Here is a 72089-nt window from a genome sequence, read left to right on the forward strand (position 1 = left end):
GCCGCCCTGACCAACACTCTCACTCGGGGCCTTTCTGAATCCGGGGCCTCGTGCAGGTTGGGACACTGCTCCCCTGACGAACCTGCTTGGAAGGCTCCTGTTCCCGGTTCCTATTCCTTGGCTTCCTATCTTCCTCTTCCTATTTTCTTTTTCCTTCACACTCTGCTCACTGCCAGCTTCAACAATCGAGGTTTTCTGCACTAAGGTGGCATAGTCTGTTAGCTCTAACACTGCCACTCAGTTTTGTATCCACTATTTCAGACCAAGCTGAAACCTTCACGCTTTCTTTTCTTCGGTATTCAAAAATTCAGGCACAAATCTCGACAACTTAGTAAATTTGGCCTCATATTCTGCTACAGTCATCTTATCATGTTTCAACTCCAGAAACTTAATCTCCATATGGGTCTCCATAAACCTAGTATAATACTTGTCTCAGAACAGTCGGGTAAATCTATCCCATGGGATCACAGCATCGGTCTCTAGGTTTCGTTTGGACTCCCACCAGTAGTTAGCTTATCCTTTCATCATGTAAGACGCGAAAATGGTCTTGTGTCGTTCTTCAACGCCTAGTATCTCGAAGGACTTTTCTATCTCTTTGAGCCATGCCCGTGCTTCAACGGGGTCGGCCGATCCTAGAACCTCTGGGGGTTTGAGAGATTTGAAGGCCCTAAAGGCAGTGGTTGCAGTTTGTTGGGCAACATGTGGCTGGGATGGAATAAGCTGTTGGTTCAGATTTGCTCTCAGCAGTTCCATAAATTCTTTCATGGGGTTTCCTCATTATAGTCTAGGTCTTCTTCACTTTCCTCATTCACTACAGGGTCAGGTTCACTCCGTTGTTGGTTAACAGATTCTGCGGGCTGTGCCCTGGTTCCTCTTCTACTGGGTGGCATTATTCTGATAATGAAAATTGGTCAACATAGTTGTAATTATGACAGTTAGTTTATTTAATTCATATGTAAGCATGTCATTTATTATCTAGCATGTTTTTATAAAGTGCAATAATATGGACATCAATTTCTTAATAACTGCTTAGATATATATTTCATAAGGTCTCCCACTTATATCTGGGGGATGAAACAACTAGCTGAGTTCATACATGCCTGATTACAATACATTACTACCTGTACTGAATACGGAAATGAAAATACATAAGCCATGTACCCTGAAGAGCTAGGAACGCTACCTACTACTAGCTATCCTATCAAAATTGGTGACAAGTCACCCAGCCTTCTTCAAGGTCCATATCTAGTCACTAGTCCCTCAGTCACTATCACTGCGCGTGAGGTCACACACCCTCATCATCACTCCTGCAAACATCAGCTCTACATCAACTACCGGGATGTATCCTCCAATCGCCGTCATCCTCATCTGAACCCTGGTATGGAGCTCGATCTCATCGATCTCTCTGCGGGCTATGGCTGGGGAAGCAGCTCTAAAATCCCCTAGGTATCCTAGTCGGGTGGCTCTCTCAGCTGTCAGTGCCTGGCATAACTCCACAATGCGAGCAGATGCCGCAGTGATCTCAGCGTTAAGCTGAGCCACTATCCATTCATGTACAGCTACATGTATGGTCGCCGGTGGTGGTAGAGGTGAATCTGGGTCGCTAGAGGATATGTCATAAGCCTCGTAGATCTGTGCACGTATCCCCTCCTCCTCCTCATCATCAGTATAAGGCATAGGGCTCTGAATCCCTGGGGGTGGTGTAGGAGAGCGAATAGTCGGGTGAAGGTACATCTCTACATCCCTCCATCCTACGCCAACTCCCTGAGTCATCTTAACGCCATTAGCTATGGGGACAGGAAGGTCAGTCTCCTCCTCTAGGACATCCTCAGTAGGGTCATCATCTGAATCATCAATGGGTGGGCTCTCTGGCTCGGGAGTAGGGTCACGCTCAGGAATCATAACATCATCAACATGGTCAAACTATCTCATAGGCTCCACTGGTACCTGACACAATATGCAAGGTGTTACTAACTTAGAGTCGGAATTCCCTTGAGGGTAAAACTGTCAAGACTACCCGTGTAGCCCGACGACGAACTGGAGTTGAGTTCTAATTGATTATTTTATTATTTCTATGTCTACGTATTTTATATCTTATCGTTTCCAAGATTTGATAACCTAAGGCTCTGATACCATTTCTATGGCGCCCCAAAATCCGGGGTCAGGAATCTCGGAGGCCACGCCATCTAAATTATTACAACCACACAACTCACACCACAATATATTAATACTCACGCTTCACGACCCCACACTTATCACACACACACACTTACAGGTTATTGTCTTGGAAACGAACCATCATATCTAGAGTACCTTTAACCATCAGTGATAATTATTACAACCTAAAAGTAATTTAGTCTTATCAGGGAGTAACCTTTAAGTAAGGCTAGTCCGCTGGCCAAATATATGTTTCTTGTATATTACCTTACATAAGTCATACTTATAAATAAGCCGAACTAAAGACAACTGAAAACTAATCCAGCTTATTCGGACTACCTGTGGTACAACACCAAACAATCTACGGAACAGTTGGCCATTTCCTACCCGTTTCCTGGATGTGGTTCTCATGGCAGGCATCTTGATTCACTGTTGTGTTGTGTCAATTTAAGAAAATAAGTGTGAGCTATAATGCCCAGCATAATAATGTACAGTATGAAAATGACTGTATAATAACTTGCGTAAAACATCGTATATGATAATTATGTTTTATTCGAAAATAGTTTTCCTTGGTGATACAAACCTTCTTATGAAAACAATTCTTTAAGGGATTTTAATATCCTGCGAATACCTTAATAGTAATCCCAGCACCTAGACTTGGGTTACGGTATTGCATCACAATTCCAATTGGAAGAATTAGGACACTCGTTTGAGCCACCGTATACGATGATCAGTCGTAATACGATAATAGTAACCTTTTCTACTAGTAGAAGGACGACACATTCGTATCCCGGTTATCACCCTTGCCGCATTCGGGCTACGTGTCCCATTTTTGGGTATACACATACTTCACAAGTTCCTGAGTACACAGAGTACCTTCGCCTGCGGTACCTTTGCTAGTCCATCTAGCACACATAGTACCAGAGTCTACCCCTCCCTTGTCCTTTAAAAGAATTTTATCATATCTCGAGAACTCGAACCACATCGAAGTTCCCCAAGCGTTTTGCTTGTTGATAGAGACAATTTATCTACTAGATATAAGTGTATATATGTATATACGTACTTCCGAGATTTTCGGAGAAAGTACTTTGACCGTTGTCAATAGATAATTAAATCAGGGGGGAAAGTTTCTCCTTGAAACTATATTCAAAATATTAAATAAGTCGGGATAATATTCACCGACGATCTGAAATGATTCGAATGATGTTCCGAAATCAGGGAGTATATTTTAAATCAGGATTTATGATTTTTAAATCATTAATAAACCCATTTAGAATAATAATTAATTAAATAACAATCGATAAATAAATAAACCTCGAATGAGTTTACTCTCTAAAAGAATATTTAAAAATAGTCTTCCTCAACTAGTTTATGTATTCGTAGTTAATAATCTTAACTGATTAATCAGGTTTGAAATAAATAATAGTTGGGGTATACTATCCCATGATAAAAGAATAGGTACATAATATTTATTATTCGAACAATAAAATGTGGTTGAGGGAATATGATCGTTAGGAAATCATTTTAATAAAAGTTTGAGGTATTTTTAATGTCTCGTAAGTGGACGTTGAATCCCTTTAAAAAGTACTACTAGGGACTTATAATCGTCCTATAATATTACCGGAATGATTCCCGGGTTTTCATCTTAAAATCTCGACCGACTCTCGGCCTTATAATCATACGTCACGCTTAAAGCGGAATTAAATATTTTATGATATATACTTATCGTACAACATCGCTACATTATGCGAAAATTCAACAACTACGTATCATGGAAAGCATGGTATTTATGCAACGATAGGAAAACAATCATTTCACAACATAACAGTAAAATGGAGTTGGGTTTGTAAACTTGCCTGGGTATCTCGAGGTGGAGGATGCTCTAGGTTCCGCTCGGAAATCTATAGCCATAAACACAATTCGTTAGGTCCCGTTTTAATTTACGGCGACTCGCACTCATGCGCTACTTATTATGCACCCTCTCAACTTATACTACCCTTATTATCCCTTTAAGTCATCATTCACATCATGGTCGCTTTATTTTTCTAAGTTTTTTGGGTTCATTCTTATTATCACCGTCGGTTCCGCTTATGGATTCTTACGGTTTCTACTTGCGCGGTCTCGGCTCCGATATTTTTATAAAATTGAAAAATCATTATTTTTACTATAACTTTTTATGGAAGTTAGAAAACTCAATATGTTACTCTTTGTAAAAATTTCATGACTTATGAACACTTTTAAGTCGATCCTTTATATTTTCAAAGTTCGTAATTCGTAGGAGTTTTTGTCGCGTAAATCACTTTTAGTAAAATGACCATAACGTTTGATCCGTAAATCGGAATTAAGCGATTCAAGCGCCTAAACGATCCTTATAAAATTTTATATCATAATCAAGGGTTATTTTTCAAGAAAATACAGTTTACAACTTCGGGACTTTCTGCAGAAACTTAAAGTTACGATTCGTTGGTTTTAACGGGGTTACGTTTACGATCGGGGTTTCGTTTACGCCCTAACTCTTAACACAACCACCAACAATCATCATTTCATCATCAACACACAAACTCCTCTCAGAAACATCATGTTCTTGAGGCAACAACAATCAAACTTAAATCTACTTAACTTAAACATCAAGATTTCAATAATACCACTTCTTAAACTAGGTTTACTACCGCATACTAAATGGATCTTAAAAATGAATCTTAAATAAAGTTGGGTCAAATATTTTTACCTTTATTGAAATCTTGAGATGTGTTCTTGAGGATGGTGGAGGCTTGGAAGTGCTTGGTATGATTTTTGGAACCTAAAACCACCATTGAAATCAAGAAACCAAAGAGGAGTTACTATTCATACTATTCACTAGTGACTTTCTTGATTTTATTTCACCCATAAAACCTTGATAAAAAGAGATGAAATAATTTTCTTACCTTAGTTTGATTGCTAGGAAGCTTTAAAATTAATGGGATGATTTTACCATGGCTAGATTTTGAGATTTGAATTTGGATTTCTCCCTTTTCTTCTTGAAGGCCGAATGGAAGCAATGTGAAGGGGGGGTATTTATGCTTGCTTCTCTTGGTTGCTTCTAGGAAATGGGGTGATATCTTTCCTTGATTTTTATTCTTCCTAGTATAGCATTCTAGGTTTATTCCTTGTTGCAAATCTTGGGGACAAAATCCAAGTAGCTTGCTAGGTTACAAGCTAACTACATGTGTTAGCTTCCTTAGCACACTATTTTGACTAGCTTGCTTGATCATCCTATGGTTAGCTTACTATTTGATAAAGTAACCATGGTTACTTTCTTACCATGGTTTAGTTAGTGCGTTACGTTTATTTAATCGTTTACGCGTTCGCTCGGTTGCTTAAACGTTTTCGTAATACTTACTTGTAAATGATTCGCGACGTAATTCCTTTCGTATTTATTCCTTATATTTTGAATTATCATACTTGAATATAAATCCGTAGGGATTTAATCTTGTAATTATATTGTGATTCCCGTAATCCTCAGTGAGTCGTAAATACGGTCGTTTTTCAAAGTTCGTTTTCTTCAAAAATTAATAGCGTTTACATACACTCATTTGGTACGTATAATCGTAATATCAACTCCGAAACTCATTTTCTCATGTACTACATAGTGTGGGCTCAAAAGTTTTTCCCGTCCGCCAGGGTTACTATTCATTAAACATTTTGCAAGGTCTCAAAAATTCGAGTTATTTCAACTAGTGTGTTTGTTGGCTGATGATCACATCTCATTGATCATTTGTATAGTGACACTAAAGTCGAAAACACAGGTAGATGTAAATATACATGGTGCTAGATAGAGCCAATGTGAGATTCCACATGTCTATTGTGTCATAAGTAGTTCTCACAGTGATAATGATGTAATGGTCCTTCAACTTGAAATAATTATATTTCTTTACGATGATTAACATACTTTGATTACATCAAAAGTTACCTTTGACGGGTAATGATAAAAGTGGACTTCGGGTATATTAGGAATCGTGTGAGAAATATGAATGATCTAGAAATGATTTAACCCTCCTAATTTTGGAGAGATATTATTGGCCTCTTGTGTGAGCTATACCATGAAATGCGTGGCGCCTCAAATGTTAATTTGAAATTATAGTCCACTCATTGATCAAAGAAACCTGGATTAAACCGTAAAGAGGATGACACATAACACGCCTCGAGTTTAATCTATAATATTTGGTTAATTGAATTATATTACATTGTACATTATTCACGAAATGTTTAATCGATCACCGATTTAATTATTATTATTACTTAAGTAGCAATGATGTATTACTAGATGCTGCTCATTGTTTATAATTTAAATATGAGGTATTTAAATTATTACTTGGAGGAATATTTAATTTAAATTTGGATTTGAATACCCCTACGGCGTAGATCGTTAAGGCAACATACGTGGTGTTCGGTTAAAGTTAGGATATCCTTTTGACAACCATAATCGTTAAGCTCTTTAAGGTAAACATCTCATCCATGAATTAAATATTGTTTTTCGCATGGATCCTGCGGTGGATTTCAGTTTGGTTCTGTTTTTACGGTTTTATTTATAATTTCCGTCGTGTTTTTATACCCCGAAACCCATCAGGTTCCTGCTATTATGTCAAAGTGGCCAGGCAGAAATAAAGGTGGTATTATCTTTATTCATCAAGGAAATGCAAAACCCCATCTTAGTGTGAATGATCTAGAATTTGTTACAGCTGCTCGTAGAAATAGATTTGACATTAGACTACATTTTCAATCTCCTAATAACCCTGACTTAAATGTATTGGATTTGGATTTTTTAGAGCAATTCAAAGTTTGCAACAGGAAACGACACCAAGAACTATAGATGAACTGGTGGAGGCCGTTGAACAAGCTTTTGAAGAGCTTCACCATGACAAGCTGAATAAGATATTTTTAATATTGTAGTTAAATATGATGGAAATTATGAAAGCAGTAGGTGGCAACGATTTTAAACAATCTCATTTTGAAGAACATCGATGTCCAAGTGGAACTATACCACTGCAGTTTGCATGTGAACAAGAAGCTACCAACTTTGTCAGTGAACAATTTTCAAGAATCTAGTTATGTGAAGTGATTGTGCTTTTTCAGTTTATTTTCCGGTTTATTTCTAGTGGCAGTAATATGTAATCTTGTTGTTTTTTATGGAACTTCGTGTTTACATTTTTTATTTGATATTTTTACCTTGGAATTAAATTTTAACATAACAAATGTAAAAAATATGTACTTTAAAAATTTAAAACACTTAGCTAACAAAAAAATTTACAATATAATGTTGTTAAAAAAAATACTTTTATTTATAACTAATTTTACATCAATATAAATATAATTAAGAATCAACGTTTTAAATTTTTAGTGTTTTATTTTTCTAAATTTTGATGATTTTTTCTATATAGTTATTTTTAACAAACAACACTTTATAAAATTTGGCAGGAGTATTTAAAATAAAGTGTATAAATTGAAAGATAAATTGATACTTAAAATTAATATTAGTCCATTACACCAAACCTTAGATAAACACCTTCATACATAAATTAAGCCGTGACAAATTACAAGAAAAAAATATAAATTAAGTCGTGACAAGTGACAAGAAAAAACCCTGGAGCACCTTTTAGTAGCAACAACCTGAAAAGATAAAGATATGAAACATTGGAGTCATCAGAATATAAATTTTAAAATATTAAAACAAAAAATAATGAAAAAACTTACCATCACAACATGTTATAAATATGCTTAACATTTTCTTGATATTTTGTTATTTTTCAATGGATATATTTTGTAGGTGGTTCTGGTTGATTTGCTTCCATGATTTTTGGTGTCTGTGGTGGCTCATTAAAATCAAAATAAATCTTCTTCTTTTCTTCATGTGGTGGCTCATTGAGATCAAAATATTTTTTTTGTTCCCATCACAATATTCTTTTAGCATAGATTTAGTGTAATATGGATATACAGGTATATATAGGCTATTTTAATCCTACCGCACACACGTATATTTATTATGTAAATATTCATTGCTTTCTACAATTTTCCAGGAGTCAAACTTAAATTCTAATGCATTCAGTTATTGAAACTACAATAAATTAATTGTAATATATTTACACCCGACTTTATAAATAAGGGTAATATAGTCATGTACAGTGTAAAATTAAAGTTTGTTAATATGTGTGTAAAAATCAAATCAGCCAGATAAATTAGGACGGAGGGAGTATCAAAAACTACAATTACCTTATATTCTGCTAAATATATTATCATCGTTTGTAATATTTTCCTATAGGTTGTACAATATCTTCTATTAAGATTTTTAAAATCAACTTACCGTCATAATATTCTCCTAAAACTTATACAATCTCCTTAAATAATTTACCATCTTGATATTTTATTAATCAATATACTTATATAAAAGAGAAGACACAGGCGTTTAGGTGGCGATTCTAAAATATTCTCATTTTAAATATCAACTTACCATCATAATATAATTCTAAAACTTACCATCATAATATAATTCTCATTTTAGGTGTCCGCAAGGGTTGATTTAGCTGGTTAAAAAGAGGATAACTATCCTCTTGGTCACAGGTTCGAATCCCACGAGAGGAGAATTTATGATTATGCCTTCTGAGTCAGAGTCCGTCGTTTAAATGCGGTTTACCTTGGTTCACGTGGTTAGCAGACTATTGCGTGAGCCCGTAAGGTTTACCCAGTGCGCACCCTGCGAGTTACCTACGATAAAAAAAGAACTTCTATTTCTCCTTAAATCAACTTACCATCTTAGTATTTTTCTAAATTTTGTTTTTAACACAATTTTTCATCTATCTTCAAAAATCAACTTACTATATTATATTTTCTAAAAATTTTCCTTTAATTTTTAGTATATGAATATTATAATTTACAAAGATAAGTATCTTTAAATTTATCATCATTCATATTATTATTCTAAATTTTTTACAACATCATTCATTAAAATTTTTAAAATCAACTTACCATCGCAATATTCTTCTAAAACTTCTCATTTCTCTTTAAATCAACTTATCATCTTGACATTCTCCTAAATTTCTTTTTAACACCATTTTTCTTCTTTTTTTCCCTCCTAAAATCAGGTTACTATATTATATTTTTCTAGAAGAAAAATACAAGTATCTATAAATATAGATTTTCAATATTTTTTAAATAATTATATCATTATATTATATTATACTTTTGTTAATGAGAAGATGAGGACGGTGAGTTAACGCCTCTCGTATCGTTTCAATCTATTTTGTATTTTTCTCAAATTTTATATTATAAAATAGAAAAAATATTACATTAATTATTGACTAATAAATAATATAATTTTATCATATTATATTTGTGAATAATAAAAGAGCGGATCATTGGAGTAAACATGTTTAACGAGAAAACGAATTTATTACAGGGTAAATGATCTAATTCGACACTGTACAATACCAAAACTTTCACTTAGGTCACCCGCCTAAAAAAGTTTTCAATCAAACACTTAAACAATAAAAATATTTCAAATAGGTTACTGCCGTTAGTGCCGTTAAGTTGGCTAACGGAAAAGTGACGTGTAACTGATGTGGCATCAAGTTTACTATCGCATTCATCACTGAATTTTGTATCATTTTCAATTAGGTTACCGACTATTTTTTTCAAAAAGTTATCTTCTTTTTTTAAGAGAAATTCAGATAATTTTTTCAAAAATCCAAATTGATTAAATAACATATTTTAATTGATATTTTTTCCAATATCGATAATTGTATCTAACAGATAAATTTTTTGAATGTTTATTTTTTCTGAATAATAACACCATAACTAAAATTTTTACATACTTATTTTTTAATATGTTTGAAAATGTTTGATCTAAAGAACGGACATTTTGTTACAAACTTAAAGTTGAAAACTTACAAAGAATGAAAAAATATTTTTAAAAAATTCACAATCAATAAATTTTGGTTTACGATAATTTTTTTACGATTTGTTTTAAGTGATTAAAATTTAAGACAAAATATACCTATTAAATTTATTAAATAATCGATTTTATTTCAGAAAAGGCTAAGATCTGTTTTAAATTTTTTTTATCCATAAAAATGATATTTTCTGGACAAACTTAAATTACGAAACTTATTGACAATAAAAAAATCTACCCAAAAAAAATTGTATAAAAAAACTTTAAAATAAAATTATACCTCTTAAATTTATAATAAAATATTTTTATTTTATTTTTGTGTGAGTATATTTCAATTAATTTAATAAAATATAATAATAATAATCTATTTTATAAAAAATAATTTTTTTGGTTAAAAAATTTAAATTTTATTTTTTTTAAATTTTATTTTGAAACTCAGTGACCAATTTGAAAGTTTTCAGATTGTTTAACGGACCTCCGTTAATAGTAACGCCTTTTAACGGTCGTGCAAGAATTTTGGAGTTTAGTAATGTGATTGAAAGTTTTATGTAATTCAGTAATGCGAATGAATTTTTTTTTTGGGTTGGTGACCTAAGTGAAAGTTTTGACATTGTATAGTAACGAATTAGCTAATTTACCCATTTATTATATTGGTTTTAGAATGATCAACATCAAATTAGAAATAATAAAATAAAATATTATTTTAGAAGGCTGCTGCGATACACGACTTTGTAACTACTAACTACTCCCTTGTTCCCTGGATAATATATTTTCGGGTCGCGGACTTCGGATTCGACACGTATTTTAATACTTCCTTAAAGTATAGTTTCGTAAATAGTTTTAATTTTTTTTTTGAATTAAAGTTTGATGTTTAAATCTTAATACAAAAAAGAAAAATTTAAAAATAAGATATAAAAAAATATTTTATATTTATCTTAAGACATGTGTCAAGTATTGAAAAAACTGTATACAATTGAATGAGACCGTGAGACGTATATAGAATAATATAAATAATGATAAAATATGAAATATAGAAAGACAAAATAAAAAAATAAATAAAAAGAAGTCGCACGTGGCTACCGTTGAATACAAGGGACATCCAGCTGCCTGAAACACTTTTCCGTGTATAATCAATTTTGAGATTTCAATTCATTTCTAATTACTTCATGAGTTTTAGGTAAAAACCCTAGATCTGATTCGGATCCGATCTGCAAAACAGTAATCAAACCTCCGATATCAATATCATGCCGGTCTCTGCTTCCGCTATTTACTTTCTCAATCTTCGCGGCGATGTACTCATAAATCGCCTCTATCGCGACGACGTCGGGTTTGTCCTTTTTGTTTTTCTATAAATATCATTATTATTATGCTGTCATGTTTATTAATTAGGATTATCATTGTGTTGTTTGCTATTTTACTTAATTGATTGCTTAATTGAACTAATTATTTGTATTTTGCGCTATGCAATTGCTGTAGAATGCTATGTTGTTACTGTTAGGCTACTGATTTTGTATTATTGTTAGTAGAAAAGAGAGATTAATTTTACATTATGAATATACGATCGCGGAAGCAAGTGATTTTAGTGAAGCTTATAATTCTAGGCAAAAGTTCAATTCAGTACTAATTTTACCCTGCTTACAAAAACTCGGAGAATATACTGCAGAACACGTTGCAGGATGTATAGTACTCCACTTTGCAGGATGTATAGTACTCCACTTATTACTTCATTTAAGAGAGAACTTGATGAACTAAACCATATACTTCTTAATGTATATTAGGCTATTGTCGAATGATTATTTTGTGAAATTTTTAATCGAATAATACATGTAGTATTTGGTGAAACGAGTATGGCATGCTTATACAAAGGTAGTTTCTAGCGAAGTAAGATGGTGCTCAATAAGAACGCAATGGATTGTGGTGAAAGTGCTGTTACCACTATCAAGTTAATCATCTCTGTTTAAGTACTTGTATGGTGCAGCAACACTTGAACTTAGAATGCTGCATTTATGACAAGTTCGGTTTTTTCGCTACCTGACTTCATTTTCCCTTACTGTCATTGTTCTTTTTGTGGATGGGGTAAATTTTTTTCTGAGGAGCAGCCCACTTAAGTTTTTAATTTGTGTTGGTTCCCTGACTGTTGAAATATAATTTAGTAGGACTTCATATTACAGTTAGAGTGGGAGAACAATGATTTGATTACATCCTGTGATGTATTCTGCAATGTGGTTGCCAGCCTTTGGTATTAGCTTCTAGGTTTCTTTTGATCGAGGATTTATTGTATATAAAGCTTATATCTCGCATCCTATCACTCGCCTCTATAATGATTTGTTTTGACCCTATAGATTATGGATTGGACGAACCTATGAACCAATGCTATTTGTGGTCAATTTTTGGCCAAACTAGCACTATAAGGCAATGCCATGCTCTTTGTGTAATTTGGGAGCCTAGGCGCAAAGTGCAGGTAAAGGGCCTAGGAATGGTAAAGCACCTAGGAGTGTGTGAAACGCAGCGACTTCAAACAAGCGCGCTTATACCTTCAAAGCGCGAAGCGCTAAAAAAGTGCGCGTCATTGAACTTTGACAAAAATTTAGGATTGACTGGGTAGATCAGTTAAGGCCACAACAAATATAGCCCAAAGCAAAAACAAAAATTTAAAAGCCCTACATATATAAATATTGCAGCCACTTTAAAAAGGAAAAAAAACCTATTCAATGATTATTCAACACAAGGTTACAATCAAAATCAGCCTTGAAATCTAAATAAAGAGGAGGAACAAGAGTTCGAATTTGAAGGGACCACTGCTACACTTAGAGATGGTTGGCAGGATGAGTTTAAAGATGAAGATGGAGATGACTTGGATGAAGATGATGAATGAAATCTGGGAGCCTGGATTACACCCAAGAAATTTGAATTTCTAATCTTGATGCGGAAATTTAGGATAATTTTTTGCTCAAGAACTCTAAATTAATATATTATGAAGTATCAACTATGTTATTTTTGCTTTAGAATTGTGATTTAATATATAATAATGTATATATTATATTTAGTAAACATAAGTTATTTTATGTATATTCCTAAATAACATATTTTAGATTTTTTTTTTGTTAAATGTGCGCTTCGCTTTAAAGAAGCCTTTAAGCGTGCGCCTCACTTTGCGCTTTGCGCCTAGGCTCCCGGGAGGGTTTGTGCTTTATGCTTTTGATAACACTGGTTTAACATACAATTTCTATTTGATTATGGAGCTACTGTTTTCATGCATGATAACCAAAAGTTGCATTAAAAATTTTAGGGGTGCTATAGATTCTGAGATTGTACGGTGATGGGGATTGAAATTGAAGTTTAGGTTTTTTTTATAACTGATAATTGGTGAATAATTTTTGGGAATTGCTTCACCTTAAATATGCCTTTTGTTAGTAGAAGACTCACCAGATGAAGAATTGCTGCAGTCACATTTAGCATGATATTACACATTAATATATGGATAGTCCTTGTATACATCTCATTTTTTTTCAATGTCTAATTTCTGTGAGTAAATGCCATATCTGATGTGCACTATTGTTTTAACTTTTAATGCAATATCATAAAAGGCATATGCAATTTTGTATTTATAATTGTTAACACCAATTAATTTTGCAATTCATTGATGGCGTTGTACCAGGGGGAATATGGTGGATGCCTTTCGTGTGCACATAATGCAGACGAAAGAGCTAGGTACCTGTCCCGTGCGGCAGATTGGTGGTTGCTCTTTCTTTTATATGAGAATCAGCAATGTCTACATAGTGATTGTCGTCAGCAGCAATGCTAATGTAGCTTGTGCTTTCAAGTTTGTTGTTGAGGTAGTTTGCTATTTCTTGTATTTTACTTTCCTGAATAGTGTGAGTTTTCTTTGAAGTTCAAACTCTTTTACTCTGCGAAGTAGTTTGTCCTTCTTACGTTATTGCCCTTCTTACCAGTAGCTGAATAATTTAATAAATACTGAGAGTAGTCAAATATATATTCCTGCCAGGTGCATCCTTAGTTCAGTTTCTATTTAAAACATCAGTATTTTAAATTGAAGTTTTATTAGCACATTAAAGGAAGGACATGGAATAATTGGCCTTAACCGTAGCTTTATGCCTATGCACAGAGGAGACATCTAATTACTATATTGCAGATCTTATGTATTTAGATCACGGTGCTGGTCTACATCTATTATCCCCAAAAAAATTGTTGATGTGAAGTTATACATAGTGAGCTGAAAAGTCATAAGAGAAGATGGAAAACTCAACAACTGATTGTAGACGACATCTTATATTATTTTTTTGAAATTCTTACTCATGAATATTCACAATGTAAAGAATAGCGGTGATTTTGCATTTTAATTAATAATAGGGATTTATATAGATAGGATATTAGTAAATAAGTTACTTGTTATAAAACAAATAAAATGGAAGTGATGCAAACCCCAAATCTTCCATCAGATGCTTAATTAGTTAGATCTGGACTTGCTAGAAGAGAGTGGGACAGTGTAAATGAAGTTAAGGATAACATATAAAAAGATTATAGGATATAACTTTAGGTATTAACCAGAACATGAGAACATAAGAAAAGAGGCCAAGTGAAGTAGCCTATAGAAAACTGATAAGTTGAGAGAGAATTCAACACGATAACAAGAACATAGACCATAGACCGGTTTTCTCTTCCAGATAGATATTTGTTGATACTTTTCTCTACATTTTCATGAATGTATGAGCTTTATCATTTTGATTAAATATATATTTTTAGCTATTCTTTTATTGCAAGCGAATAACTTATTGTGGTTAAATATTAGCTCTTTCTGTGAGGACAAAATCTTTTATTGTTATCTTTAAGATATCAAAAATTCATGCTGTGCACTATGCAGGCAGTTGCATTGTTCAAGTCATACTTTGGCGGGGCTTTTGACGAGGATGCTATACGTAATAATTTTGTTCTAATCTACGAGCTCTTGGATGGTATGTTTATGTTGGGATGTTTTTCTTCTTGTATTGTTTATCAGTCAACTGTGATTTTCACATCATTGGTACACTAATGTGGGTGCATGTAAACCATTTATGTATGCTGTGGTCATGTATTCCCTTCTACCTCATGCATGTGAGGCTCATTACTCATTGTATGTGTTTCTCTGTATCGTCTCATATTTCTTTCTTTTTGAAGTGTTATCATTCTCCTATCCTATGTAAGAGTTAAGTCTTTGGAGTATCGAACTTTTTATGTTAAATCATTGAAATACCTCGGGCTTGTAAATGCGTTTATCTACTCCCCCTCATACTGTGCACAATTAAATTAAGCAACTTAAGTAATTGTATACGATAAAGTATCTTGTTGTATTGGGTTTTTGGTTAAAGTTGGTTTTTTAGTGACCGCCATGTATGCACACATCATATATATTATTCTCTAAGTAGTTGATTGGGCATTTTAGTGGTAATCAAAAACCCAACTGTGAACCACAAAATTAGTCATCTCTCATTGTTACTCGGTAGAATTGTTGTTTAGTCTTTTTTTTGTCATAATTAATTATCTCCAAGTTTTCCGATTCTCTCTGTGTTTTGTCTAAGGTAATCTACAGTCTACACCTTACAGTGTAGGTGAGAAGTATGGTAACCTATAGTCAGCATATAAGTGTATGCCTCGGTGATTAATATTCAAATTATATTGCAGAGATTATGGATTTTGGTTACCCTCAAAATCTTTCTCCTGAAATTTTGAAGCTTTATATAACACAGGAAGGTGTCCGTTCACCATTCTCGTCCAAGGTACTTTTTTGTTCTTTTTTTTTTACATTAGATTGCTTTATACTATCAGTCTATCATTTACTAATCTTTTGTTCTTATACTTATACACCGAACAGCCTACAGATAAACCAGTGCCAAATGCGACATTACAAGTTACTGGTGCTGTTGGCTGGCGTAGAGAAGGTCTTGTATACAAAAAGAATGAGGTGAACTTTCTTGATTTACGACTTATTTTAGCTTCACCGAGTATTGTCTATAGCTCGATCTTGACTTTCTTTGGCTACCAGGTCTTTCTGGATATTGTAGAGAGCGTGAACCTTCTTATGTCTTCAAAAGGTAAATCGAATATTCTGGATTAGTTTTCCTTATTTCCTGATCACATTGACTCATACAATTTGGTAAATGTAGGTAGTGTATTGCGCTGTGATGTAACTGGGAAAGTTCTTATGAAGTGCTTCCTGTCTGGAATGCCTGATTTGAAGCTAGGATTAAATGATAAAATTGGTCTGGAGAAAGAGTCACAACTTAAGTCACGTCCGGCTAAAAGGTAGCTTTTGTATTGTGCATTGCTCTCCTGCACATGGCAAAGCCATGCTCCTTTTTCTGACAACTCTACCAAAGCTTCTGCACAAGGGATCACTCTGTCTGTTTTATTAACTTAGTCTTTCATTTTGCTAAACCTGCAGCGGGAAGACTATTGAATTGGACGATGTTACTTTTCATCAATGTGTAAATTTGACAAGGTTCAACTCAGAGAAAACTGTCAGTTTTGTCCCACCAGATGGTGAATTTGAATTAATGAAGTAAGCTGGGTTTTCATCATGTCTATGTGTTTTTAGCCTTTAGTATCAAGTTAGCTATTTTGATCCTCTTCTGTATTATGTTTTATGCTCTCCTCCGAACATTATATGCATTCGATAATATTACACAAATATTAGAAAGTCCACTTATAGAGATCAAAATGCTACTTAATAATAAAGTTTCAACACTACCTTGGATATAAGTAACTAATAATTCATCCTTATTATGGCCTTTCAGTAATGTTCGCTTTGTCCTTTGAGAAGAGGTAATTAGTTTATTACAAGGACATTCTTTTCAAGTATCCACTGTTCATAATTATTATATATTATTTTGGACCTAAAATGGTCTAATATCCAACAATGAAGGATTTAGAATAATCACTTGCCCTTATTGTACCCAAAGCAAAAGTCCCTTGTGCCTATTATAGACCAACCCTGGTATGTTCTTTAATGGGTAGTATGTAACTTGCTATTTGTTTTTGTCAACATGTGCATTATGTATTCGCCTGCAATCATCTGATATGTTACGTCTTGCCATCTGTTTTTGGGTTTGTTTTTATGTCCGTCCAACTGTTTGCATACAATATTTTTAATATATTTTTTGTGTCTCCTCAACAGATATCGCATAACTGAGGGTGTAAATCTTCCCTTTAGAGTATTGCCCACTATTAAGGAACTGGGACGGACCCGGATGGAAGTAAATGTCAAGGTCTGTTTTCAGATTCATTTTTATGCGCAGAAAATCCTTGACATTCAAATGTATTCTTAATAGAGTTGATTTTCAGGTAAAGAGTGTGTTTGGTGCAAAAATGTTTGCACTCGGTGTGGTTATAAAGATTCCAGTACCAAAACAAACAGCAAAAACAAGTTTCCAAGTGACGTCAGGTCGAGCTAAATACAATGCATCTATCGACTGTTTGGTCTGGAAGTGAGTATTTGAATTTGGTTATTTTATTAAGCCCCGTGACACTCATTTTCTTTTTTAAGAATATTGCAAAACTGACTGCAAGGACACATGATTAAGAAACCTAAAACCAAGTGAGATACCGAGATGCATATATGTTGATATAAACATCGTGCTGTACAGTCCTAGAAGTCAGAACAATTAGTAAACATAACAAGAATAGATAAGACTCCTACAATGAAGATTTCATTCATACTTGTCGCATTGATCTGCATTGTTAAAGAATTTATATGCCAGTTTAGTTTCTAGAGATTTGAACTGTATGCATGCCCAAGCATTTTAGAGTTTGTTATTGCGTGTGTATGCATACATTAATACATCTGTGCACATGAAGAGTGTGTTTTTTGGAAGTATTGTTTACCTTTTGACCTTCTTAGTGTGTCATAGAGAATAATCATTTATAAGAACAACAGGATTTTGTGATCCCGTGACAATTAGAGTTTCCTCTACATTGTGTTTTGCTCTTCTTTTATTCTTTTTTTCGATATTAGTTGTGTGATATTTCTTCAAAATTTGCAGAATAAGGAAATTTCCTGGCCAAACTGAGCCAACCTTGAGTGCTGAAGTAGAGTTAATTTCCACGATAGCAGAAAAGAAGTCTTGGACAAGGCCACCGATTCAAATGGAATTTCAGGTTAGAGCTTAAAATATTTTTTGATTGTATCATGGAGATTTACGAACTATAACAAAAATAACAGATGAGAAAAATGTTAGTAAGCAGAATATTAAAAAATCAAGTTATTTACTAGTTCAGTCATCCCATCCAATAACGTGATCCTCCCACGTTTTTTGATAATATTGATTCATGTTTTATCTTCATTGATTTTTTCTCCAAACACAACACATAAAAAAAATGGGTACAATCTCTCGTGGATGACTATTTGGAGGACAGATCTGAAATCACTGTATTTGCAGGTTCCTATGTTTACAGCATCTGGATTACGTGTCCGATTTCTCAAGGTATGTAAGATAAATGATCCATTTAGAATTGTTTTTATTTCCTGTAGAACGACTATTGCTCAGGTATCGAGACTGTGCAGGTATGGGAAAAGAGTGGATACAACACGGTTGAGTGGGTTCGTTACATTACAAAAGCAGGTTCTTATGAGATAAGGTGCTAGGGAACACAAATTACTGATATATTTTCTTGGAAGTTCCTGTAAATGGATTGGAGTAACATAATCAAACTATCCAGCTAGCTACATATTAAAAATATCATACTTTCAGCTTCAATTGAAGCTTTAGTTACTCCAAATCGATTCAACTTATCTTGCTTTCTGTATCATTAATATGTAGATGTTTCTGGTAGCAAGGATAATTGTTATAGGATCGTTTGTTGTGAATTTGGGTTGAATCATGTTTTTGTAAAGGCTTAGACAATTGGGCATCTTCAATTCGACACAGCGTGGTTTTGTTACACATTAAAATTTGTTGTTTGGGATGCTTGTGTAGTAATTGGCACTTGGACTAGATTTTGAGATGCATTTTGTGACTACTGCTTGTGTATTTTTTTAATTAGTCTGCTATTAACTGTTGATTTAGTTGACTTGTAATAATGTTGTTCCAAAACTCCGGTGAGCAAATGACCTGGATTGAATTATGGAACAAAGTTCTTTGGATCCTAATTGAATCACTTTCTGAAAAGATGAAGTAAAATAAACTTATTTTTTTTTGTGAACAAAATTAGTATTTGATTTATTGTACAGTCAACATAGAAAACCCTTCTGTAGGAGCACGATATTACTCCATCTTAATCCGTCCGTCACTAATCTAATTAATTAGTTGTTTGATCAAGTGTTTGCACGTGTTTTAATTAATTAGTTGTTCGATTAACTTTATGCCTGTGTTTAAATGTGCATGGAAAAGATAGGTCGACAAATCATTCTTTAATATTTTTCCCAAATGAAAAATATTTGGGAAAAAAACATAAAAAATTATGAAATAATTATAATCTATGTATTACATTATTAGATAAGGGAGAGCCGGAGAGTGAAGTAACATATCTACGACAGTACCAAAACATATACAGCAAATCAAGTGCGGAGCGCAAGATTGAAAAGAATGCATTAGATGGATGCCCGGGCATTGAGAAGGAAGGACGCTTTCAGAGGCGAAGACCATGGGAGAACAAAACTCCAGATACAAAAAAATCTGATCATCATGGGTCATAGGCGAAGACTATGGGGGAACAAAACTCCAAACACAAAGAAATCTGATCATCATGGGTCATATATGAAGTAATCTAGCAAGAAAGAAGTAAGGCGGATCATCGTTTATTTGGATGTAACCCAACTATGTAAATTAAAATTCCTTAAAAAGTTTAAATACTTGTGGTATTTGGGACTGTGACTCAGTTCACCTTAAGAAGTTCAATACGTGGAAATTGTGACTGTGTAATCGGTGGGATTTGGGAACCAGGAAGTCATATATTTACAACATTGAATAGGTTATATTTACCAAAAGCTATACAGAAAAATAGAACCCATGATTCTAGATTCTGCCGATTGATTAATCAAACGGTGTTGTGTTGGCCATGGTAATAGAGAACATTTAAATAGTAAAAAACACAAGCCCACTCTTCTATATAAGTAATCCATGGCTTTGGTCTAAATATAGGAAGCACCAACAAGTTAGCTAGGAATACTTATTCTGAAGCCTACTTATTTATCTACAAGAGAAGAGATGCATACTTAACATGAAGAAGAACAAAGTAGAGAGGCATGCATGAAGAATGCAGACACCGCCCTTATCATCAGATTAGTTGTGTCGGATTACTCAGAATGGAGGTCTACCACCTGAATCACCAAGCCACGCATCGACCGGTAACTGGACATGGTTTGGAGGCATATTTAATGGCGAAAGCGGGAGCTCAGAAGATTGATCTGCCAACGGATTATTATTATGCCTACTTTTACCACCACCGCTACTCAAACAGCCAACTTGCACCTCATCAAGCGTCTCTTCTTCTTCTTCCAAGGGTATTTTTTCATAAGGAACATTAGTAAACCAAGAAGCAATAAGAGTCACTGGCCCCACTGTCATCAATTTACCAACCACGCCCCCTCCGACCACCCGCCCTTGACCTGCAGCCAAAAATATTGTTAAGCTGGGCACAAGCGCTGAGGAGGGTGCAGGTTGCGGCAAAAATGATCCTGACAAAGATAATATCTCGAATCTTCCGTGCAGTGATACAACTTGACCACCCACCCGTGCACTTGGCTGCCTTAAACTAACGTTGCTAACAATTCCGATTCCACTTGAGATGTATATCCCACGCTGCCTCTTTGATGCATACTTCGCGATGTTCTCGAATATATCACAACCATCTGATACCTCCAGAAGAAGTGATCGGAGACTGTTTTGACTGTCCCTGGTAATGATGATTGGTGGTTTTGGTTTGTTTTCGGGTACAAGATGACGGCCTTCATCATCATCATCATCATCGTCATCATCCTCATGGTTGGAATGACAATTCTTTATTTGTTGAGTTTTGAGAGTGAAACCAGAACGGTGAAAATTAAAATGAAAAGTGCCTATATCCAAAACCGCAGGCACGCCAAAACAGCATGCGCAGTACACACACAACAAAAAACAAAAGAAACTATTAAAAACAATTGAACCGTAAACAAATACTATAAGATTAAAATATGAAGAAGGGGCCAAATTCAAACCGGCCATTCCAAAACATCCAAGGTACACAAACGAAACTAAACAAACGAAACTATAAAAAAACTATCGAACCGTATAAATATAGTATTAGATTAAAACGAGAAAAAGTAAACTTCCAAACAGCCATGCCAAAACAAGCACTTTACCCAAACAACAGAAAACAATGAAACCTAAAGGATATGAGAAATCAGAAATTCGAACCCTAGAATTGTTTAAGATTTAAAAAGACAAGTAAGGATGAATTTGTTTGTTTGTTTTCGTGAGTGTTATATAGGAGAAAGAGAGAGGATAAGGGGAGACTTGGAAAGTCAAAATCACGAGTGAAGACATTTTCTACCACACAATCATAAGTATATTTGTCTAGTATACATCGCACTACTTTTTCTTCGATTACCAGTGCTCCGTGAAGAGAGCGACAAATATTCTGTCCAGATAAAAGAAAAACTGAACTTTGCTAACATAATTATCAAATTTGCTTCCATGAACATATGTAATTGCTTAACATGTAATTTTAGCAAATATTTTTAATAACAAAAGTTTTGTTAAGAATATATATTTTTGATTGAGAAGAGTTCAAGGGTTCAGTTTTATCTAAAATCATAAACAATCGAAAAGAAATTAAAGTTATAGACACCTCCATTACAGCGATGTGTTAGCTAGAATTCGTTTGAAATCTTAAACACATTTAAAAAAAACAAAAGTAGAAGGATAATGAGCCGCCCATGTTGATGATGGTGACAAACACATTAAACTAATGTTATAGGAGTATTCTTTAGGGTGGCAATTATAATAATGCTTCAGATATTCGAACTTGCATATTATTAGACAAACTCATGTTCTAGTGCTAAAGAGTTTTAGTACTCATCTGGTGCCCATTTGAATGTTGTATTCAAGAAATCATTAGGCTGGTTGGGTATTTGGATGGGAAATGATTAATTTGTGTGTGCATTGTCCCTTCATTTATATATGTACAGGCTCACCTAGTATATATGTAGAGCCATTGCTCGTTCTGTCTTGTGTTGTCTAGCAAGGACGGTCCTGCAAGAATTTAAGTCAAGGAACAAACTAAAGAATTTTAATGTTTAAATTCTGGAAATTCACTTTAAGTTCATACACTTGTATGAATTATTTTATAAGTGATGGCAAACAAAACCCGCTATCCGTAGGGCTTAACTTTGGGCCCTTTTGCCTATAATACCCGAAATAAACTGTTATAAAAAGCTGTCCGTAGCCAAATCCTAACTTAGCTATGAATCAGCTCTCGGTCACCTTCTCTGTAGCCGCAGCGTCATGTAAGCACTCACCGGAACACACCTCAACTTCTGCTCCTCTTTCAATCATTTTCATATAGCTCAGTTTAGTCGCATCCATAGCCTAGGCTAGGTTCCCAGCAGTCCCGAAGTATAAATAAGAAGGAAAACTTCCAATTATCTGAGAATTAATTAAACCGGCTTAATGTTAATCAAACTTTTTATTTATGCAAGATTTTTTCATTTTTGAGGGTTGCGTTCACATCTTGCCCGGCCGATAAATAAAACCTAAGTATTTAGTAGGTTTCTAATATCATCACTTCGAAATCATGTATTTCACAAATATAAGGAAGACCCTTCCATCATACGGAGCAGTACTGCAGACATTTGTGTGAGATTAGTTGGAGAAGTTAGGTTTTACTTGCGCAAGCATACAGTTTTCATTATTTAATGCAATGAAGATGAAGAGTATTATCGGTGGCTTTTGCTAAAGTAACATTCATAGATCACTACTAATTATTACTCTATGTACGTTTAATGCTTGCTTTAGTTTATTCTATTATACTTTAATCCTCTTCAAATTTCTAATGCGTCGCTTTTGATCGATCAATTTGGTATTTAATGGAGTCCCATAATTTATAATCTACAATAAACCTTCCTTGAAACCGGAAAAAAAACACCACTTTAGAACAATTATCACATGGAAGAGATTTTATATTCCATATAAATCTCGAAAATTATTATAAAACTCAATAAATTCGTTACTTGAGATAGAATTTTTTTTATTAATATAATGATTATTACTTCAAAACTTATTACTTTATAATGATTATACTGTATTTAATAATATTTAATTAATAATATTTTAAGGTTTAAAAAGAGTTATAAAGAGTATGTAACTTTAAATACCTTGGATTACAAATCCTTGACCATAAATATGTTTTTATGAATTATGTATAGCAGAATATAGCATCAAATTTGAAGACCTTTCCACAAGAAGAGACATGTATTGTAAAATAAATTTGTATATTAATTCGATAAATAAATATATTCATGAAAAAAAAATTATTTGATTAATGAGGATATTATTTAATCAAATATTTATTTATCAAGTATCTGTTGTACAATCAATTTGTGTATAATTTTATACATTTCAGTGATTTTTAAAAATGGTTGAGTACTTCGTCCCTCCGGTTCTATATATATAAATTAATATTGTGCCATATATAGGCCCTGTTGCAACGACTTTTAAGCAAAAGTTATCGATAAGTGTTTGTCAACTCAATTTATAAGTTGAGTTTACAACTTATAAGTTGATAAACATATTTTTTCTCAAATTATTTTAATTATTTTAATTAATTTTAGTTTTAGAATACATGTTTTTTTAAAGTTAATCTAATATAAATTTTATGAATTAAAATAATTATATTTTAAAATTATTTATTTTAATTCATTTAAATAAAAAAATTATGACTTATAAATAAAATCTTCCACCTAATTCATAAAGGTGGAAACAAGTGGATCTTGATGCAAATATTTTAGTATCAAGTGGATCTTGATACTATCTATTTATCACTTGTAAAACAACCTAACAGCAGCAATTACAAGCGAACAAAATTGTCTAAATCAGGCCTATTACAGATAACAGAACTATACCAACCAGAAGCACTAAGTTTAGCTTCGACATCAAGGACAATCCCTTGCAGGAGCTTTAATGGGCCAAAGACACCCTTATCATGCTCCATTACATTCCTTTCCCTCCAAATGTGATAGCAATAAACCTGTGCATAGCAGAGAGCAATGGTTCCTTTTTGCTTATCCTCCAGCTCAGTTAAGCTAACCAGGAATTCAACCCAAGAATGATAAAAAACCGGGATGTAAAAAACCTTAAATATTTGCATCAAGATCCACTTACTGTACGTGTAGTGAAGAAACAAGTGACTAGTAGTCTCTCTACGAAGGATACAGAAAAAGAACTGTTGAGTACTGGAAAGACCAAATCTGTGAAGTCGAGTCAAAGTACTGATCCGATTTAGACAAGTGAGCCACTGATGATGAACATATCTGTTAACCTGAAGTCTATGCCATACAGCTTTGTGCCAAGAGACTAAATGACCCGTGTTTCGAATGGAGGACTAGATATGCCATGTTCTGATTTTAGAAGCATCCAAACCATCCCATAAAATATGATCACGACCACTGGAATGAATAGGTGGAAGATTAGGGTCCTCAAGCCAGCTGGTGAGTAAATAGTCTGTGTGGTGAATTCTGCTATTAGGCCTCGGTAAAGACCAAATTCCCGAATTGATGACACAAGCGATTGTTGCATTAACAGGGAGAAAGCATTGGCTAATGATAGGAGCAATAACTGAGTTTGCAAGGCAACAAGAGTTCCACCACGGTTCAAACCAAAGAGAAATCGAGGTTCCACTAACAATATGGTAAGTGATGCACCGTAATGCTATACCTCGAAGTTTAAGAACTTGCCTCCAGATCTACGAGCAGTCTGTGGGAATATCCATAATCCAGAAGTGCCTATGCTTCAACATAGTCTTGTTCACCCAAGAAGCCCACAGAGAACCCGAGTTAGTAACGATTCTGATCAAGTGGTGAATCAATTGGGCCTTATTCCAGTGCACCATATTCTTTAAAACCAAACCTCCCTCCTCCTTTGGTAAGCATAAAGAATCCCAAGCAACTTTGGCACAGGAAAGGGACCTCCCGGGATGGAGTAAGTATCATTAAACCAGCTAGTAAATCCAGGGTCACAGTTACATAAGTAACTATTACTTTTGTGCACACTTAGTTTCAAACCACTCCAATCACAGAAAGTGGATAGGTTATCCATTATGTGCAAAACAGATTCCTGGGTACCTCGAGCAAAAAATAAGATGTCATCGATAAAAAACAGATGAGAAATGTTAAGATCCTTGCATTTCCAGTGATGCTGGTACCCTGTTGGAGTTTTTGCTAGCAGGCATGAAAGAATATTCGTGCTAAGGGAAAAAATGTATGGAGACATAGGATCACCTTGTCTGATGCCCATAGTACCTTTGAAGAAGCCATGAATCACGCCATTAAGTTTAACTGATTACCTCGGGGTATAAATACAGCTCTTGATCCAGGAAATCATCTCGCCCGGGATCCTGAATTTTATTGAGAACAGCTAGAATGAAATTCCAGTGAATAGTATCAAAAGCCTTGTGCAAGTCGATCTTAAGAGCACATCTCGATGCCCCTGTTTCCCTATCATGGCCTCGAAATAATTCTTGAGCTAGAAGAATGTTATCAGAGATTGATCTCCCCGGAATGAAAGCAGAATGTGCATTATTGACAATGTTGGGAAGAACCTTCTTAAGTCCGGAAGCTATAATCTGCGAGATACATTTATACATAACAGTACATAACGAAATAGGTCTAAAATCTTGCATCCGTGACGGAGTATTGACCTTTGAAATGAGGGATAAGAAAGTTGCATGAGTGCCTATTGACATTGTGCTTGTTAAAAAGAAGTGTTTCACGGCTTCACAGAAGCAAGACCCCGTGATTTCCCAAGTGGCCAGGAAAAATTCAACATTGACCCCGTCAGGACCCGGGGCTTTGTTACGCTTTATAATCTTTAAGGTCTCGAAGATGATTAAATATGTCACATGAGCCACCAGGAGCCTAGCCTGATCACCATTGATGGTGTTGCAATCAACCAAATCGAGGTCAATTGGATCTGGAGTTGAAGCATTGCTCATCAAGTCTTGAAAGTAAGAAACGGCTACGTTTGCACACTCCTATTGACCATGAACTAAGTTACCCTCCACATTATGCAAACTGAGCACCTTACTATGATTCCAATTGACCTTGCATTGTTGACGAAAGAAAGAGTTGTTCCCGTCACCTTTTTGCATCCATTTAACTCTGGACTTTTGAAGAAGGAGGTGTTCTTCCTGAATAATGGTTGTGTTAAGCTTTTCTATTAGCAAAAGCTCTTGTTGCACAAGAGATGGACTATTATCCGAGATCAAAGCTTCTTGAACCTCATTAAGCTGGGCACGCACAAAATTCACAAGATTATGAAGATTCTCATGCTCCTTGTTGAAATCACGCAGATCACTTTTGACATTTTTGAGTTTAAAGTTGAATTGAGTAATTGGATTACCATTACAACCCCGGGCCCAGGTTCGAGATATAAGATCAATAAATCCTGGCACATCAATCATAAAATTGAAGAATTGAAATGGTTTACCAAATTTAGCAAGCTGCATAGGCTTCTCGTACAAGATAGGGTTATGATCCATTAGACCTCTAGCTTTCACAAACGCATTTCCTTCGGTAAAAGTCTAAAACCACAAAGAGTTACCAACCATACGATCCAACATTTTGAAGACAGGAGCCTGTTGCCTTTTGTTAGTCCAGGTGAATAAGTCTCCAACGGTTTTAACAGGACCCAATCCTTTGTTAAACATACAGTCCTTGAATGCTTGCATACCTGTAGCCCAATATTCCCCGCCACCAGAGATTTCATCAATACCAAGGACACAATTGAAGTCACCCAACAAACACCAAGGCAAAGAAGAATTTGTTAAATTGGTACAATAATTCCAGAGTGAGACTCTATCACATGCCTCATTGTAAGCATAGACAAACGAAACCAGAATTGTAATATCTTTTTCAAGAAAGGTAGCCACACAAGTAATGCATTGAGCATTGCTCGAATGCAAAGATACCTTCCAGACACCTGGGTCCCAACCTACCCATACTCGACCATTATAATGGTGGTCATAATTAAATAACCAGTTCCACCTTCTATTTATTTTCTTAGAGATACCCGAAGCATTATGAACTTTAACCTTAGTTTCAAGGACACCCATAAAGCTAACATTATTTATAGAAATAAAATTTTTGAGCTCCTATTGGTGAGGACCTTTATTTAGGCCTCTCACATTTCATGAGGCGAACCTCATTGCAAACGTCGAAGGGTTGCTGGCCTCAAGGCCAGTTGGGAATTCTTCTTGTTAGCTGGGCTTTTCCTATTCACCACACGAGTAAAACCATCTTCATCCACCAAGGGTAGCTTGACTGCTTTTGCTGCACTGAAGTCCACAACCAGGTGTGGGGAGGACTTAGCCTCCGTTTTTGTTTTCCCGGTGACTTAGCCTCAGCACACTCAGGATCCACAAAGGGAGCCTCCAGATCACACGACTCCAACACTGGAGTCTCCATAATTGTTGACTCCAAAACAGGAGCCGTCACAGTACAAGCCTCCACAGAAGGAGCTAGAACACTTGACTCCTCTAAAGGAATCTCACTAGAACCCAAAGGTCCCAAAGGCCTTGTTTCTGTTTCTTCATCAAGTTCTTCCAAATCATCCACATTGTCCAAAACTTGAGTAGCCACTATGTTATCTTTCTGCTGTTGAACATCCTCGATTGTTTGATCCTCATCCAGTACCAAATCACACCCCAGGAATTCACCAACCACTAACTGGTTCACATCATCATCTTGTCGATTAATTTTATCACCATGAACACCATTTTCTCCACTGTTTTTCTTAGCAATTTTTGAGGCCCCCTGTTTGAACGCACCAGGTCTCGGTCTAGGAGTTGGTTTCACATCATTTGGGTTATGAATGTACCTGGAGAAAGAGTGTCCAAAAGCTTTGCAGTGACTACAAGAATACGGCAGTTGGGGATATAAAAAGTTAACCTTAACTAATCCCTCTTCACCAAACTCGTCCTGAACAGGGACCCAATAATATCGGGTCTAGGACTGGAATAAGACAACATTACTTGTACAGAAGCATACTTGGTAGGCTCAAAACGTGTAGTTACTTCATCAAATTTCAAAGGTATTCCAACAACTTTTGCAATATGAGTTAATCCTTCTCGTGACCAATAAGAATGTGGTACGTCTTCGATTTTAATCCAGCAAGGAACCGACTCAATGACATTCTTTTTATATATATTTGCCTCCATCCATGGTAGCAAATACAACGTTTCCCCCCATCTAAACTGAACTAAGTCCTAGTATTTTATTCCTATCTTTTACAGAGTTGAACTTGAATGTAAAATAGCCTTTTGAACTATAAAATACTCGACTAAGTCCATGATTCTTCCAAAATTTAAAAGCTTGTTCTCGAACAAATCTAAAATCGAAACTTCCACCAATAAAGTGTCCTATAATACTTGTGTTCCAATTTTTCCGAGCATTGATTAGGAAGTCTTTAGGTGGTTTAAGGGTGGTCGAACCATCTTCATTAAAAACAATTTGTGCACTAGAACTACCAGTTGGTTCGTTCGAAGGGATGGACTTAGTGACAACAGAACTCCAAATATTTTTATGAGCACTAGTAGTAGCATCATTAGGGATAGGTTCTGTGTGAGCATTTGGGTCTTTGGGCACATAAACTGTGAGGATACCATTTTGCACGAAAAAGTTGTCGTGTAAATCTTTGAGAACCGGAGAAGTAGTTTAGAAGTACCTTGATGCTTGGTTGAAAAAGAATCTGAAGACTTGGTCTTGGTAGAATCCTTATGGGAGGCTTCATTCTGCAGCAAGAAGAGCTAGGAGAGGGGTGGGGGACATAATGATGTCCTATGAAGTTTGAAAACTCGTCTGAGTTCATGTTGCCTGAATGCTCACTATACTGTGAACCCATGATAAAGCAACAAATGGTCTTAAGAGAGGTTTTAAATGTAGCTGAGGTTGAGGAGATTAAGAAAATAAAGAGCGTGTAAAGAAATGGTGAAGATCAGTGTTGAGAACCGAAGACGGAAGAACAGATTTGATGAAAGAGAAGAAGGTACTGCTGGGTAATAGTATGAACCGGATATTAGATCTGTGTAATAGTTATGCGGGAAAAAGAATGCTAGAGAGAAGGAGGAGCATTTTTCCCCCCTAAATAGATTTATTTTAAAATTTGCCAAACCAACACATAATTTAGGGATAAATAAGTTTTAATGAATTTTTTTTATCTATTATGCATGCTTTGCCAAAAGGGTTGAACTTGAACCAAAATTAAAAAGTTTGCTTGTTCTGCATAAATATATAATTAGTTGTCTCATGTCTGTACTAACTTTCCTGATCATCTGCGACTCATAGTTTTATACCCCCAATTGACAGATACTGATTTTGCAGCTGGTAGTTTTATAGTACAATTGACATGATCATTGCTTTAATCTTCCCAAGCCTAAAAGCAAACCATCTATATTCAGTAGATTCGTAGTGTTTCCAGAAAAAGCCTTATTCTTAATCCACACAGACACCACATGTGTGTGTGTTCTATGTAATAATTTTACCCTTGAAGGAAGGGTATATACATATTAAACATTAAATATAAACTTATTTCAGTTCTATATCTCAAATTGCCGACTCCGGGTGACTTCAATTAACAATAGAGATCCCACTCCGCTGAACTTTCTTTTTTTCTTTGATAGGTATAGCGTAGTGAAACAATCTTAAAACTAATCAAACAAGTGCAAATCTAAGGAACCAAAAAGCATGTTATAATATGATATCTTAAGCGGGGAACATATAGAAACAAATAAAAACATTCTACATATTGTTTTTGTATTATCTGAAATGCCGATGCATATCTAGATATTCTAAATGACGCCAATAATAAAAGTAGTATATATAGAACTATCTATCAACTATGAGCTAGCTTGTACATTGGATAGAAAATACAATATATAATTAAAAACCAGCTAACTTAGTACCTCTATATGCAGCTATTAGCTACATTAGGATAAGATTAGTGAAGCATTAGCGTGAGTTTTACGAACGTCATTAACTTACACTACTGATCCAGATGTGTATACAAAAACACCTACATGTAATCGTAAGTTAATATAAGGAGATACCAGAATAAAGTACAAATTAGTATACTGTATATAGAAAACCAGAAGTCATGCATTGCATGAAATTATGAAACATATTTCCTACACACTAACACTAGGGAAACACATACTTAAATGCGGGAGAATTTATACTATTGGGGATATAAAGGATAGCAAGAACGAATATTGAAGACCTGTGTGATATATTTGATAATATGGCTATTTGATTCAACAATTAAGACGTAAAAAATGAAATAAATTACTAAAGAATGAATTTGTAGAACTATGATGTCAAATGCAGTTAATCTTTATAATTAATCTATGGATATAAATTTATCTTTGTAGGTGTATATGTTAATGCGAAGAATCACTAAGAACTATAAGTTCCTCACTATAGAAAACCCTTCTCGAGGATAACATGAGAAGTACTAATTAATATTTTTATAAGCTCAACTAAATTTAATGTTTCCTGAAAACAATGCAACAAAACACAACCCATAACCCCAATTATATATTCTACACAGATCTAGGACACCACTTCTATAATCTACCACCCATACTCTACACATATTGAATGATGAAACATCAGTAGTGCTGCAGGCCATGCATAGTAACAAACATTGAGGAGACTATATATACGCGAATTTAAGGAATTGGCACGAAGAAAAGAAGATGAGATGCCCTTTTGAGAACTTCAACACATGAGTGATTAATTATTATCATTCTACAAATCGAACTTACAAATAAGTTCAGAAATTTAAACCATACGAGAGAAAATCCAAATTCGAAAAAACGAAGTGGAAAAGAAATTAAACATGTTCACTAATTTTTCTGACCTTAGTAATCCAACACTCGGCATTAACACTAGTAGGACCGAAACTCGATCTGCTTCATGTCCGATTACTCAAAATGGAGGTCTACCACCTGAATTACCCGGCCATGCATCAACAGGTAACTGAACATTCGGAGGCATATTGATTGGCAGATTCAAAAATGGAAGCCCGGAAGATGGATCCGGAAAAGGATTACTATTATGCACACTTCCATCGCCACCTCCTCCTCCGCCTTGCATCTGAAGATTCTCCTCTTCTTCCAATGGAAGTCTTTCATAAGCAACATTAGTAAACGAGGAAGCAATAACAATCACGGGCCCAGCTGCAGTCAATTCACCAACCACGCTCCCTCCCACTACTTGCCCTTGACCGCCTGCCAAGAATATTGTTAAGCTAGTAGCGCCAGGCGGTGCAGGCGGGGGTAGAAATGATCCTGACAACGATAAAATCTCGAATCTTCCTTGCAGTGTCAAAACCGAACCAGTTGCGGCCGGCTGTCTTATGCTGACATTTGTTACAGTGCCACTTCCACTCAAAATACATATCCCACGCTGCCTCTTGCGCGCGTACGTCGCCACGCTCTCAAAAATATCACAACCATTTGATACCTCAAGGATATGAGCTCGGAGAGTATTCGCACTCTCCCTTGTGATGATAACTGGTGGTTTGGGTTTGTTTTTGGATCCGGCTGGGCGTCCTTTAGGCCGACGACCAACTATGTTACCCGAACCAGTGTTTCCAGGGACAAGATCATGTCCTGGTTGACCACTATCATCGTCGTGATCACCGGAGAACTGATGATTTCGATCTTCTTGTTGTTGTTGCTGAGTTTGAAGAGTGAAGTCAGAAGGACTATGAAATTGTTGATGAATATTATTAAAACGAGAAGTGCCTAAATCCAAACCAGCCATGCCAAAATAACATCCACAGTACACAAACAACAGAAAACAAAGGAAATTATAAAAAACTACTGAACCCTAAAAAATTAGTATTAGATTTAAAACTTATATTGTAATAATTTTTGGGTTTGTTTAATGTTGAGAGCTAGGCTAGTTGAAGTGGATGGGATATGAAAAGATAAACAAGAAAAACAATAGATTAAGAGGGATATAAGAAATTAGAAACTTGAACCCTAGATTTGATTAATCAAGATTAGAATAACCAAGTAGAGTGTGATTTCAATATTTCATGAGTGGAGAGAAAGGAAAGCAGGAAGAGAGATGCAGAGAGAGAGAGGAGGAGGAAGAATAGAGGGGGAGACAAGATTAAAGGCAGGTCATTTCTTACACGCTAATGTTTAAAAATAAGCATATAGTTTAATTATTAGTGCTGCTGTAAAGTACCTTATTAATGTTGTCAAATAGATCGGCTTTAGCCTACATATAAAATTATTATAGGAGAGTATATATTACGAGACAAAGAGGAGGGATTTCACTTTATTCTAAGATTTATTTTAATTGATCAGCACTACTGATGATCAGCTATATAATTAATTTGCATTACCTAGGAAAAAAAACCTAAAATAATATATTATATATTAAGAAGTACTTTTTTAAGCTTACAAATTGAAAACAAGTCAGCAGATTAGAGAAAAATTGGACAAAGTCTTCCAATTTTGTTCATTTAATTACCATTAAATTAAAAAAGCATGATAGTGTTCGATCACCTCAACCTCCTAAACCAGTTCAATCAATTATTCTCATCTAAAAAGTGAAAAAACAGGTCAATTTTAAAATACGAAACTGCAATCTTACAATATCACAACACAATTTTTCTTAAAAATTAATCGTCGAGGAAGAGATCCGTTCCCATCACCGGGAACAACGAGAGGGATTGTTATTACTTAGCAGTTAGCACATATTCTACCTCTTGTTTATCGATCATTTTTGTAATGCCATTCACCTCTTCTCTGTCATCTTTAAAGACTTCAATATCATGCTAAACGTTTGCATATTTTGTGAGGCTCCTAGGTTTCTACTTAAAAATTGAATTTTCTAGTGTGTGATTAGGGTACAAGTTAGAAATTATGTGTCAAATTTTGACTGAATTTTTATTTATAATTATTAATGTATACACGCCAATGTGTGATCAGGGTACAAGTTAGAAATTTAAGTGTTAAATTATGATTGAACTTTAAATTAAAAATATTATATGCAGAATAATTTCATCAATAAAAATGATTCAATTAATATTTATGTTATGTGTTTTTAAATGTACATTGCAACTACCCGTATCGCGCTGGATATAAACTTGAAGAAATGCAACATTTATGAAGATTAATGCGAGAGTAATAAATAGGAGATGGTATTGAACTTGCTAAATTAACTTGTAAAATTGCAATATTTATCCATATTAACGTGTGAGTAGTAAATACGAGATGAGAATGAAGTTGATTAGGTTAAGTTAAGTTGACCAGGATAGCTGTCAACATAGCATATAACGTAAGGGAAGGGATGACAATTTCGATAAATAATGGTGTATTATATATAGTAGAAGAAGCAATTCATCAACAAATACATATTAAAATAAGAAAAAAAAGACAAGCAAGAAGTTGAGAATGGGCAAGTGGGAGAGGCAGCAGTTTGAGCGGCGGATGGGTCCCACCCTTGTTTCCTTGTCCTCGTCTTCCTCGTGGACGGCCCTCTTCTTTCGGGGCCGGCCATCCATGCTTGACTGCCCCCCTTTTCTTAACATTTTATTTCTTTATATATTGCTTTTCTTTGTAATGAGCTAGCTTAATATTAACTTTTTCCTTCATTGTTAGCTAGGGTTCTCATATTAAAACTCCCATTTCGCAATTACAAGGAGTATCCTGTCAGGATGCGTTGACTTCTTTGGATAGAAAATTTGGTGTTTTATAAAAAAATGTTAGATTGCGGTAATATTTCTATAGTTGATGATCCTTTAGTTAGGATAAGGATCGGTACTTTAATTGATGAGTAGCTTTGATGAAGGCAACCTAAACATGCAGTTCAGAACAGGTTTGCTAAAATATGTCTACACTTTTAATTAGCTTGAATGAGAATAACTATATTTTTCATTCGATTCGAAATGATCTATTAATAAAGAGATATAATATAAATTTACATTCAAATTATTAACTCAACTAATTGAGTGCTAATTACCCATGATCTATCAAGGGCTACCTAATGGAACTTGGTTTAATTAACATATATGCTCCTAGTTACTTTGTCGTTATCCCTAAAACTAACAATAATCTCTTTGCTAATCTAACTCAAAACACCTTCAACCAATAATGGAGCCTCGGGGCACGATTAAATTACTTTAATTATTATTAGTGTAAGCTTTACCAGTTTTTTATAAGATTAGTTTATGCAAATTGGCGCCTAGTAGACCATAGACTTTTAAATCATTTTGGTCATACAAAATTATAACCATTAAACAAATATTACAAGTTGCGCCTATACATTTCCGAATAATGTCTTCCCTATATATCGAACATGCTTATTTTTTCATCACTTATATATTCTTCTTTATATTTGAAGTCATTTTATATTATGTTGAAGGAATCATTATGCTGGTCTGGCTGATGGGATCGATAGTTTAGGATTTGTAATGTGCGTCGTTTCCTTACCTAACAATCATATATATAAACCCACGGGAGGAGCTAGCGTTTTGAAAATTAACAAATCTATTTTTACTTAGTAATGTTAATCTTTCATATGCTAGTAATAACTAACTTTATAGTCTCTGGTCTCTTATAGCCTTACTACTCTTACTACCACTACATACTACAAGAAAAATGTCAATAGACATCATTTTTTGACTGATGTTTATGTTATTTGTCAACCGATGTCTTTGTCGGTGATGTCTATTCTAGACATCGGTTAAACGCCGATGTCTGTCAGAACTTACACATCGGTTTTAAGCTTAATTACTGATATATATAACCCTCTTAGACATCAGTTTTTTTTTTATTTTAGACATCAGTACTTAGCCAATAAAAATGATGTATGTATAGTTTTCAGACATCAGTTTTTATTTAATAAAAGTGATGCAAACTTAGTATTTATACATCAATTTTTTCTCTAAAATTATGATGAATTTAAACCCAACAAGCACCAAACCAAAAATATAAGGAAAAAATGAACTAACAATACAGTTGTATTAACCAACATTAAAATTAAGTATAAATTATTCTTACATAACCAACCAAAACCAAAGTAATAACTATTGACCATCTCAAATATTAAATACATTAGCAAACTAATAAGCTCAAAATCAAAATCAACGTTGAATTCCAGTAACCCTAAAGGTAGATATGGAACTGAAATGTTTAACATAATAGAGCTCTCCTTACAAATGGTTCACCCATGTCCTAAAAAATCATTTGGTGTGAGGTCTGTATCGATATTTTCAGCCTATTCATGTCATCAATGTCTCGCAAAACAATCATCAGAGCTGGGTGCCAGTGATCGCACTTGTTCTTAACATACCTGTAATTTTAAATGGCATACCAATATAGGGTTTTAGAGGCATATAAGTGTGATACGACCAATTAGGAAGACAAATATGTACCTCTTATGCTATTTTATTTCATCATTATAATTTTTTTATCGTTCCTTGAATATATTAACCTGTAGGAACACAAAGATGAAGCATTAAGATTGTGAGTAAAGAAGACCCTATTAGTGCAAAGCAAGAACACATCGATGGTGAGGAGAACACAGCAGCGCAATGGTGATGGTGATAGTGAGTAGCAGCAAAGTAGGAAGAGCACGAGTAAAAGAGAAGCAAAGGTGAGTCGAGCATCGATGGTGGTGGTGGAGGTGATGGTGATGGTGGAGAGAGAGTTTGGTGATGGTGGAGAGAGAGTTTGGTGAGACCGGAGAGAGAGATGTGTGAGAGAGGGTTACAGTGAGAGCCAATTTTTTAGCTTTTTTTTGTTTTATTATTTTTTGTCTGATGAGGGAGAAAAGAATAGGTATAAAGGGGGGAGGAAATTTTGAGAATATTTCATTAGGGGGGAAACAAAAGGAACGAAAGCGCGCTAAATTTTTTTAGGGAACTTTAGACATCGGTTGTTAAATAATTGATGTCTTCAAATAACAAAGACATCAGAAAAGCACGAGATGATGTTATTACATGTTTTAACATCAGCGGCATCAACAACCGGTGTCTAATGTGTGATGTTTATTTGACTTTTTCTTGTAGTGACAAGTCTACACCTTCGGCCATTAAATGAATCCTAGAGTAAATTATAAGTTTTTCTCTGTGCCTCTCCCTTGTAATATCTCTGGATATCTTCCGTAGGATTTAAGAGGTCTACACTTGTCGAGGATATAGACTACACTTTAGCCGTTAAATGAACTCCCACAGGTAAATTGTAAGATTTTTCCCGCTTCTCCCTCGCAATATCTCTAGGCATCTTCCGTAAAATTTACGAGGCCTACGCCCACCGAGGGCATAGCCAAACCCTCGGCTGCCGTAAACCTCCACTATGATCTTATCCATATCTCCTTTTGGCACGTGTCTTTCACCTAGATACTCTGTCATGTTCCTCACCTCCTTCCATGTCTCTCACGTGTTCCCTAGTCACGGGGCTACTAACATAGTGGACAACTGACTACGAATAGGGGATAAAAAGGAAAAGTGAAAGATCAAGCACGCGCACACACACAATCTAATAATAAAAGGCTAAAACCAATCCTTACGGACCAAATCTCAAAACCATAATACCAGCCATCAATATAGCGGCACCGCCGAGGAATCGATGACGAATACTCACCACCACCCTACAACGACATCCTCTTTCTTATTTCAACTACCTGAAACGAAGAATGACAAATCAGATAACGAATCTCACTCTTATGGGAACTCTTCCAGGACCCCAAGTCATTCACCCACTCATATCATGTTATTCAACTTAAGAGCCCAACAAAATTATATACAAGAATAAATGTATCATTTGACAGCCCAAATGGCCGCCAACCAACATGAGGTCAATCATCCTCCTTATTATCCAGAAATGGTGTTAGGATCCTATATGGCACAGTCCTCACGATTTACTTTACCTGAACGTGCTTATTCAGGATCACAAGTTGAACACTCTCAAGGTTCATATCCCAGCTACGACACTCTCTGTAGTGAAGAACTCCCCTCTCGAAGAGCCCAGAGATTTTTATCTTCAGAATCATCTGGAAATGATACATCTTACGGAGAAGAAGGATCTATGTATATGCTACCCACACCTGCCCAAAGGGTAAGAAGGTCCCCTAGCAGCCTATAAGGGCTCAGCATATTGTAACCCCTATGGGAGGCTAAGAAGACCTGATGACTCACCTTGCTAGGCTTGAAGGGTTATACCCAGAAGTCGCTGCAGATATGGACATTAGAGGATTTCCCTTCACAAAAGCTTTGGAGGCCACCCCCGTTAATCTTGGAGTGAAAATATTGGCCTCGAATCATTTAACGATACCACTAACCCTAATAATCATTTAAGCTATTATGAAAATCTTATGATATGCCACATGTACAATGACATCACCAAATGTCAATTATTTATATCTACTTTCAAAGCTTATGCAAGAACTTGGTTTTCTAGCTTTGCCTCCTAGATTTATCAGCTCGTTGGAAGAATTCGAGATGTTGTTCCTATCTAAGTTCCGATTCAACACTCCTCATGTTGTTCATACTATTTTCTTGGAAAATATCAAGAAGGGGTAGGGTGAAACCCTGCGATATTATATTGAAAAATTCAAGGCCGCAGCCTCGAAGGTCAAAGAGTTGAAACAAGCCAGAGTTGTTGACTCCTTCATCGGTAACATGAATTACCAAGAATATCGAGATTGTTGTAAAGAGCTATGTAACAGAGAACCTACAGATCTTTATTAAGCCTACATCACAGCCTCCGCCTATATAGCACTGATGAAAGAGTTCGAGATTATTACACTTCTGCTCGAGGAGAATCTTCCTCATCTCGCCAAATGACGATGTAGGTAGATGTGATGGAAGAATTCTGGGGCGAGGGCCAGAGAAATTCCCCTACGGATCAAAGGGCCCCCTCGAGACAAATTCGAGAAGAGCCCAACTTTACTCCTCTAACCCAAAGTCCTTCCCATGTGCTTCAACATGTAAGAACAAAATAGTTCTTCCAACCCCCAAACCCTATGAGGACCCCTACGAAAAAGAGGGACATAACACGTTTTTATGATTATCACGCTGGCATAGGACATAACACAGATGAATGTACTTGCCTAAAATATTTCTTGGAAAGTTAGGTGAAAAGGGGATTGCTAAATAATTATCTTCCCTTCAAGACAGACAAAATCTCCCTCAACTAGAGCCTCACATGAGAAACCCCCAGCCCAGGCATGTAGTCAATATGATTATATGAGGAAGCATGCCTCAGCACGAGGTAACACAACTGGACGCCCCTCTTCAGGTTTTCGCCTTACAGGAACTTCTATCTCCTTCTATGATGCTGATTATCCCACCAGATATGTCTGACGAAATGGGCCACTTACAGTCACTCTTGACATAGCCGATCAAGACGTTAGAAAAGTCTTGATAGAGAATGGATCCTCTGTGGACATTATCTTTCAGAATACTTTAAGAATAATGATCTTAAACGGCCCTTTTGAAGAAATGAAATTTGAAGATGTTCAAGGCCCCCTCTATGGTTTTGGAAATCATGTCGTTCCAGTTCAGGGCATCATTGACATTTCCACCACTTTCAGGATTTCCCCGCAAGCTATAACAGCAGTGGTCAAATACTAAATCATCGATAATGCTTCCCCTACAATGCCATTATCGGTCAGCCTACTTTGTTCTTTTTGGGAGCTTTTGTAATAACCCCAAAAATTTTGGACTTTTTGTGACCCTTATGAATAGTGATTTTGTTGATTAAGAAAATTTTTCATGCCACACTATGTAGGAGTTCTTTTATTGATATTCTGAGATCTTATTAGTACTCTATATGGTATATAAGTGTATGTAAAGATCGTCAGAATCCAAATTCAAACACTTTGATTTTTCCCGAAAATCCACCAGATATTGAAAGAATTTAGTATAAGGTAACATGATTAAAATGATTTAAATTCAAGGATTATAAGAGAGATTATAAGAGAGGATCATAAAAGGAATATAAAATATAATAAGATCCCGTATATGATCCCTCAAACGATTAGCAAGAACGAACGATAAACGAGTCATAAAACAATTAAACGACAAGTAATGCAAGAGAGATTAGTGCAAGGATTAAGGATGATGATCAAGCAATTAAGCAAGGATTAGCATACAAGATGCTTCCACCACCAAGTAATGACAAGTGGCAAATGATGAAGTCACCAAGGTGATGTCATGCTTAATCACACTCCACTCACTTTAATCATCCAATTAACCACCCAAATATCTCATTCAACTTCCATTTTCCACCACAAACACAATCAACAAAGAAAAACCCCCTCCCAAGAACATTGCTCTCGACTTTCTTCATTCCAAGGAAGAAAAATTTCAAGAATTCAAGCTTCACTTCATAAACAAATCCAAGGTAAATTCCTTAGCTTCTTGATGATTAGATAAACATATCCTAGGAGTTTAAGCTTCCAATTCTTCATGAATCTCTTCCAATAAATCAAGAAAGAAGATGGTGAATAGTAACTTTCAAGAAATAACTTTAGTTTTCTTGTTTTTTTTATGAAAGTTTAAGGTTATACAAGTAAGGATCAAGGTTCTTTTAGGCATTCAAAGCTCTTGTGTTGTGTAAGGAAGCTTCAAGAAGGTATAAAACTTCAAGCCCTAACTTTACTTTGAGTATTAGGAATGATTTTAATTGTTATAGTAAATGAGAAGCATAATGCTTGTGTGTTTAAAGTTTGGATTGGATTTGTAGTGATTTGGATGATGAAATCTTGTTTATAGTTAATGAAACTTAAGTATAGTTAGTAGTTCATGTTTGTGGTTGAATGAATTGGAAAATCTTGAGGTTTGGGACTGATGTAGTAAGGTTTGGGTGAAATTGGGTTGTGATGGTGGTTGTGAGTTGAATTGTGGTTGTTTGGAGTGGTTTAAAACTTTGTAATCGCGTAAACATAGCCGTCGTAATGCCCGTTTTCATACAACTGCTTGTTCTTAGTGTTCGGGACAGAGAGCTAACTGTTGAATCTGTGACTTTGCCATGTTTAGCTAGATTGTGTCATAAGCTTCGTTTTGATATGTGGTTCTCTTGAATCCGATGTACGGTTTAGGATAAACGACCGTTTTAAGTAACAGCGTTTCGCGAACGTACCATTACCCCTCGTTTTACTTTGAAACCTTGGTTAAGGTCCTTAAATGACTAATTGGAGTATGAAATAATTATGTAAGGTTAATAGATCAGTTAGTAGAGTATTCGCGAAAGAGTCGCCTTAAAATTCGTAACGGTTAATTTATTAAAAATGGTGGAGCCGAGGGTACTCGAGCGACTTATGTGAATCGTTAAGCGCAAAAGCGAACGCCAGAGTCTAATTTGTTAAAGACTAGCTTCTTAAGAGACCGTCGTTTAATTCCAACTTATATGTTGTTTATAGGTTACCAGACTCGCCCCAGGCCTTTTACCACCCCCAGTCACTCAGGCAAGTTTTCTACCCGTATAACTGTTGTTGTGATGTATATATGTATATGCATTATCTTGAGATAAGTGCATGGTTATTATTAGTAAAGTCTTACGATATATTGAAGCATGTGATATGACATTTATATGCATGCTTGTTTCGTAGTCTTGTTAGTCTATTATCAATTCAAATGCTTATAAACTGCATAATACCTATGCTAGAGATAAGCAGTAGTTGCGTATACCCTTAGTATAGGGGACCCAAAGGTGGACATTTTTCTAAACCGGGAGTCGATGTTCCCGAGTATAACATATATATATATTTATATATATATATATTTTCTATAACTATGAATCGGATAAGGTATATTCAATAGTTTTGAATAATAATCAAACTTATTTTCAATTATTCAAATAAAGATCGTACTTTCGTATAAGTATATCTTTTGTTATTTATTATTCATTTCAAGTATGAGTTTTAAAACTTCTACTTCAAATATTTTTATAAATATTATCCTTATGGGAATATTATTTAAATAATAATATTCAGATATTTCCTAATATATCGGGATTGATTTATTTTATTAAATCATCATTACTCTAAACATTCTTTAAAATATTTTTGAGTCTTCAAAATGATATTAAAAGTTAGAGCGGATCCCAAAACTCGTTTTCAAATTTAAGATCTTCCTTTCGAAGGGGATTTAAATACTTGCTTAAAAATCTGAGGGATCCGGCTCTGTGGTGTATTTTATATTCGCAACGAGGTTGCGGTTTTGATAAAATAATTTGATTACTTGCCCAACATTCGGGAAGTAAGTCCATCTAATTGAGTCGGCATAAGCGACATGCCGGGGTACGGTCTATCAAAGTGTAAGTGGCTGGGTGACAGTCCATCAACGCATAAGAGGCCGGGTGACGGTCCAGCACAAGGCCCTAATGCGGCCAGGGTGATGACCGGTGGGGGATTCATCCATCTACTAGTAGAAAAGGTTACTTATTGGTATTTTTGCCTAATCAGCAAGATATCAGGTTTATGCCAAAATTCTTTTCGTTCCAAATTCATTGGATATTACAACTTTGTTTATACTTTTCATGACAGAGGTTTTCAGGGAATGTGTGAGATATATATATAGGTATATATATCGGGACTTAATGAAGTATCTCGTAACTTCGTTTCTTTTTTTTTCAATAATTCAAAGATTGAATCCATACAAGTCTTATCTTGTAGTCTCATTTATGTGACGAACTTCAAAAACTTATTATACTTTGAACAGTGGTAGTTCAAGTATTTTTCTAAAATGATATAAGTTTAGTGAAGTATTTGGTAACTTCATCTTCCTTTAAGCTTATATCGAGTAAGTAATTATCTTACATTTGATAAAGATTTCCAGTAAGTTATCTATTTAGATACTTGCATTATTGATTACACTATATATATTATCTTGCGAGCTGTAATGCTCACTCTTACTTCATTTCTTCATCACACAACAACAGTTAGGAAGGATGGCCATACTCAAGCACACCCAGCGCAAGAGCGTGGGAAGCGTCCCGCGTCTTCCCGTTGATATCATAGTTGCTATAGCTGCAGAGGTAGATCTAACTGTAGACCAGGCATTCTACTTTTGGGGAATCAATTATGTATAATTATAACTTGTGTTGGATAATGGAAACTAATCGTAAACTTATTAAGTAATCATTTTGGGTTGTAATGACTTTTAAATTCTGGATTCAAGGACTTGTACTTATTTCAATTTCATCTCTGAGACTATAACGTGTTGTGGTGTGTGTTATTGTGGGGTCACAGCATGAGGTTATTTATTTTTAATTAAGTTAAGTGATATTTATGGAAAGAAAGACCGTGACGACCCGGATTCTCGACCCCGGATCTGGGGGTGTTACAGCTATCATATCATCCCCTCATATGAAGGTGAAGTTCCCTAATTCTATGGGACCATGAGAGTTGATAACTGACCCCGCTACTTCTCGATACTGTTATTCTACTTTCTTAAGCCTGACTAAAACCATGCGGAAGAAAATAAATCCCTACGGTAAACCGAAGGACGGAAGCCCCTCCAAAATTTCTAAATTCCCAAATCCGGAATCCTTCCAAGTACTTTTGATACTCCTTCTCATATTCTGATAGCTCTCTGAAAAAAAGATGAGTTACACCATACTCTTAAAGTTGAGCCTGGAGAACCTGTGGAAAATATTGAGTTAAAGGAAGGAGATCCCACAAGTTGCATCATCATAGGTACATACCTCCAACATCCTTTGAAACAGAAGCTTATCCATCTCCTCCATGAATTTCCAAAAATCTTTTCTTGGAAACCTGAAGACAATCCTGGTCTCGACGAGTTCATCACTGTCTATAGACTCCATTGATCCTAGCAAAACCGTGATAAAGCATAAAAAGAGAAATTTTGCCCCTTAGAGATAACAAGCTATTGATGAGGAGATTAATAAACTGCTCAAAGCAAATCCCCGAATGGATATCCAACATAGTATTTATTAAGAAGTCCAGTGGGAAATGGCGAGTTTGTATTGATTACAATGAACTCAACAAGGATACACCCAAGGATTACTATCATTTCCCTACCATAGATCAGTTAGTGGATTCAACGGCTGGGGACATTCTTTTTAGTTTTCTAGATGCTTTCTCAGGATATTATTAAATTACTCTGGATTTGGAAGACCAAGCCAAGACGGCCTTCATCACTTACATGGATGTATACGCTTATCGGGTTCTTCCGACGGGGCTAATGAATGCTGGAGCTACATATCAACGAACCATAAATAAAATATTCTCCAACCAAATTGGAATAAATTTGGAAATTTATATAGATAATATGATTGTGAATTTTAAAGAAAAAGAAAATCATATTCAAGATTTAAGAAAGATATTTAAAATAATCCGAAGCTACGGCCTTCGCCTCAGTCCCTCTAAGTGTATATTTGGAGTGTCCAGTGGAAAATTTCTGGGCAATATGATCAATGGAAGAGGCATAAGAGTGAATCCCGAAAGAACTCGAGCACTCTTAGAGATTCCCCCACTTAAAACCCCCAAACAGATTTAGTCCTTGAATGGCTGCTTGACATTCCTGTGAAGATTCATCTCCAAACTGACCGAAAGAAGCATTTCATTCTTCGATGCTTTGAGGGGAATAAACAAATCGAAAGATATTCAATAGAGTCCTTCATGTCAAGAATCTTTTGATTCCATAAAGACTTATATGTCCACTCCACCCGTCATCTCTCGGCCTATCCCATGTGAGCCTTTATATTTGTAACTAGCTGTAGCTTATGGAGCTGTGAGCTTATGTTTGGTACAGGAAGAAAAAGATAAATAATTCCCTATATATTATGTTAGCCACATTTTAAGTGATGGAGAAACCATATATCCCACCATAGAGAAAATGGCATATTCCCTTCTCCTTGCCAGCAAGAAACTTCGCTCCTACTTCCAAGGACATGGTATCTGAGTATACACCAATCATCCTCTATAATAGAAAATCTTTCATAAGCGCAATCTTTCGGAAAACTAGTGAATTGGGTTGTAGAGCTCAACCAGTTTAACATCATTTATCTTCCTCGCTAGTCTATTGAAGGGCAAGCTTTAGTCGATTTCCTAGTTTAATGCTCCCTGCCTTCTGAAATCGAAGCCCCTCTGGAGAATTCCCCTATGCTGACACATTTACCCCCTCCTTGGTTGTTATTTTTTGATGGGTCTTTTACCACTGATAGCAGCAGAGTTGGTATCCTATTAGTAAGTCATGAGGGCTTCGAGGTTCATTAATCCACCAAGTTTAGATTTCCTCCTACCAACAATTGCTCTGAATATGAGGCCCTTTCGGCTGGCCTTTTTCTGGCCAAAGCATTGCAAGTTCAATATCTGAAAGCCCACAACGATTCTCATCTCATTGTGAATAAACTGCTTAGATGTTTTGCAGCCAAATCACTTTTGATGATAAAGTATTTGGAAGAAACTCGAACCAGATTTCTAGAGTTCAAGATTTTTACTCTGGAAGGAATCATACGAGGAGAAAATCACAGGTCAGATACTTTGGCAAGGCTGACAACTGATGAGGACCTCTCTTCTTCAACTGGCTTGTATAAAATACTATTGGCTTTTATAAGTACTGACACTTTCCCACGGCCCTAAATGGATGACCCCAACTTATCTCTATCTGCAAGAAGGAATCATTCCCCAAGATAAAAGGTCGGATCAAACCCTACGCTCCAAAGCGACTCATTATACGATCATAGACGATACCTTGTATCACCGATCTTTCCTGGTTCTTTTTCTCAAGTGCCTTGATTATGCTGAAGCGGATTACTACATGCTAGAGGTATACAAAGGTATATGTGGGAGTCACTCTTTAGGTGAGACTCTAGCACATAAGATCATAAGAAAAGGATACTTCTGGCCTACCCTGCGAAAAAACTGCTTGGCCTACGTCAAAACTTGTGCCAAATGTCAATTTCATGCTTCAGTTCCTAGATTTCCTCTAGTACTCCCTACATCCGTTCTGTCCCCTATTCCCTTTAACACTTGGGGGATGGATAGCATGGGACCATTCCCTCCAGCCAAGGGGAACATTTAATTCTTGTTAGTAGTTGTGGACTGCATGACCAAATGGGTCGAAGCCAAAGTTGTTGCTCATACCAATTCTTTAGTCTGCAGTAAGTTCTTCTATGAATATATTGTCAACCTCTTCGGAATAACTCACATTTTAATCACTAACAATGGAAGACAGTTTGTTGATGATGACTTTGAAAAATATTTAACGGCCTACGATATACAACATCGTAGGTCATCTGCACCATACCCACAGTCCAACGGCCAAACCGAGGTCACTAATCGAAGCCTTCTTCAGAGCCTCAAAAAGAATGTACAGGACTAGAAAACACTATGGGTGGAAGAATTTCCAAACATACTTTGGGCCTACCATACCGATACCCATAAGCCTACTGGAGAAAGCCCTTTTCGACTAGCTTATGGCGCTGAAATACTCATACCTGTAGAAATTGGGGAACCCTCTTTTCGAGTTCAGGGTTATGATTCTCGACTAAATTAACAAGGCTTACGAACTAACTTTGACCTCCTCGAAGAAAGAAGGAAAAATGCACTCATCCGCATGTCCATCTACAAGCAAAAAATTTCCCTTTATTTCGGCAAGGTTAATCCCTGAAATTCCAATATGGAGATAAAGTCCTTAAAGATACCTCAGTTTCAACCCCCACTAAGAATTAGAAATTGGACTTGCAATGGGACGGGCCTTATGATGTGACTCGAGCTACCATATTTGGCACCTACCATCTTGCGCAACTTTCAGGAGAGCCTCTCCCCAATATCTTGCATGCCACACACCTCAAACACTTTTATCATTAAGTGTTCTTTTTATCTTTCATAGTACCCTTTTAAAGGTTTGTAAATGGAAACACAAGTATCTATCTAAGTCCTTTAGTTCCTCTTTATGCTAATATGTATGTTGATAAATTTTATGAAAATCCCCTGCTTACAGCTCGGGCTTAGCCCCTGATGATAATCACTTGTTACTAAGCTAACACATGTAGCTTAATGTCTGTAGCATAAGTGATTCTTTCTAATAACTATTTGTTACTAAACCAACATATGCAGCCTAAAGCCTGCGACACAAGTAGTTCAATTAAATAACTATTTGTTACAAAGCCAACATAAACAGCATATCGCCTGCGGCATAAATAGTTCACTTAGATAACTATTTGTTACTAAGCCAACATATACATCCTAAAACCTGTGGCATAAGTAGTTCGATTAAACAATTATTTGTTACAAAGCCAATATAAGAAGCCTATCGCCTGTGGCACACATAGTTTACTTAGATAATTATTTGTTACAAAGACAACATACACAGCTTATCACCTATGGAACAAATAGTTCAACTAAATAACTATCTGTTACTAAGCCAATATGAACATCTTAAACGCCTATAACACAAATAGTTCGATTAAATAATTATTTGATACAAATGGTCCCCTCCCCCCGATACTATTTATTGCCAAAAAAAATAAAAATAGCTTGACACCTGTGGCACAAATAATTTACCCAAGTTTACTACTAGTCACTAAAATAATGTGTACAGCTTGTCAGATGCCTACGACACAAGTACAATTAAAACGGGTATTTCCTCACCTAGCCAACAATTTCCCAAAATCAACTATTTTTCTATCTGCTAAAGTGCTTACGGGCCCATTCGTTTTAAAATCCACACACTTAAATCTTTTGGAGGCTCATTAACCCCTACATTTACTTGGCAGAAAATAAATCGGCCATTAAATCAAATTCTTCGATATCACAATTAAAATTCATAAACATTAAGGAAATAATTAATTCAAACAAACAAATTCTATTAAAGGCCCATATTCATGATTCATTATAATAATGAATAAAAAGACGAATTATAAGAACTAAAACTAATCTCCCGCGATGAAGCGAAGATGATAGTTCTCTATCACAGATGCGATATTCTCCTCCAACTCACGAATCTTCACCTCCAAATTGAGAATTTTGCTCTCCTGATGATGAATTATTTATTTCATCTTCGCTATGATTGACAAGAGCTCATCTTTACTCTTCGTGACTTTCTTGCCTTTATCTCCTGCACAGCTCCCCTGGAACTCCATTGGATTTTAGCAAACAAAAGAAAGATGTTATAAGAATAAAAAAGCAAGAAAATATGGAGTACACAACTCCAAATTGAACCTCTATTTATAAGTAGGAGCACGCCTCCTCAAATTCGGTAACATCCACATTTATTACACTATAATTACCCTTGTAAGTTACATCCCTTGATATTTCCCATATAGTCTCCTATTGACTCTTGACATTTGACTCATTTATTACCAGTGTTAATCCCATCGAAATTATTTCATTTTCAAAACGATCGATAATTTTGATTTCCTTCTATTATGAACCTCTTTTCTTACGACCAAAATTAAAATTACGCCCCTTCTAATGTCATTTAATTCAATCACAAATCATAAAAAATGAAATGATAACCACAACGGACTATAATGAAACTGAAAATCCGTTCAATTATCATTTGAAAATTTTATTACAGCATTTAATCAAAAACAAAATATTAAATTTAGGTCTTCACGGAAAACGAGGACAACAGCCCAACGACATCCTAAGCTCATTGTTTTCATCCTGTAGTCTACGAATAGCCTCCATCAGCTGACTGATATGCTCCTCCTTTTCCACAATCCCGCCCTATAGGGTGCGAATACTGTTATTCGCATCTCGAAGATACCCCTATAACTGAAGCTCTCGAACAGATTTTCCTTTATTCAAAGATATATTTTTTTTCTACGGACCATAAAAACTTATATTTGGGATGATAAGTGATGTGTCCTCTTCCCCAACCTCACCTTTTATATGCCTTAATTCTCCCCTTAAACGACCCATCAACTCTCAAAGTTAATAGTCGTGACTCCTCATTTTCACACCCCCTTTTAAGACCCCTTATAAATAACCTTTGACCCTTAAGATCCTATAGCACTATACATCTTCCCTAGGCACATAACATCGCTGACTTACCACTGGCATCATAATTACATCATCAATTCATAAAAATATTCAATAAATTAAAATACAAGTTCAACTGACTTTCTGAAGAAAACCACTTCTTTTGCGGGGGCAACCCCGTACTTCATAAAACCAATTCTAATCATGCTAAATAAATCGATAATTTTTATGAATAATTTTCATCGAAAACTAAACTAGTAACATGTTTGAATACTATAAACAAATAGTCTTAAAATACCAACGACCAAAGATCATCCGAAAGAAATTAGAAATAAACATCAGTCACGTGACTCTCTAAAAGTCGGCCAATACATTCATCAAGAAATACACTAAACAAATAATTGACATTAGAACCAACAAAAACAAGTTTTATACAAAATTCTATCATTTCTTAGAAGGCTCGGTCTGAAGATTCATAGGATCGGAAGCATGAGGGATACTCTTCTCCGGTGTAGTACCAGTATTGATCGCCTCTTGATTACCGACATTAGCTTCTTTGGCAATCCTTTTAGCTTCCATCTGCTATTTCTTCCTGTTAGTCCCTAACAATGCAACAATAATTACAGAAGGGGGGTTGAATGGAATTTTTAAAACTTTTTCTGAATTATAAAATGTTTTAACTTAAAATATATATGTCAGTGTTTTGATTTGCAAAGTGCGGAATGACAAGTTAAATATGAATCAAAACACAAAGTAATAAAAACACAAGTCTTTAAAATTTTCTGGTGGATTTGAATGTATCCACCATATATATATATATATATATATATATATATATATATATATATATATATATATATATATATATATATATATATATATATATATCGAGAGAACTCTGTGAAGGTTGAATAGCTCACAGCTGCTTATAAATAAGAACAACTAAACTTTACAGAGAAATGCTAAAGGATTCAGCTTACAATTGTTTCTCTTAGAAAATACTTGCTTAGTCTTGTTGTTGTTCTTGTTCTATTTGCTGCTCTTGGTTTATATATCACCAATATTACACAGTAAAAAGACAAGATAATAAAACAAAACCTATCAAGTCTAATACTATGCTGCTTCACTACTCTATTCCAGCATCTTTGAATATCTTCATAATAGCATGGAAATGGCAATGCTTTTTTGTTCTCAAAAACCAGTTGAATAGGCTTCCACATTCCTTTTGCATACACTCGACGCATGTGACTGTGTTTTCACTGTCAACAGATGTTTGAATTAATCATACGTTGGGTACATGATCATCCGTCAGGTTGCCTTGTTGATTATCCGTCGGGTAGCTTTGTGATCATCCGTCGAGTAGCTATTGGGAACTTGACTTCATTTCATTTATGCAGAATTACAAGATATCATCTATGTACAATTAATCAACCTATTCTGCATATCTAATGAAAGTCAACATGACTTATATGATACTACAGAATCTATACAAAGGTGTTTGCAGAAATGTGCTACATGACTTATTATTATATAAGCTACTCACTCGATGGATGTCAAATCATCATCCATCGGGACTGTATTAAGTCATCCGTCGGGTATATTTGCTTATCCGTCGAGTGCTACATTATACACTAAGTTGAATCTACTAAGGTGTTTTGTTAATGAAATCATCAAGTTCACAATATATTCCCAACAATCTCCCCCAATTTATGTCTACTAGAATTGTAGCCATAAATTAAGAGAAACTTGATGATAACAAAACACTCTAAAAATACAAATTTAAATGAAAGTAGATAAAACTATAAAGTGCTGTAAATAACAAAATGTACCAAGATTTGCTCACAGTCATTTTCAAGGTGCTCCTCTAGCCTGAGCAGATTAGTCTATTTCCTTGATGATCTGGATCTCTTTCCAAGCTTTCTGTTATTTTCTTCTATCTGATTTTGGAGCTGTCTGTGGAATTCCAGTTTATCAGATTCTGAGAGATTTAGCATTTCTTGCATTTCCAAAAGAGTCTCATTGCTAGAGATGCTCAACTAGTCTTCTAATCTGAAGAATCTTCTAACTCCCTTATCATCCATGGATTCCATCAGCCAGTAGGGCCTTAGATGCACTCTACTTCCAGTGTAAGGAATAGTTAGAGTCTTTGGAAGTGCATCTTTGGCTCTAATACTCCTCAATTCTTCAATCTTCTTTAGAACCAGTCTTCTAGCTGTCACATTGAATCCAAAGTTCTTCTTAAATGATGAATAAACCTTTATCAGCATATATTGGCTTTCTTGAAGGATCCTGTGAAGTGGCCATTGAATCTCTTTTCCTCCCTTTTACTTGAAAACTAACCTTTCAGGTAGATTTCTGTAAACATCAATCCCTCTAACTTCTTCCAGTTCATCTAGATAGAAGTTTAAATCTGAGAATTCCTTGATGTCGCAGATGTACATAATTTCTCCCTTGTTGACTTTAGTTTGAGCTTTGGTTAGGGACTTGGATCTGAGAGTTGAGGACTTCACTTTCTTGACTGCTCTGGTCTTTGTCTTCTTTGGCTTCATGAAGTGAGGTAGATTGAGTTCAGTTATTGGTAGACTATCCCAGTCTATTGGCTCATCCTTTGGAATGATAGGTTCACAATGAAAATTCTTGGATGGATCTATCTTGAATTCTCCATGTGCCACAGAGGGCATGGATGTTTGAGTTGTTGCAGATGTAGACTTTTTGGGAAACTGATCTTCCAGTTCCTGTTTATCAAAGTCCACTTTTCTCTTTGCATGAAGTTTGTATCTAAAACTTTTTCTCTGCTGTGATTCTTCTTGCATTTTCAGCTCCTTAGATTCAGTGGTTTCAGATGATTGTTCAGGAATTTGTTGTGTAGGTTCACAGCTTGCAGCTTGGCCAAGATAGCAGCTTGCTCCTTCTTTTGTTTAACCTTTTTAGCATCTAGAGCAACTTGCTTCTTTTCTTGCTTCAATCTTTCCTTTTCTTCTCTTTTTACTTCAGCAAATTGAGGGTATCCAGCCACCACACAAATTTCCTTACCATTCCTGAAAACCTTCGCAATTCTTCTTTTTAATGCTGAATCAGCTGGATCCTTGTAGAATACAATAGATCTTGACAGCAGTTTCTTTTCATCAGGCTTTGGTGTCTCATACATTGTATCCAAAGGGTTCTTTAGAGAAGGTTTAGGATAGTTCACCTTTGGCTTCAAAATTAGCTCAGCCTTTGGAGATTTGATGCAGGATGGCTGTCCTCTTTCCAGATTATTCATGCTCATATCATTCACAAAGATTTTCCTGATTTGAGAGTGATGAATGGCTGATTTTTCTGGCTTCTTTGCTAGCCCAAACCTCTTTTGAATATCCTCATCAATTTTCTCCCAGTTGATTGGGCTCAACTGCTTCTTTTCAGCTGCTCTCAATGTGACTGCTACTTCATTAATCAGATCAATACTGTCTTTAGTTGGTGGCTTGGTGAAAGCAATTGTAGGCACAATTACTTTGCTAACTTGAATATTAAGCTGTTTATCCCCCTCACTTGAGCCTTTCTCCCCCTTTTTGTTATCATTAAGTTGTGTGGGAGGGAGTTGAGCAGCCACCAATTGTTAAAGTAGTGCAGTCCGAGTTTCTTGATTGTCAAGTATCTTGGCCATTGACTTCTCTACAACAGATATTCTTGAGTCCATGGCCTCAACTTTCCTATTGAGATCAGCCTCCTTCCTTAGATTTTGAATAATTTCAGTCATGGTGGTTGCAGGGAGTCTAACATCCATCCTTTCTATGACATCTTGCTTGACTTCAGAAATTTCTTGCTTGATTGCATCCACACTCTGACTGTGTTGGAGGGCTTGAATTTTATGCACCTGGAGTGTTTCAAGATATGCTGTGAGTAGCTTCTTTGTGCTGGCATTAGTAGATGGCTGAATGGCTGCTTGGGTGTCATGAATTAGCTTGAATAGTGTTGATTGAAGATGTGAGTAGGAGCATTCTTTTGTTAGCATCCAGGCAGGAACATCTGCATCCCCCCTTATGTCCATGCTATCTTCCTCATCATCCCCACCAGCATCCCCAAAAGAAGTTTCATCCAGTTCAAAATCACTGCCAATGTTGGAAGACATAGCAGTGTTTGCATCCTTTGCTCTTTGTAAAGATTGTGTAGTATGCACCAAGTTCAGCAATCTTTCAGCTTCCTCATTGCCCTGTACAGCTAGAGTTTGGTAAGCTGTCACAGGGTGAGTAAATGTCTCAGCATCCAGGGAAATAAAATCTATAACATCTTGATATTCTTGCTGAAATAGCCTTTCCCTTTCTGTATCATTGACATTCATTGACTCACTTATAATGGTTTCCACCCTATTCACTCCTGTACCTGCATTTCTCTCATGATCTCTCTTTTGTTGCATCAAGGTCTCACCTTGGCTCCCCACCCTCACCTTCACCATCCAAGGTGGGACTCCTCACACTTTCTTTTACTAGTCCTGAAGAAATGACCTGTATTGGTTCACTCTTTTCCTCTCCTTTTTCCTGGGAGCAACCCAGACTCTCACTCATTTCACTCCCTTCCCTCAGTCCTAGAAGTGATTGCACTACTACTAAATCTTCTGCACTTGTAATAATTGATAAAATTTGAAGTTGTACAGAGACACTCGACGAATAAGGAATATCCGTCGGGTTAGCAGTTTGACTATCCTACGGATAACTGCTGTTAAGCTTATCCGTCGGGATACAATCACTACTCGACGGATGAACAATATCCACCGAGTGAGTAGAAATGAATGAGTTTGGAGTGGAAACTAGTATGGACTCTGTGCAGATTGATGGAAATTTTGGCACAGATGTCTCAACAGTTTCAGGATGAAATGGCAAGTGAGCCAATAAATCATCTAGAAGATGATGCTCACTTGCTTGGATTTTTGGCTTCTCCAAGGGATTTAAAAATGGAGAATTTGGAAGTGATGTGTTTATCATGTCAACATCCAAGGAGTGTGTGGGAGAATTTGGTGTTTCAAGTGCTTCAATTATTAGAGATTTTGGCTGTGACTCCATATTTATTGGAGCCACATCAACCTGACTTTGAGAAAGTGCAGTGAATGTGTCTTTAGCACCAGTTTGCACAGTGTGTGAACCCTGTGCATCCCCAAGGGTCTTTGATTTCTTCTTTCTATTGTAAGTTTGGGGTGAGCTTGTGTCCCTTACCCTTTTGGCCTATGCTCTTGGCTGAGAGCTATGTTCAATAATCACATCCTTTTGGGAGGATGCAACTAGTAATGAGCTGATATCCTTATGAACCACTGCAGTTTGTTGGGAAACTACAGTGTGGCTAGGCTGGGAAACACTCACCTCTCTAACCGTATCCTTAGGGTTTCTTTGATGTTCACCCTGTCCCTCACCTTTCTTACGCACCTTCACACTCCCCTCTTTAGGTTTTGTGGATTTTACAACTGACATCTTTTGAGAGACACCAGAGGGGGCTTTCTTTGTCTTTATTTTTGAAATTTTGGATTTAGTAGCTTGGGTAGGCAACTGTTGGGTCAATGACACAGTTTCCATAGCTACACTAGAATGCAAAGAAGTTTGTTAGGTTGGAAAAGTAGAGATAGTTGAAATTACCTCACTTACCTGAGGTGCCTCCATAACTAGAAAATAGAAGAGTGGCACCTCTTTGTGATGGTTTACCCTGTTCAAATCTGCAATGATTCTCCTTTCCTGAACCCAACAATCTAATTTGTTGGTTGGGTTCTCAAGCACAATATCCTCAGAGAGGTGGTTAGCAAGCATCATTAAAAATCTAGCATAGTAAACATTTTTACCCCTCTTATTTAGCTCCCCTAACTTAAACCCCAACTCAAATATGACAAGATCACTAAAGTTGAAAAATTTATCAGTTACTAGCATGTAAAGCATGTTGAGCATAGAGATATTAACTGAATCAAAATTGCTAATTTTACCAGAAATTACCTTAATAACTACATCACACAGATAACTCCATTCCTTCCTAAGACCCGACCTCCAAATTTCACTTAATTTAGAAGTAGAGAGTTTATAGCCCATGAAGTTAAGCATATTAACAATGTTAGTGTCTGTGTGTGGAGAATTTACAGTATTATCAGGAATTTTGAAATATGCTTTAACAATATCACTATTAACACAGAATTCCTTACATTTAATAGTGAAAGTGATAGTCTTATCAGTTGAGTTGTATGTTGCAGTCGTCCACATTTCTTCAACAACCTCACAGTAAATGGTGGGTGATTCCGGCATGGCATAGTTGAGTTTGCAGTTCTTCACAAAATCCATCATTTTGTGGTAATCTCCAGACTGCTGAATCCCCTTGTTCACTAGAGCCGTGAAGTTGTTCTTCTCATAGATAAATCCAGTTTGAGACATGATCTTGACGACTGGTGCCATTGTTAGAGAGTGAAAATTGCAGAGAGAGAGAGAGATGATAATTGGTTTTGAGAAAGAGAGAAGTTAGAGCAGATAATTTGAGAATGATAAAAGAAAAGTAATAAAAATGAATTATGTTTTTATACTATCTAAAAAATAACTGTCAAAAATAATAAAGTAAAATAAAGTGACCAATAAGAATTGCCCAAAATAGCCGTTCAAAAATAAACTCTAAAAATTCCATCAATTATCCGTCGTGTTATGCTTACAAACTGTAAGTATACTCGATGGATAATGTTCAGAGAATCAATGGCTAAGAATAAGACAATTCGACGGATGAGGATAAATCAGTTATCCGTCGAGACATAAATTATTCCAGAAAAATAATTGATTTTATTAGCAAATAGTATACCGACGGATGATCAAACTCGATGGATAATGATCATCCATCAAGATGTAAATTTTGACTTAGCCAAAATTTCATCCATGACTGAAAAATCAATTAAATTTCTGGCTGCATTACAACTTGCAAATTATCTGTAAATATTCAAGAGTAATTAAGCATACCTAACTCACTTACCAACCTTGAAAATGTGGATTCATCCAGTGGCTTGGTAAATATATCTGCAAGCTATTTTTCACTTGGAACAAAATATAGTTCCACAGTACCATTCATTACATGTTCCCATATGAAGTGGTACTTGATGTCTATGTGATTTGTTCTTGAATGCTATACTGGATTTTCAGTGATGGCAATTGCACTTGTGTTATCACAGAAAATAGGAATCCTTTCCACTTGTAGACCATAGTCTAGCAATTGGTTTTTCATCCATAAAATCTGTGCACAGCAACTGCCAGCAACAATATATTCAGCTTCAGCTGTAGAAGTAGAAACTGATTTTTGTTTTTTACTGAACCAGGACACAAGCTTGTTTCCTAGAAATTGACAGGTCCCTGTTGTACTTTTTCTATCAATTCTGCAACCTGCATAATCTGCATCTGAATAACCAGTTAGATCAAAACCAGAATCTCTAGGGTACCTAATGCCAAGTTTTAGTGTTCCCTTGAGATATCTGAAAATTCTCTTAATAGCTACTAAGTGAGATTCTCTAGGATCAGCCTGAAATCTAGCACAAAGACATGTAGCAAACATTATATTTGGCCTACTTGCTGTTAAGTACAGAAGTGAGCCAACCATGCCCCTATAGCTTGAAATATCCACAGACTTTTCAGTAGTGTTTAATTCAAGCTTAATTGCAGTGGCCATAGGAGTTTTTGCAGATGTGCAATCCACTAGATCAAACTTCTTTAAAAGATCATAAATATATTTAGTTTGACTAATGAATATTCCATCACTAACTTGCTTAACTTGCAAACCAAGAAAGTAAGTTGATTCTCCCATCATGCTCATTTTATACTTACTTTGCATCAATTTGGCAAACTTTTTGCAAAGTTTCTCATCTGTAGATCCAAAAATAATAGCATCTACATAAATTTGAACAAGTATGCTAGAGCCATTAATATTTCTAAAGAATAAAGTTTTGTATACAGTACCTCTAGTGAAGTGATTTTCTAAAAGAAACTTTGACAAAGTGTCATACCAGGCTCTAGGTGCTTGATTCAGTCCATAAAGTGCTTTCAAAAGATAGTAGACATATTCTGGAAAATTTGGATCTTCAAAACCAGGAGGCTGACTGACATAGACTTCCTCCTTCAAATCTCCATTCAGAAAGGCACTTTTGACATCCATTTGATAGACCTTGAAATTGACATGAGATGCATAGGCTAAGAAGATTCCGATGGCTTTAAGTCTTGCAACAGGAGCAAATGTTTCATCAAAATCTATTCCTTCTTATTGACAATAGCCCTTAGCGACCAATCTAGCTTTGTTCCTGACTACTATTCCATTTTCATCCATCTTGATTCTGAATACCTATTTGGTGTCTATTGGATTCTTTCATTTAGGCTTGGGTACCAGCTTTCATACTTTCTTCCTTTCAAATTGGTTTAGCTCCTCCGGCATAGCTAAAATCCAATCAGGATCCAACAAAGCTTCTTCTACCTTCTTTGGTTCTTCCTTAGAGAGGAAGCTGCTATATAGACATTCTTCTTGAGTTGCTCTCCTTGTTTGAACTCTAGAAGATACATCACCAATGATGAGCTCAAAGGGGTGATCCTTTGTCAATTTCCTTTGTTGAAGTAGATTAGCTCTAGATGAAGAGGCCTCACTGTTGTCTCGATGTGTGATTGAGTTTTGATTATTAGAAACTCCCCCTGAGTTTATGGATCTTTGATTTGAGAAAGGGGAACTTTCTGTAAGTGATATGTTCTGACTTTTAGCTTCTCTTAATGTCCCGACGGATGGTGAATTTTGAGTACCGACGGATGAAGCTGGTTGTCTCCCGACGGATAAGGCAGATTGTCTCCCGACGGATGAAGCATTTTGCGACTCGAAAAATGTTGAATTTTATGCTTCATTGGTAGTAGATTTTTCTGCATTATCCTTTGATATTATTTCTTGATCACTTTCATAATCACTGTCATCACTAACCATCTCCACATTGTCAAATTTGAGGCTCTTATGGTAATCTCCATCTTGTAGTCCTTAAATCTTTTTATCATCAAACACAATATGTATTGATTCCACAACAATATTGGTTCTCAGATTGTAGACTCTGTATGCTTTACCAACAGCATATCCAACAAAATTCCTTCATCTGCTTTAGCATCAGACTTCCCATTCTGATCAGTTTGATTTCTCAAGATATAACATTTGCAGCCAAAGACATGAAGAAAATTTAGAGTTGGCTTCTTGTTCTTGAACAATTGGTAGGGAGTCATGCATTTTTCTTGATTAACCAAAGAAATATTCTGAGTATAGCATGCAGTATTTACAGCTTCATCCCAGAAATATGTAGGTAACTTAGATTCTTCAAGCATTGTCCTTGCAGCTTCAATAAGTGATATGTTATTTTTTTCTACTACTCCATTATGTTGTGGAGTTCTTGCTGCTGAAAACTCATGCAAGCTCCCATTTTCTTCACAAAATGCCCTCATGACAGAATTCTTGAACTCAGTTCTATTGTCACTCCTGATTCTTTTAACTTTGAAATCATGATGATTGTTGACTTTCCTTATGTGATTGATGATGATTTCACTAGCCTCATCTTTAGACTTAAGGAAATATGTCCAAGAGAACTTTGAGAAATTATCTACAATTACTAGGCAAAATCTTTTTCTAGAGATGGACAACACATTGACTGGTCCAAACAAATCCATGTGCAGCAGTTGCAAAGGTTCTTCAATTGTTGAATCAAGCTTCTTTCTGAATGATGCTTTAATTTTCTTTCCCTTTTGGCAAGCATCACACAGTCCATCCTTAGAAAACTCTACTTGAGGAATGCCTCTAACCAGTTCTTTCTTTACAAGTTCATTCATGGTCTTGAAGTTTAGATGGGATAGCTTCTTGTGCCATAGCCAACTTTCATCTTGACTTGCTTTACTCAGAAGACAAGTAACAGATTTTGCATTTGATGAGTTGAAGTCAGCTAAGTACACATTTCCTTTTCTCACTCCAGTGAGAACCACTTTGTTGCTTCTCTTGTTTGTCACAACACATGCTTTTGAGTTGAAGGTCACTGAATTGCATTTATCACAAAGTTGGCTGATACTCAACAAATTATGCTTGAGACCATCCACTAAGGCAACTTCCTCAATGATGACATTGTCTTTTGAAATCAAGCCATATCCCACAGTATAACCCTTGTTGTCATCTCCAAAAGCAATACTTGGGCCAGCTCTCTCCTTGAACTCTGTGAACAGGGTAGAATCACTAGTCATGTGTCTTGAACAACCACTATCCAAGTACCACATATTCTTTCTGTTTCCCTGCACACATTAAAATCAAATCAAGTTGATTTTGGTACCTAAGTTTCCTTGGGTCCTGCCTTGTTAGATTTCTTCTTCTGTTTCTTAGGTTTGATCTTATTTGACTTGGGGATATCAGATTCATCCTTAGTTATCTGAGTTGGACCTTTGAAACTATTCATTATAACATAATTATCATGCACATTTTGATTAACAGGAAATGGCATGCTATTAGTAAACATGTTATTCCAGTAGGACATGCTAAATGGCATTTGAGGCATACTAAATGCAACATAATAAGGATTAGGTGCAAATGGCATATTAGAAAATTGTGCATTCATATTCTGTGTAGACATAGCATTCATAGGCATAGGAAGGCATGACATTCATGTTGGAAAAAGGAGGTGGCACAGATATGAAAGTAGGCATGACAGTTTTGTAATTAATATACAGATGATTTACACTACCACACTTAACACATATTTTTCTTGGAGCATACTTATCAGGTGTGTAGTTGTTATGTTTGTTAATCCCTACTTTACCATTTCTATTGTTTTTCTTTTTAGCCTCTGTTTTAACCTCAATATTTTCTAGTCTGTCATTCAATTGCTTGATAGACAGATGACCAACATTCACTTTCTTCTCCTTCCTCACTTGACTAGATTCTCCTGAAATGAAGTTTTTGGAAACTGATCCATATTTTTCATTTAACTTGGCAAGTTTGGCTTTACTCACAGGTTTGCTCACAGCCGACGGATGAGAATTTATGTCATTCGACGAATAATCCTTTTGATTATCCGACGGATGACTCTCATCATTCGTCCAGTTCTTATCTGTTAGCAATCCTTCAACCAAATTGGATTCCAGCTTCTCCTTATTCTTCTTCCAGGCTGCATCACAAAAGGACTCAATACCTTGAACTTTGGTGATTTGAGCATGAACATCTCTAGATGTTTTCCATGCCTTAATCACCTCCTGTTCTCGTTCAAGCTGCTTCTTGAAAATCTCTTCTTTCTTCAAGGACTCAGTTAATTCATCCTTAGCAATCTTACACTCAATTCTCAGTTTTTCAAATTCAATAAACTGAGACTCTAGCACATTATTTCCCTCACTTAAAAACAAATTGTTTTCTTTGATTTTTTCATTTTCCTTAGTGAGGGACTTAAGTGTAACACACAAATGATATAATTCTGTAGACATGTCATTTATTGCATCATTACACTCAGCTTTAGATAAATGTGCAAGGTTAGTGGTGATTACCTGATTACTTAAAGAACTTGTCTATGTTTCATCAGACTTGGCCATTAGGGCTAGATTGACATAGCTGACATCCTCATCCTCATCTAGACCATCTGCTGCCCAGTCATTTTCTTGTGTAATGAAAGCCTTTTCCTTTTATTTGAGCAACTCAAAATATTTCTGTTTATTATCCACAGGCTCAAACTTCTTCTTGCCGGAATCTGACTTTCTACACTCACTGGCAAAGTGCACTGTCAAGCCACATTTGAAACATTTGAATTTTGATTTATCCACCATGTTTCCATTTGGCTTAGCTGCTCCAAAGTTCTTCTTGAACTTGAGCTTGGAAAATCTTCTGGAAATAAATGCTAGATGTTCATCAATGTCATCCATATCATCTTGGCTTAAGGAATCTTCATTTTCTGCTACCAGCCCCTTGCCCTTGTTTTCACAGACCTTTGAAGTAGACTCAACAGCTTCTATCTTCATCTCCTTCTCTTTCTCTAACTCAGCAACCAGTGCAATGGACCCTCCTTTCTTTCTTCCTTTCTCCATTCTTTCATCTTGCTCTATTTCAAGCTCATAAGTCTTTAGAATACCATACAGTCTCTCTAGTATAAACTCCTTATATTCTTGTGAATTTCTCAAGGAGACTGTCATTGGTTTCCGTTCTTTTGGTAGGGATCTCAGAAATTTGAGGTTAGAATCTTTGGTTTGGTAGACTCTTCCATGCAGCTTTAGAGCATTTAGTAGCTTTTGAAATCTACTAAAGATATTAGTGAGAGTTTCACCATCTTCAAAGTGGAAATGCTTATATTGCTGAATTAGTAACTGCATCTTATTTTCTCTAACTTGTTCAGTGCCATCACAGATAATCTGAATTGTATCCCAGACTTCCTTGGAAGTTTTGCAATTGATGATGTTGTCAAACATGTCACCATCAACTCCATTGAACAGAATATTCATGGCCTTCTTGTCTTTCCTGACTTATTCAATATCAGGATCTGACCATTCATGCCTTGACTTGGGAACTGATGGCTCATTTCCAGTTGCAGCTCTCATAGGTACATGAGGGCCTCTCTCTATGCAATCCACATAGGCCTCATCTTGAGAAAGTAAATGAAGATGCATCTTTACCTTCCAGTGATGGTAATTATCTTTGTCCAGAAAAGGAATCTTGACTTCAACATCCTTCTTGTTCATCTTGCTATTTGTTGTGATCTTTAAACTATTTGTTCTTCAAGAGCTTGCTCTGATACCAATTGTTAGTCCCTAACAATGCAACAAGAATTATAGAAGGGGGGTTGAATGGAATTCTTGAAACCTTTTCTGAATTATAAAATGTATATATGTCAGTATTTTGATTTGCAAAGTGCGGAATGACAAGTTAAATATGAATCAAAACACAAAGTAATAAAAACACAAGTATTTAAAACTTTCTGGTGGATTTGAATGTATCCACCAGATATATATATATATATATATATCAAGAAAAATCTGTGAAGCTTGAATAGCTCACAGCTGCTTATAAATAAGAACAACTAAACTTTACAGAGAAATGCTAAAGGATTCAGCTTACAATTGTTTCTCTTAGAAAATACTTGCTTAGTCTTGTTGTTGTTCTTGTTCTATTTGCTACTCTTGGTTTATATATCACCAAGATTACACAGTAAAAAGACAAGATAATAAAATAAAACCTATCAAGTCTAATACTATGCTGCTTCACTACTTTATTCCTGCATCTTTGAATATCTTCATAATAGCATGAAAATGGCAATGCTTTTTTGTTCTCAAAAACCAGTTGAATAGGCTTCCACATTTCTTTTGCATACACTTGACGCATGTGACTGTGTTGTTACTGTCAACAGATGTTTGAATTAATCATCCGCTGGGTACATGATCATCCGTCGGGTAGCTTTGTTGATCATCTGTCGGGTAGCTATTTGGCACTTGACTTTATTTCATTTATGCAGAATTACAAGACATCATCTATGTACAATTAATCAACCTATTCTGCATATCTAATGAAAGTCAACATGACTTATATGCTACTACAGAATCTATACAAAGGTGTTTGCAGAAATGTGCTACATGACTTATTATTACATAAGCTACTCACACGATGGATGTCAAATCATCATCCGTTGGGACTGTATTAAGTCATCCGTCAGGATTATATTTGCGTATCCGTCCAGTGCTACATAATACACTAAGTTGAATCTACTAAGGTATTTTGTTAATGAAATCATCAAGTTCACAACATATTCCCAACACTTCCTAGCCGCCCTTTCAGATTCCTCTTGCTCCTTCTCCATCATCTCCAACTCCAACACCCTGAAATGACCTACAGTGTGCCACTGGAGATTAACAACATTTCATTCCCCCATGAATGACAAACAGCCGTTAAAGATGTCTTCATATATCGAACCATCTTTCTCGTATAATAAGGCTTCGTACTCAGAAGATTGTAGGAATTTAGCCACATTATCATTATAGGTGATAAAAGCTTCTGGATCCACCTTTTTCACAGTTTCAGTCACCTTTTGGACCTCTTCAGTCTTCACAGTCAATTCTTTTTTCAACCTTTCCATTTCAGAATGAAGACTCTCAGCCATGCCTTTTTCCGACTGTAGTTTCTTCAGGTTTTCCTTGTTATCCTTCTTCAAGCGATTAATATCCTCATTTTCGGACTTGAGCACCTCATACAATTCCTCATATTTTTTCTTCAACTCTTTAAGCTGACCGAGAAACTCATCTTTAGCCTTCCTCTCGCTTTTTACCTTCTCATCATCCACCTTTATCTTCTCCTTGCTTTTCTCCACCCTTTCGGTCAGATCCATCACGCGAGTCCCCAACTAAGAGAAGAGAAAAAGAAATAAAGAGTGAGAGAAGAATCTATAAAAGCGTTGATAAAATTAACAAAGTGACTCACTTTCCCCAATATTTATTTACTCCGAAGGATCGCCTCAACATATGATTCTCCTTTGGTCTTTCTACGATTAGGAGAAAGGGAAAATACACCCAAAGCTCCCACCAGGCTTGCGGTTCCACTTCCTTCGGCCAACCTGCCTTTGCCTATGAATAAAATTGATAAAAGTGAAAAATAAGTAAGAAAAGAAGATGTCGGAAAATAAACAAGCAAAATAAAAGCAAGATAAAGTGAGACAAGGTTTCTTAAATGCACTAAAGTGAAAGATAGTGCACTTCTCTAGCCTTCTTCCCCTCTAGGTTTCCTCGGACCTAACGTCAAAATCTTCCCTGGAACATGTCCTTTAGGTGTTTCCTTCACTCCAATAGGGACTAATGAGGTGTCAGCTGCAGACGCATCAATGAAATATCCCCATTCGATATTAACTTCCGAACGCTCCAGTATTTCCTTCTTCTTTAAATTCTCCATTCTCTCCTATTTACTGATTACTTTTGATCCAACTAGCTAAACGTTTGTGGGACTTTTCTCCCTAACAGATGGGTTCCCTTCGTCTGTAGCCTTAACCTGGCTAACAGCCATCCCTAAAGGCGTTTCATCCTCTTTCTCTAACTTACTCTTATCCTTCAATTGTCTTTCTTGGGCTAATTCTAGTACCTTCAAATGATCCATGTGCTCAGAAATAGGCAAATCTTGTAGCAACACTGGAATAAATAGATGTCATTAGCAATCCTCAATATAAAGAATGATTTTCCTACAAATTATGATAATTTTGATGAAATATCAACAAGAAGTGATAAAAAGAACATGAAAAACTAGTAAAATTAAAAGTATATAATTATGATTATGGGATATGAGAAATTTGCTCATCACAAAAATCTTTTATTGGAAACAACCCATCTTTCTTCCCCCTAAGAACTGGGATGCAAAGTCCTCTTCATTCTTTTCCAAATTCTTGAACCTATGAACGACCCCCAAGATTCCGTCTGCCCTTTTGTACTCTGGAAAAATGCCAGATCCCCATCCCTGAACTTCAGAAATTCCCTGTGCCAACCTTTGTTTGATGAAGGACCAGCAACCAGAATCCATCCCAGAGTCGATGCATCCCTCCAATGGATCTCTTGCAAAGGATAATAATTCCTTGACCCCTGCATCTTATGTAAAGCCCAAAATAAGTTTAAAGAGGGCTTCAAGCCTAACTATGTACACCTGGAGATGAACGCACAAACTTTCCGCACTAAGTTAGGACCCAATTGTCCTATACCAATTCTTATCCCACACAAAAGTGTATGAAAAAACCTGTTCATTGGAAGCCGAAAGCCAACTCTGAAAGCATCCAGTAGAATATGAACCCAACCCTCGCCCCACCTTTGCTAAAGTTTCTCTCCTTCCATAGGCAGCCTAATCTCGTACTCCTCAAGAATTTGAAAAACATATCTCACATCCGTGAAATACTTATCATCAGAATTTGGAGGTTTATTAATGTATTCCAAATCTCCTAAATTTTTCTGTAATAACTCATCGGGAACCACCCCGTATTTCTTTGATTGATAATAGTGAACCTCTATGAACATTTTGAAATAGTCATCCCTACGTGCGTCCGGAGGCGTCTTCACAAATTTCCGTTCACAATCCATCAATCCATTCGTCCCTATTAAACTTTCTATTGTTATCCACACCTTGTCTTTCCCCTTCTTGTTTTCCTGCCTCTGTACCCTCGCAATCTCTCTTATCTCTATTCCCCTCCCCTAACTCACACCTGGGATATCTACCTCTTTTCTCCTTTGACTAGAGTCGGCGTGAATGTTTCCTCCAGAACTCTGGCCTAAACTCGAGGTTGGCTTTCCACTTTTCCCCTTAGACACCACCTCCTATAAGGACGATCATCCTCATTAGATGAATCCTCATTTATAGAAGGCTCACTACAAGAAGAAGCTTCACTTTCAGTTTCCTCTTCTCCCATTTAAGACAAGATAATGCTTCATTTTTTGAGTCGGTAACACTCTCACTTTCAATCATCTTGGCCACGAATCTCCCACATTTCCCCATTCCTAGATTTTCTCCAAACAAGAAGAAGCCCTCATTAGAAAATCAGCCACAATACTGGGACCAGGAAAACCAAAAAATTGAAAAATAAACAGTTATTCAAAAGAAGAAAAATGGATGTGAAAAGGAAATGGAGGTCGTCAGAATCTGAGGAAAACCTCCCACTCTAATCCGAGTTTCAAACCAAACATTATCTAAATTTTCCCCTAAAGGAAGACATACCATATCACTAACTCTAATCCAAACTTCACTCTACTTCTCGTTGCCATATAAACCCCAACCCTTCGTGCCAACTTCTGATCCTCTTTACACTTCCACTTAAACCCCCATATCATCCCCCAATATTATATATATACATATAAATTGCTCGGAATAAGAATCAAAGAAAAGAAAAACATATTAATAGTAAAATTGCATTAAGACTAAAATAGTATTGGTTGAGAAATAATGGCTTAGTTGTTTAGATTAACTCTGCTCGATTAACGCCTCACTTTTGCTCCTTCTGCTTGAGTTGAGAGTAAGAAAATGAGTATTGAATGGGATGTGAATGATTATATATTTTAAATATAATAACTTCCCCCATTTTTCAAGGAAATAAATAGCCATGTCTTAAAATAAGTTTTAAATGGGGCTCATTAAAGCGAAAAAGCGGGTGTATGTGACTCACCTTCCTTAGTCGTTCTTTTTTAACGCCTCACTTTAAGCCACGTCTTCATTCTCCACTTCCCCCATACTCCCTTCCACAACCGATTCATTTTGCCTCTTCTAAAGCCCAACATTTTTAAGTAATTTCTTTTTATTTAAAAGACGGATTCCCAAAGAAAGCCACACTTATTAGGGGGAGAAACTGATGGCTTTATAAAATCAGACGCCTACAAAACATCTCCTATTCAGCTGTTAAATGAAGCCCCCATGAGTAAACTGTAAGCATTTTCCCTACACCTCTCCCTCGCAATGTCTCTGAGCATCTTCTATAGGATTTAAGAGGCCTATGCCCGCCGAGGGCATAGCCATGCCCTCAGCTTCCGTAAGCTTCCACTATGATCTTATCCATATCCCCCTTGACACATGTCCTTCACCTAAGCACTATATCATGCTCCTCACCATTTCCCTGCCTCTCACATGTCCCCCCCAGCCCTCACTAGTCATTGTGCTACTGAAACAGAGGACACCTGGATATGCATAGGGGGACAAAAAGGAAAAAAGATAGATCAAACACACATACACAATCTAATAGTAAAACACTAAAACCAATCCTCACAGAACAAAACTCAAAACCAGAATATAAACCATCAAAGTGATTTATTTAAATAATTATCTCATTAAAAACTCAGCCCCAACGAGCTCAACATAAGATAATGTACATAAGATACAAATGATTGTGGAATTTTTATGCACACACCTATATATTTTCCACTAATAGTGCATTTGTAACATCCCACATCATTAAGAATAAGAGTGTTTGTGACAGATACTAGTCAACAACTAATATGTATAAAATTATTAGCCTTTTCGGGCTGAACTGTGGTGGGTTATTGGGTCCGGTATGCATTCTGTTGTGGGCTTGGATGTTATAAATGGTTTCAGAGCTCTGCCCAGCCGGAAGTGCAGAGACACTGCTAGGGTTCCGTAAGTGTGTTTGTGAGATCGATGAGGATATCGATTCTATAAGAGGGGGTGTTTGTAACATTCCACATCGATAAGAATAAGAGTATTTGTGGCCTTCAGACCATCTCCAACCTAACTCTAAATATTTACTATTATACCATTTTGGTGTAAAACTCATCTCCAATCTAACTCTAAAAGTTACACCATTTTGGTGCGATACCAAAAGTTACACCAAATTTGGTGTCACTTCTAAATTTTAGAGTTTTTGTATGTTCCCATATTGTCCATGTACTCCTTTAATAAAACAAATTTGTTCCACTTGTATCCCATCACTTAAGTATTTTTTCCTTAGTTTTGTACTTTAGTAGTAAAATACTCTATCTAGTACAAGAATGGTGTAAAATTAATGTTATTGGGTTAAGTTGAATTTAAGAATAATGTAGTTTTTACAATATTTCATGTAAAAATTATACCAAAATAGTGTAATGGGTTGAATATGCTCTTATAGATACAAGTCAATAACTAATGTGTTATAAAGTATAGAGAAGAGAGATAAAAGTAGGGTTTTATCATAATATAACTTGTTATCAATTACATTAGAAATGAGCCTTATATAGCCAACAAATAAACAATAATAAAGAAAAATATCCTAACAATGAAACTATTCTAATAATGAAACTATATATGTTAACAGCCCCCTCCCAAACTTGCAATGATAAATTGAGACTTTTCCAAATAAGAAATATAGCCAAATAACCAAAAAATCGAAAGTTGCAACTGAGAAAATGAGAGTATCGAATATCCAAAGCAACCAAAATCTTCCAATGAAACCCAAAGTGCAGCAACATAAGAGAAATCGTCTAAAGAAGCATTAACAAAAGAGAAAACAGAGCAATCCAATAAGAAAAATCGTCCAAATACGCAGCAATACAAGAGAAAAAGAGCAATCTAAGTGTATCCAAACTAAAATCAGAGTTAACAAGAAATCCAATCACGTCACCCAATAATCAACCAGAATAAATTCAAAAATAAAACAAATTTGCAACCACCAAAACCGAGTCCAAAAACAAAATCAAACTTAATAACCAATCCAAACAAACTCTAAATAACTGAATCCAAGTCAACAAATTATATCCAATCTTAAACCAAATTCAAACTGTATCACAATTCAAACTGTATCCTAATCTAATCAAATTTCGTGAAGGACCAGTGTGCCTAAAGTACCAGATAAACTAAAACAATGTCCCTAGAGAACCAAATAAACTAAAGCAATCTCTCGAAGGACCAACGTGCCTAGAGCACCAAATAAATTAAATCAATCCTCGCGAAGGGCCAATGTTCCTAAAACACCAAATAAACTAAACAAATCCCTTAAAGGTTCAATGTGCTTAAAACACCAAATAAACTAAATAATCCTTGAAGGGCCAGTGTTCATGGAGCACCAAATTAAATAAACAGTCCCTTGTACCAATGTGCCTAGAGTATCAGATAAAATAAAACAAAAGGCGGAGAAGTAAACAGATGCGGCTAGGGCTACTCCCACCATAGATCACGCGAGAAAGAGAAAAGAAGGTGAGATGGAAAGTAAGAAAAAAAATAATATTATCAAGGAGTCAATATCATTATGGAGAGTCTGAGAGTGTGTATTAGAGTCCTAACCAAAACCAGCAGAAAAATTGTAAGGGAGTTTCAACCAAAACCCGTAAAAAAGTTGTATGAGAGTTTCAACCAAAACTAGTAGAAAAAAAATTCAATCAAAATCAAGTACCCATGAGAAATTCAACCAAATCGAAGAAAAAAAAGTAATAATCATGATTAAAACTCAAAATCATCTGAGACAAAGAAAATAAAACTATAGAAAATAAAGTATAGAGAGAAGAGATAAAAGTAGGTTTTTATTATAATATAACTTGTTATCGAGTATAGTTAAGAGAAGCTGATATAGCCAACAAGTAAACAATAATAAAGAAAATATCACAACATGAAAATTATTATAAAAATAAAACTATATAATAATAAGATCTATATATGTTGACGATGTGTACCAAATTATTATTTTTTGGACTGTCTTGTGGTTAGATTTGGCCACTTTTGCGGGTTTGAACCGCTCACTCGGGACGAATTCGTACGAAAATTCAAATTATTCAGTCCAAATCGAACCGGTTCCCAACCCGCACAGCTCGTTACAGCTCGTTGTAATAATAGTATCAGTTATGAGTCATTAAATTGAAAACTGGGATCAAATCGGCCAGACCCGCGAACCGCACGAGCCGTTTGAACCGATGAACTGGGCACCGTTCGGCCCGCACAAGTCCGCCTTTGTCTTCAACAAATGCAAAGGTTAAGATTACAGGTAGTGTTGTTAGCCGCTGTAGAAGATTATATTAGGTTAAGAGTTTGAACCATTGTGGACCCGAACTGAAAGAAGTACGGTATGTAAAGGCAACATTACATCACATCAGTCTGGTCTGATTGGAAAAGTTGGATATTGCAAAGAATATGACTTACGTAAATCATAGGTTTTCTTAGTGTTTTAATTGAAGGGAACACTTCCAAACCTATAATTCAGAAGTACACTGTCTAGGTTTTATTAAATAGCTCATCACTCATGTAGTTCATGTGCGAGAGTAAATAAGAATATACAGTATATATTATATAAACCGTTGTATATTTTCTCACTCTGGTCCGTTTACATTTTTTTAATATGCCTTCCAATTTTCTATAATATAATTTTTAAAAAAATAGTAAAATTTTAATTATTATATAAAAACGAACCACATCTACTACTTATAGATTTCATTACTTTTCTCACTTTTTTAATTTTCTTTCACTGTTTTATCATTTTTCTTAACTTTCGTGTTCAAAACAAATGTAAACAAATAGGAGGACGGAGGAAGTATAACTCATTTTTTAGATTTAATATGTATAATTTAAGTTTGGATATAGAATTTTTTTTATTTTTTTAGTTATGAACATATCAATTGCAATTTAATTTTGTATATCATTCATAATCATATTCGATCTATTTTTTAATCATAAAAAATGCATATAAATTAAAATATCATTAATATAATCTATATTATTTATAGTAAGCTCATAAATAATAATTTGAATAAATTCTTTAGATTTGGTAAGTTCATTAATTTATATCATAAATTAAAATGTCTAACTAAATTAATTTAAAAATATAATTCTTATTTTTGATTAAAAAAATCATAATTCAATAATGAAATATTTTACGGCATTTATATCTATAGAAGCGGCTACTTCATGAATTGAAAGAATTTAGGATGGAGCAACACTCAGATAATATAAAATTAATGTATTTTATATATTATATCCTTACCAAACAAAATTCAACTTTTACAACATAAAGATCAAATTCAGGAGTATATTTATGAAGTTGATTTCACTCAACAGCTTTTAAATTTGAAAGCAAAGTAGTGAAATTATTATTTTACATGATTTTAGTTACTTTTTTTATATTAATTTGTTTTACTCTCGTAAAAATTCGGGAGCAAAATGTTAATATTTTAATTACAGGTCGAACATAACCATTACTTTTATTGGGATTAAATATATTTGAAATTATATTTGTTGAATATGTAATATCCTAAGTCACCTCCTGAGATTTTTTTTAGAAATCTACTCGATTTGAGATTTCACTTTAATTATAAGACAAACTGTGTCATAATCATAAAATTATAAAATTTAAGGAATTTGTGGAGCACTCAAGTTGTTGCCATAATCTTTAAGGAGTTTGTAGATTATTCAATATGCTGCATTTCTGCAATATATTTGGGATTGATAAGAAGGATATGACCCGAATTTCGGGAAAAAAAACTTGAGATTTGAACGTCATTGTAATATATAATATTGAAAATGATTTTAGAAAATTTAATATGTTAATTTGCCGATTTGGGTAAATTAAGGCGGGCTATTATCACATAATTAATAGAGGTTCAAAAGCGGGAATACAAAAAAAGAGTATTGTTAGATTTTTCAAAATCCTTTTTCAAAATTTTCACTAAATAGTGTGATAAATAAGGGGTATATTTTAATTTACTGGCGTATATTAATGCACGCGGGTTATATTATACTTAGAAAAGTTAGTAAATATTATACGTCATATTGGGGAAATTTTTGGGAAAAAAAAGTTTGGGGAACCTATCATTTCTCATAAAAAATAATCGTTATTATCACACGATACCTGTAAAGGTGCCAGTAACTTGAGTAATTAAAAATGGAGACGGCAAGATATAAAATCTTAATACCGTGTAATGATCAGGATAAGGAAAAAGAAAAAAAAAAAAGAATAGATGGGCATGTGCAGATCACGTGGCATTGAAATCGATGGGGGTGCATGTGCATAGTGTGTAGATTAATATTGGGCTTAGGAGTTTGGACTTTATTATTCTTTCCACGCTTTCACGTGAAACTTGTCTACAGGCTGTTCTACCAACCCCTCTATTGCTTCGTGTCGGCCACCCCTCATTGCCTCTTTGCTATTTTAAACTTCCCTAATGTTGTTTCATTTTCATCTTAAACTTTTACTTGTAAGATTTTTTAAGTCGAGTTGCCACTAAAAACCCTTCAAATTACATAATTTGAACATAAATTTTTGTTAATGATGCAGTAAAAACTCTTTCCACATTCATAGACAGATATAACTTTTACGGTGGATCAAAAATAAAACATTAGTTTACCCCCATTTGTCTTGCATTTGGCACTTGAAAGCTGGATTTTGAATGACTTGTAGTGTCCGTTTATGAAACTATATTGTAAATTAGGTCTGCCAATCATATTACTAACATAAATCTTTGATGTCGTTTTTTGGGCTGTCCAAAGTGCGCCCATGAAATTTTAACTAAAGTAGGCCCATAAATTTAAGTACAGGGGCAGGCCTGGGTTTGGATTAATTTGTTCAAGTTTGAAAAACTAAACGATGAGATGAGTCTACATTTCCGGCCTCTTTGATAAAATAAGTGAATGATCTTATTTAGCCCATTTTAATTGGTAAAATGGAAGTTGAAAATGGTAACATTCAGCCTTTCATATTTTCTCCCAATTCTAGTCTTCCGTCGTCAGATTCATTTATCTTCTATCTTTCTTTTATGTATTTGCTTGTATTTTTATTCTAAGTATTTATTTCTATTTTATTCGTAGATATCTACTTGCATGTTTATTTTGTACAATTTTGTTATATTTAGTTTGTTTTCGTGGATTATTTATTTGAAAAGATGCTTAAATGTGTTAGTTTCCTTATAATTTATATAATTTTTAAAACTCCATTTTAGGAATTTCTCTTTTATAACTTTATTATTAAATATATATTTATTTTAACTTTATTATGATGCTCATATTTAGTAAATGTTGTAATTTTTTTATTTTTTTTTGAAAAAAATCAGAATTAATTCAATAATGAAAAGTCATACGGCATCTACAAGAACAATAGAGTCGAACAAATATAAAGCAGATCATATCGCTGATTAATTTAGTTTTTATGATGACACAATCAAGCGATTTGTTGAAATTGATATATACACATGTATCGTCTTTACCAAAATCAGTTTGAGCTATCGATCGTAATTGCAATCTTGTATTTAATGTTTTTATTTCAAAATTTGCCTTCTGAAATTTTATATTCATTTATTATATTATTATATTATAATTTTTTTTAAAACTATAATTTATAAATTATAATTTACCAAACATATCACCAATTTATAAGTAATTTATATATAAAATTATTCATAAGCACATTTTTTAACTTTAAATTATAAAATA

The 72089-nt window shown here is 35.4% G+C and overlaps 4 protein-coding genes across 4 annotated transcripts; 1 reads left to right on the forward strand and 3 right to left on the reverse strand.

Moving 5' to 3' along the window:
* Nucleotides 1–11174: 11174 nt before the first annotated feature.
* On the forward strand, nt 11175–19090 carry LOC141667090 (AP-2 complex subunit mu). The gene is made up of 13 exons (XM_074473443.1): nt 11175–11405; nt 13737–13914; nt 14961–15051; nt 15758–15852; nt 15948–16037; nt 16119–16167; nt 16240–16378; nt 16518–16634; nt 17250–17340; nt 17417–17559; nt 18115–18229; nt 18511–18555; nt 18636–19090. The coding sequence occupies exons 1-13, from the start codon at nt 11323–11325 to the stop codon at nt 18714–18716; spliced, it is 1317 nt and encodes a 438-aa protein (XP_074329544.1). The 5' UTR covers nt 11175–11322; the 3' UTR covers nt 18717–19090.
* Nucleotides 19091–20022: 932 nt separating this feature from the next.
* LOC141663657 (AT-hook motif nuclear-localized protein 23-like) lies at nt 20023–21533 on the reverse strand. The gene has a single exon (XM_074469447.1). The coding sequence runs from the start codon at nt 21271–21273 to the stop codon at nt 20371–20373; it is 903 nt and encodes a 300-aa protein (XP_074325548.1). The 5' UTR covers nt 21274–21533; the 3' UTR covers nt 20023–20370.
* Nucleotides 21534–24115: 2582 nt separating this feature from the next.
* On the reverse strand, nt 24116–27376 carry LOC141664844 (uncharacterized). The gene is made up of 6 exons (XM_074470800.1): nt 26995–27376; nt 26320–26832; nt 25964–26235; nt 25626–25888; nt 25174–25264; nt 24116–24400 (listed from the first exon to the last, which is right to left on the reverse strand). Exons 1-6 carry the CDS (start codon nt 27374–27376, stop codon nt 24116–24118), a joined length of 1806 nt encoding a protein of 601 aa, XP_074326901.1.
* Nucleotides 27377–31015: 3639 nt separating this feature from the next.
* On the reverse strand, nt 31016–32467 carry LOC141664168 (AT-hook motif nuclear-localized protein 23-like). Its single transcript, XM_074470058.1, has one exon. It carries the CDS (start codon nt 32085–32087, stop codon nt 31248–31250), a length of 840 nt encoding a protein of 279 aa, XP_074326159.1. The 5' UTR covers nt 32088–32467; the 3' UTR covers nt 31016–31247.
* Between the last annotated feature and the right edge of the window lie 39622 nt (nt 32468–72089).

This window comes from Apium graveolens, chromosome 6 (genome assembly GCF_009905375.1).
Source record: "Apium graveolens cultivar Ventura chromosome 6, ASM990537v1, whole genome shotgun sequence".
NCBI lineage: Eukaryota > Viridiplantae > Streptophyta > Magnoliopsida > Apiales > Apiaceae > Apium > Apium graveolens.

Excerpts from the sequence above, each read along its gene's own strand:
- LOC141664168 (XM_074470058.1), bottom strand. The coding sequence starts at position 32,087 with ATGGCTGGTTTGGATTTAGGCACTTCTCGTTTTAATAATATTCATCAA.
- LOC141664844 (XM_074470800.1), bottom strand. The coding sequence starts at position 27,376 with ATGGGTGTCCTTGAAACTAAGGTTAAAGTTCATAATGCTTCGGGTATC. Across the intron at positions 26,236-26,319 it reads CAGTTTGCATAATGTGGAGG|ATCCAATTGACCTCGATTTG; the intron begins GTAACTTAGTTC and ends CTTCAACTCCAG. Across the intron at positions 24,401-25,173 it reads CTTACCAAAGGAGGAGGGAG|GTTTTTTACATCCCGGTTTT; the intron begins GTTTGGTTTTAA and ends CAAATATTTAAG.
- LOC141663657 (XM_074469447.1), bottom strand. The coding sequence starts at position 21,273 with ATGGCCGGTTTGAATTTGGCCCCTTCTTCATATTTTAATCTTATAGTA.
- LOC141667090 (XM_074473443.1), top strand. The coding sequence starts at position 11,323 with ATGCCGGTCTCTGCTTCCGCTATTTACTTTCTCAATCTTCGCGGCGAT. Across the intron at positions 11,406-13,736 it reads CTCTATCGCGACGACGTCGG|GGGGAATATGGTGGATGCCT; the intron begins GTTTGTCCTTTT and ends GCGTTGTACCAG. Across the intron at positions 16,635-17,249 it reads GGTGAATTTGAATTAATGAA|ATATCGCATAACTGAGGGTG; the intron begins GTAAGCTGGGTT and ends TCTCCTCAACAG.